This window comes from Mesoplodon densirostris, chromosome 7 (genome assembly GCF_025265405.1).
Source record: "Mesoplodon densirostris isolate mMesDen1 chromosome 7, mMesDen1 primary haplotype, whole genome shotgun sequence".
Lineage (NCBI taxonomy): Eukaryota > Metazoa > Chordata > Mammalia > Artiodactyla > Ziphiidae > Mesoplodon > Mesoplodon densirostris.
The window spans coordinates 73,930,202-74,000,421 of NC_082667.1; the positions used below are offsets into that span (position 1 = coordinate 73,930,202).

The 70,220-nt window shown below is 52.2% G+C and overlaps 2 protein-coding genes across 2 annotated transcripts in view; both read right to left on the reverse strand.

Moving 5' to 3' along the window:
* IGSF22 (immunoglobulin superfamily member 22) overlaps positions 1-10,444 on the reverse strand; it is an 18,336-nt gene extending 7,892 nt beyond the window's left edge. The window contains exons 1-13 of the mRNA XM_060105330.1: positions 10,336-10,444; positions 8,665-8,796; positions 8,319-8,455; positions 7,019-7,118; positions 6,897-6,936; positions 6,516-6,690; positions 5,729-5,842; positions 5,035-5,197; positions 4,104-4,376; positions 2,412-2,696; positions 1,565-1,689; positions 1,335-1,476; positions 903-1,199 (exon numbers count right to left, since the gene is read on the reverse strand). Of these exons, the coding sequence (XP_059961313.1) occupies positions 903-1,199; positions 1,335-1,476; positions 1,565-1,689; positions 2,412-2,696; positions 4,104-4,376; positions 5,035-5,197; positions 5,729-5,842; positions 6,516-6,690; positions 6,897-6,936; positions 7,019-7,118; positions 8,319-8,455; positions 8,665-8,796; positions 10,336-10,444 (2,092 nt within the window). The remainder of the gene's footprint in view (positions 1-902; positions 1,200-1,334; positions 1,477-1,564; positions 1,690-2,411; positions 2,697-4,103; positions 4,377-5,034; positions 5,198-5,728; positions 5,843-6,515; positions 6,691-6,896; positions 6,937-7,018; positions 7,119-8,318; positions 8,456-8,664; positions 8,797-10,335) is intronic.
* A 3,857-nt stretch (positions 10,445-14,301) lies between these two features.
* On the reverse strand, positions 14,302-51,878 carry PTPN5 (protein tyrosine phosphatase non-receptor type 5). Its single transcript, XM_060105216.1, has 15 exons — positions 51,616-51,878; positions 51,511-51,527; positions 46,198-46,278; positions 28,172-28,365; positions 27,523-27,630; positions 27,204-27,281; positions 26,458-26,699; positions 24,920-25,109; positions 22,422-22,506; positions 18,311-18,390; positions 17,990-18,127; positions 17,343-17,453; positions 15,036-15,196; positions 14,831-14,944; positions 14,302-14,395 (listed from the first exon to the last, which is right to left on the reverse strand). Exons 1-15 carry the CDS (start codon positions 51,876-51,878, stop codon positions 14,302-14,304), a joined length of 1,956 nt encoding a protein of 651 aa, XP_059961199.1.
* Between the last annotated feature and the right edge of the window lie 18,342 nt (positions 51,879-70,220).

Consider the following 70,220-nt stretch of genomic DNA (forward strand, 5'->3'; position numbering starts at 1 on the left):
CGGCCATGGCTCACGGGCCCAGCCGTTCCACGACATGTGGGATCCTCCCGGACCGGGGCACGAACCCGTGTCTCCTGCATCAGCAGGCAGACTCTCAACCACTGCACCACCAGGGAAGCCCTACAGTTTATTTTATAATTACATGTCTGCCAGTTTTTATCCCTTTTGGGTTGAGGGACTGCTGGGGATAACTCATCCCTGTGTCCCCAGTACTGAGAACACAGAGGAGGTGTTCATTCATGCTGCCGAACTGAACTGAAACCCAATCCATCCACACCCACGGCTTGATGGAGATGCAGGTGGAGGAGGTGAAGCTGGTGTGTGTGTGTGTGTGTGTGTATGTGTGTTGCATGTTGAATATGAGTTCACTAAGGCCAGCTCCTCATCTCTTTCCTTAACTTTATGTTCAGACCCATCCCAAATACCATTTCCACCCCCATTCCATCTTTCTCTCCAGTTTCATTCTATCCTCAACCCTATCTCTCCTCCCCTCACTCCATTTCACTTCCAACTCCAATATTCTTCCCAAATGAACCTCACTTTCATCCTAAATTCCATCTCTCTTTTACATCATTTCCACCTTACTTCCAACCAGGTCCTCAGCGCCAAGTCAGTTACAATACTTCAGCAACATCTGAAGGTCAAGTACGTGCTGTACACTCTGCTATAGTCTTTAAATTCACTTGAAATAGGCACTTTAAAAAACCACCCTGTCGCAGATGAGAAGCTGAGGCTCAGGAAAGTTAATGGACTTGCCCAAGGCCACCTAGTTAGGAAGTTAGGAAATGGGCTTCTTCTGGCTGCAAAGCCAGCACTTCATTCCCATTCTCAACCCGAACTCCAACTCTCTCCTCAGCCTGCGTGGTGCCCCCAGCCCAGCCAAGCCAGGGTCTTGGCCTCACCCAGCACGCTGAGGTGCAGAGTGGCTGTGGCGGAGCCATGGTCATTCTTGAGCTTGAGCATAATGATGCCACTGTCCTCCCGCGCGCAGTGTGAAATGGTGAGCAGCGCCTGGTCTTCCCCACGCTCCATCGACACGCGTTCCTCTTCCGTCACCTCCATGCCGTCCTTGTACCACGTCACTTTGGGCAGCGGCTTTGCCCGGAAGGGCACCTTGATGTTCGCGGTGTGGCCCACCTTCACGGTCACCGGGTGCGAGGCCAGTGTCTCCAGTACCGATGGGTCGATGGTTGGAGGATCTGCAGGGAGGGACGGCAGGGAAGGCTCGAAGAGCAGGGATGCGGGAGGAGCCCATGGGGGATGGGGGAGGAGCTAGGAGTAGGTGGGCGGGCCAGACGTGGTCTAGCTTTGTCCGTAGTGGGCGGCGACCTTACCTGCAATAAATACCGAGGCTTCGCTCTCTGCACCCTTGGCCCTGAATGTGTACTTGCCCTCGTGCTCTGGCCCCATACTGGGGAAGATGAGCTTGTGTACCGCACCCTGCTTCACGATCTGCGCGCCAGTCAAGTCCGTGATCTGCGGGGAGAGGGGCGGTCATGAGTGCGAGTGTATGCCCGGTCGACCCCCTCGTCCTGCATTCCCTTCCCTGGCCCCTGCCTCGGACCTCCTCGGCATCCTTCAGCCACACGCCATCCACCTTTTCGTCGTTCAGCACTACGCACAGCTCAGCCGGGCTCCCGGTGGCCGCGTGAACGTCGGACATCCCGCTCTTCACGGTGGCCAGCCGCTCTCGAGAGAAAGGGGGCAGGGGCTGGGTTAGGGTATCGGGGTGGAAGGGGCTTACGGGAAAAGGGCTGGTGGCATCTATCAAAATCATTTATGATGAGCAAGATGTTTGGAAATGGGCAAGTGGGTAATGGTCGGTGGGGGCATTAGAGCAGGTAGGTGGGGGGCGGTTGGGGAAAAGTCAGTGGCATTGGGAAATGGCAACTGGGAATTCTGGGAGATGGCTAATGGGGGGCTGATCATCGGAGGATGGTCAGTGGGGACTGAGGATGCTCAGGTGAAGAAGGGGACTAGATGGTGGGATGCAGGTGGTTAGTGGAGTTGGGATATTTAGCTGGTTATGCTGGTCTGTGGGATGCCCAGCGTTTATTGGGAGTTGAGGGTGTTCAGAGTCAGTGAGGAGTGGTCAGGGATAGTGAGTAGGGGCTGGTCAGGGTCTAGGGGTGTGGGATGACCAGGTTTGCTGGGGATGGTCAGAGTCTGGAAGTAAAGGATGGATGAAGTCAAGGGATTTTGGATAGAGTTCAAAAGATGAGGGATGGTCAGGGTCTAGGAGGTAGAGATGGTCAGAATTTGGGAGATGGGGGTGGTCAGAGTGGGGAGGTAGAATTAGATCATGGTCTGGAGGAGGACTGAAGTCAGTCAGGGGACTGATGGGTGCCCACAGTAGGAAACTGTTAGGGCTGGGGGGTTGGTCAGTGGGGACTGACAGGGTGGGTGTATACCTTCCACAGTGACTACAGCAGTACTGCAGTATTCCACGGGGTCCCCATCCTGCATGGCCACCACAGTGTACTTGCCACCGTCACTGAGCTGTGCATCCTCGATGACCAGCTCCGCTCGCTTGCCCTCATGGTTCATGCTGTATTTGGAGCCACGCTCCAGCAGCTGTCCGTCCTTCATCCAGCGCAGGGTCACATTCTTGGATGTCAGCTCACACTCAAGGCATGCACAGTTCCTCTCTTTCACACGCACATTCTTGAGGGTGCTCACAAACTTTATAGGGATGCCTATGGACAGACAAACAAACACTTGGTCCTGCTCCCAACCTCCTTTTCTGCAGCTAGATGCTGTCCTGCTCCTCTTTTTTTTTTTTTTTTTTTTTTTTTTTTGCGGTATGCGGGCCTCTCACTGTTGTGGCCTCCCCCGTTGCGGAGCACAGGCTCCGGACGCGCAGGCTCAGCGGCCATGGCTCACGGGCCCAGCCGCTCCGCGGCATATGGGATCCTCCCAGACCGGGGCACGAACCCGTATCCCCTGCATCGGCAGGCGGATTCTCAACCACTTGCGCCACCAGGGAGGCCCCCTGCTCCTCTTTTTGACCCTAGAAACCACAGGGCCTTGTGACATGAAGTGTGTACCCGACTCACAGAGGTACCCGGCAGGGAGGGTCCCAGCTCTGCCTCTTACTTCCTAGCTGACTGTATGCAGTGCATTCACTCCCTAAGTCTCATTTTCCTCATATGTAAAATGGGACAACAGCTTTTACATCCTCACAGCACTGCAGGCAGTATCTCTAATGTCCCCTTGGAGCTCCAGCCAGAATTGCATTGTCTCTCTGGTGTCTGGGCCTTTACACATGCTATTCCCTCTCCTGAGAATGTCCTCTTCTCTTGCCCCTTCTCTGAAAACTGAACTCCTTTTTGTTTTACTTGGTAAAGCTTTGCCGTCATCTCATCACATCCTTTTTGACATTGCCAGGCGGTACCTCTTCTTTGGGTTCTCACAGCCTCCATGTCTCCCTCAATCACAGCAACGATTGTTTCATGTCACTTGTGTCAATAGTGGTTCACATGTATGACCCACCATCATGTGCAACTCTCCAAACTAGGTATAAGAATATAAGTAGTCAAGAGTGATGGGCTGGGCCTCCCTGGTGGCGCAAGTGGTTGAGAGTCCGCCTGCCGATGCAGGGGATACGGGTTCGTGCCCCGGTCTGGGAGGATCCCATGTGCCGCGGAGCGGCTGGGCCCTTGAGCCATGGCCGCTGAGCCTACGCGTCCGGAGCCTGTGCGTCCAGAGCCTGTGCTCCGCAACGGGGGAGGCCACAACAGTGAGAGGCCCGCATACCGCAAAAAAAAAAAAAAAAAAAAGAGTGATGGGCTGTAATATATGATATTAGAGCCATAAAGGCTAATAATTTCTTGGCCCATGATCTCCCAGACGACAGTAAGATCCTAGAGTGTCTTGACTCCTTGCTTAAGAACTTTTGTTCTAATTCCATTTCCACACCTGCTTCTCCCACTAGACTAGGAATTAGCAGAGAGAACTCTCTATCTTTCTAGTAGCCATCAAAGGGCCTTGCAAGGAGGAGATAGATACATGGATGGATGGATGGATGGATGGATGGATGGATGATCACATGGAGGTCGCTGTGGCATGAAGCCCACCCCTCAAGCTCTGGCCCAAACACTCACGGTCAATAGTGAGCTGGGCCTTCTGAACCAGGTCCCCCACCTCAGCAGAGAACTCGCCACTGTCACCGAGTCTGGCATCCTTAATCTTAAGCGTGTGGGTCAAACCATCCTCAGACACAGTGATTTCATACTTTTCATCCCTCTTCAGCTCCTTTCCATTGAACTTCCACACAAAGTTGGGCACTTTCTTGGAGAGGCAGATCTCACATACAGCTGTCTGGCGCTCCGTCACCTTCATTGGCTTCATCTCTCCCAAGAACTTCAGAGGCTCATCTGCAGCAAAGAGTAGGAGGGGCATTCATTGGGCTGTATCCCTGGTCCCTCCTGAGGGGTAGGATGATGAAGGGGGGTGGGGCATAAAGACTCAGGTGTCATTGGCCTCCTGTAGCCCACAGTTGGGGAAAGCATCCTTCTTTCGTTCTGCTTGTGAATCCTAGAGCCTCCTCCCATGATGTTCATATGGTCTCCTCCACAGCAACGTTAACAGCAATTTTAGAAAGAATATTTCTCTATGTGATTTTAGATATGCGCCAGGCACTATTCTAGCCATTTTGCACATATAAAAGCATTCAGGTAGACTCTACCATTATTTCCCATTTTACAGATGGGAAAACTGAGGCAAAGAGAAGTTAAATCACTTGCCCCAAATACACAGCTCATAAGTGACAGAAGCTGGGATTTGAGCTCCAGTAGTTCAACTCCAGAAGCTGTACTCTTAACCACTATGCTACACTGCCCCCACAGCACTTTATCTCATAGTCCTCTCCCTTATACCCCATGTCTCTCTCCGCCATTAACTCCCATCCCCATGCAATCTGTGCACAGCCCCATGGGCCTTCCTCCCATGTCCCCATGGACCTCATCCTTGGATATTCCTCTGCCCTGACCCTGACTGTGTCCTCCTTGTGCTGCCTGGTGCCCACATTCTTACCCAGCACTGTGAGCTTTGCACTTATCCGCTTGTTGCCCACGGACAGGCTGTAGGTGCCTGCATCGTTCATGTTCACGTTGGTAATGACCAGCATGTGCTTGGTGCCCACCTGCTTCACGTCATACTTGCCCAGGGAGTACTGGATCCTCAGTGGCTCATTATCCTGCCTCATGGAATAGGTAGAAAAGCTGATGAAGGGGTTTAGGAGGAGATTTCTAGAGGTCTCCATTCCCCAAAGCCAGCCTGAGCTGGAAGGTGCCATATCTACCTCTCTAAGATCCTCAAACACACTCAGAGGCCCCTAAGATCTCTCTAGCCTCATCATCTGGCTCGGTGGGATCCAGGGTCTCTGCCTCTCCCGAGGCCCGAACTCTTAATATGCATGGGTTCACTAGATACTTTCTCTTAGAGGCCCATCTTCAGTGACCTGCAGGACTATCTAATCCAGCCTTTTCAGATGGGTAGACTGAGGTATAGAGAAAGGGAAGTAACTGTCTCAAATCAAACAGCAAACTGGTGGAACATCTAAGAATAAAGCCCAGCTCTCATCCAGTTTCAACCATACCAGATGGCATCCTTTTGATGGGATGGAGGAGAGGACAGGGCTTATGGGTAATGAGAGGGTCTTGGAAGGAAAGGGGTGCAGAGAAAAAATGATATTCCAGGGTGGGCCCCTCCTAGGTGCTCTCCCCACCTTGATCCATGTCATTTTGACATTGGGGTCCTTCAGCTCCATTATGCAGTCTAAGACCACCGTGGTATCCACCTTGGTCTCTATGTCTTCCAGGGGCTTCAGAATCTGGATGGTCTGAGAGATTGTGGTAACAAAAAGGCAGGTGTCAGAGGCATCTGGAATCTGGAATCTGCCCAGACTGTGTCTCCAGTGCTGGAGGAGCCCCCTGAAGGTCTGGGGAGAAATAACTAGGCTGATTAGATAACTGTGCTCCCCGTCACCCCCCTCCCCCTACAATGAACAACTTGAAGATTTAGGGGGAAACGGGTATGATAAGGGAAGAGAAAGGAACCACCATTTGCAGAATAGTCACTATGTACCTGGGCCCATTACATAGGCCTTCTAATTCCAGTGTAGATGCTTAACAGTTATGAGTTGTTGAGTGAATGAATGAGAACAACACCACAAAAACAAATGAAAAAGGAAAGTATAATTTTCATTTTGCAGATGAAGAAACAGGTTCAGAGAGACCCCCAAGTTCACTCAGTTAATAAGGCAGTAGAACTGGACTTTGAACCCAGGTCTGTCTGACTCCAAAATCCATGCAAATACATTAGGGAGCGGTGAAGAGAAAAGAGGTAGAAGGAGGGTGACCTGAGTTCCTTGCCTGCCCTTGCAGTAGAGAATGCCCTTGAGTATGCACGTGCATGGTGGGGAGACCTTGCCACTGGGAGTCACACAGGCACTAGCACTTTCAGTAAGGCCCAGCCCCTGGCCTGCAGCTCCCTGCTCCCTGATGGGCACTGACCTCTACCTCCACGTTCTTCATCCCTTTGAGCTTCTTGAGCAGCCCCCGGAAGTCTGTGAAACCATACTCCATGCAGGTCTTCTCAAAGTCCTTCTTGGGCACCTTGGACAAAATCTCCAGCATCTCTTTCTCATCCATCACCTTCTTCTGCTGCTTCTTGGGAGGAGGGGGTCCCCTGGAAGGAAGTGGGTGCCAAGCTTGGACTTAGTGCCTTTCTCTGAAGACAGAGGGAGCCTCTCCCAACCATGAGATGCTCCTCCCTACTCCATGGATTCTTGGAGGCTGGGCCATTAACTCAGGGGGCTGTTAAAGGCCTTCCAGAAGCTCTAGCCTGGAGGGTGGGGGGACCACACCCTGGGCAGAGGAGCCTTCCAGCCTCACCTCTTCTTCAACATCTTTTTGAAATCCATTTTTTCTTGACCTGAGGACAGAGAGAGGGACAGGGTCAGACAGAGGGAGTTTGGTCCCTAAGAGGAAAGGCCAGGAGAATGGGGCTGGCTCACCCTCGGTCACAAGCAAGGACACGGTGTAGATGGCGTCTGCATGGTCATTGCTTGCAATGCACTTGTAGTTGTCAGAGTCATCCGAGGTCAGTGGCTCCAGCTGGATCAGAGTCAGGCCATTAGTAGGGGAGGTGGGGAGGGAACCACAGGGGGACTCTCTGTGAGATGGGAAAGGAGGGTGTTTCTTTTGGGCTGGGGGAGGAGCTGAGTGTTGGATGTATGTGTGGAGGATTGAGCAGCCTCTGTGATTAGGAGGTGCCAGGTAGCAGTCAGTGTGCGTGTGTCTGTTTGGAGCCTGATTCTGCATTGGATTCTCCCCCTTGGCTGTCAGCTCCCGGATAACAGGGACTTCCCCTGATTTGCAACTTTATCTGCAGTTTCTGGCACTGGGCTGAGTACGCCTTTATTTAACACGGATTTACTCCCCTGTACCAGGTATTGGCCTGAGCCCCTGAGGAAATGGGGGTGAACAAGGCTGCTCTGGCGCCTGTAGAAAGGCACTTAGGTACCAGTGGGTTCCTGGAAAGTGCTTGCCGAATGAATGAGCTTGTGTAAGGAGTGGCCAGTAGTGGGGGCTCTGGGGCAGCTTGTGTGTGCTGTAGGGGCTTAGGGTCCTAGAATGCGCCTTCGGGAGGAGAAGGAAGCAACTTGCATCTGTGGGGAGAAGGGAGGCTCTTTGCCTTTCACAGTGGGAAGTCCGGGCAGGACGAGGAACAGGAATAATTATAGGCCTAGGTCTCCCAGGGACCCATCCCTACCTCTCCTCAAAGGGTCTGGAGCCAGAGGCTGCATGCAGAAGATAGCTAGACCTTAGGATGATCGGCCCTTGGCATTGCCCTTCTGGAAGATTCCCCTGAAGAGCCCAGGAACCCTCACCCTCACCTACACTCTAGGACCAGCCCCTCTCTCCGTGCCGGTCCCGCTCCAGCTCCGCCTGGCTCCGCCCACCGTGGTCTTAGCCCCTTCTAGCCACGCCCACAGCTTTGGTTTCACTTTCCTTTGGGGCTCACTCACCTTCTGGAACCTCTCTTTCTCTTCCATTTGGTCTTGCCCCCTCCTTGCTCTACCATTGTCCTAGCTCTGCCTTACCCCGCCCCTAATTTTGGTCCCCTGCTCACTCTGGCAACCCCCAGCTCCTGACACGGTTTCTCTTATCCTGCCCCTCCTCTAGGGCAATGACAGCCCCTTTTCCCATCTGCCAGTTCTTGGGTCTCCATTGTGGATCTCTTGCTTGCGACAGGACCTGCAGCCCATGCCAGGGGTCCCCGCCTCCGACCTTATGGGTAACTGGACGTCGCACCTTCAGCACGTGCTCCTTGTTAATGCTGTCGTAGAATATCTTGGCGGACTCCTTGATGGGGGTGCCGCTCTCTCTCTTCCAGGAGATGTTGGGTTTGGGGTTCCCCTGCACCCGGGCTCGGAACATGGCTTTATCCCCTGCAGTGGGCACAGGACCTATTTTTTCCCTCTTAGCCTCCAAGCTGCACCTTCTACCTGCTCCCAGCCCTGGGCAGGGCAGGGACCCTCAGCCCGACCCAGCCAGTGATTGTGTATTGAGAGGACAGTGGTGGTGGTGGCGGCGGCTGGGGCACTGGGGAGGAAAGGGAAGCACCCAGGGGCCTGGGGAGACGCGGGGAGGGACGCACCCTCGGGCGCGGTGACCGGCTGAGGCTTATCCACGAACTCCGGGATGCTCTCGCCAGCAGGGATGTTGGAACTCCGGGTCACCAAACTGAAGAACTCTGTGGTGCTGGAGGACTTCCTCGTCACGACTTCCTCTGTGGCGGCAGGTGAGAGGTCAGAATGGGCTACAGGCGGAGCTTAGCCTGGGATTGGAGGGCTGACCTTATCTTGAGGGGACGGTGGAGCATTTTAGGTCAGCGGGGGGCAGGACCGGCACTGCCCGAGAAACAAGGACCTTAGAGTCGGTGGGACATTGTGTTATGACAAATTTCAACCACTAGGGGAGCCAACGCCTCATCCACCCCTCTAGTCAATCTTTATTGGGTCAAAGCCTTGAGTTCTACATTTTTCTCTCTTAGATGGAAACTTGTCTTTGGGATTTTACGGGTCTCTTGGGCTTCTCTTCTGGAAGTTCTGGTCCCCCAGTAGCATTAAATAGTGATCAGAGTTCTAAAGGCTGCACCTGGTCTACACATGTTTTTTAATTTGACCTTTACAATGTTTAAACAAAAAATAGCCCTACATCTAAAAACTGAGAGATTTCACATAAAAATGCAGATTTCTGGATCCTCGGCACTGGACTCACATTCCCATATGTTAACAGTCAGTGGGAGGGAGGTGAAGAGTGACTGTCCCTTTAGATGGACTACATCCTGTCCAGTTCACCTCAGTCTTTTTTCTGCATTTATGTTCCCTGCCTGGGCACTATCGGCCAGTGGTTTTCAACGCTGGCTGCACATCAGAATCCCCGGAGATCTTAAAAAAACAAAAAACAAAAAACCACCAGATTTAATCCTCTGAGATGAGACTCACATATCGCTGGTTTTTTTCACTCCCCTCTCCCCCCATTCCTACACTAAGGTGACTCTGGTGCACAGTCAGGGCTGAGAATCGCTACTATAGTCAATTGAGTTTGCAACTTCTGGTCTTGAGTCCTGGCTGTTCCACTTGCCCTGCCTCACTGGCCAGGAGGAGTTGGTGTAAAGTGTTTATCTGGTCTTCACCTCTGTACACAGAGGACTCCGAAGGAGGGAGCAACGACTGGGAGGACAGGAATTCAATATCCTGGTCCCTGGTCGTCTTTTAATCACTTTCCTCTAGAGACATGACTAAAACAGTCTGTTCTGCTCTGAGACCATTTCTCAGCTTTCCCTTGGATCTGCCCTCCCCCACGTCTGGTCCCCAAGGGCTGAGTGCCTGGAAGCTCAAGTCACTTGTTTATGTGTTCATCTTCTCTCCACTGGCAGCTCCAGGTCTTCTCTTTCTTAAGTGAGGCATTATTATTCATAGGTGGATAAGGTTGCTACCTCCCTAACTTCCTCCATGCCTGAAATTCTACCATCAGAGATGGTATTTGCCTATGGCTCTGATCTTAAGCAATTGAGAGTTCATCAATCACTCACACACATCCATGTGACTGATTTTTCCTAAGCTTTTTGTCTGGAGGTTGGATCTGTGGGTGAGCATCTGGCTGGCTAAGCTTTATCAAAGCACAGATTAGAAACACAGGTTGGGAAGGGTTGCTGGTGGTATCTTGGGCTCTTGAGGGGCCCAGCAGTCGCAAAGACTGGAGGAAGAAAGGCTGCCCCTACCTGATTACTGATCCCGTCCTCCAGCCATCCCACTCTACTTGCCTCCCACGATCTTGGTTGTCTGGGAGAAGGTCTGCATGTGGGTGGTGGAACTGGAGAACTCCACGGACACGTGCTCCTGAAGCATCTCCTTGTGGTGAATGGTCGTCATGGTGACAGCAGGCGTGGGCACTCACCTGGGAGGACCAGGGAGAGGATGAGGCCATGAAGGACAAGGAAGGGAGCAAGAGGGAGACTCAGAGATGTTCTTATGTGTGTGTGTGTGGGGGTGGGGTAGGGATGGGACCGGTGGACACAGGGGGAAATGGCTGTGCACAGGAGAGGGTGAGGAGAGGTTGGGCAGCAAGCCTCTTCTCTCTGGCCTCTCTTCTCTTCCCTTAGTGTCTCCCTTTCCCTGGTTGGCTACAAGGACCAATGGGCCTGTCCCCCACTGACTAGCGCCAAACTATTCCAAGTACTTGGAGGGGGAGGAGGTAGGATTTAGACTTACCCAGCACACCCAGTAAGGCCCAGAGGGAGTTGAGGATAACTACTGATAGCTACATGGAACTAGGGGGGCACTGCTGGAGGTTTTATCAGGAGAGAATGAAGTCAGACCTGAGAAGGAACTTCCTGACTAAGCCACACTGGAGCAGGCCTTGAAAGGAAACTGCGGATCTTCTTGCTGGGCCCTGGGGAGCCCTGGCATTGGGGGAATGCTAAGACAGATGACAAAGCATTGCTACAGCTCTGCTTTCATTTGCGACATGGTAAAGACAGAGATTGAGTTTTTATTTCTTATACTTTTTTTTTGAACTGGTAATTCAATCATACAGTTAAAAAGTAAAACAATACAAACATCTATGTGAAGAGGCTCCCTCCGGCTCCCAAGCCCTCCATCACCCAGCCCTCCCCAGCAGGTAACCACTTGTGGTCTCTGGGCTCCTTCAGGAGCTCCTTCATGCAAATATGAATATGTTTTTGTCTCTACCCTTTTTTAACACATAAGGTAGCCTATTATACACGCTATTCAGCCCTCTTTTCACTTTCTACATCTTTGAGATCTCACCATCCCAGTTCGTAAAGTTTCCCCATCCTTGTTAACAGCTACACTGTATTCCAACGAATGGGTATACATACCATCTTTTATTTAACCAGAGTGGTGGTTTTTAAACCTCTATTTTGTTTATGAGAAACTGATGTCAGAGAAATAACCTGTCCAAGGTCACCTGGACTAGAAGCCTGGCCTCTTGACTCCCAGTCCAGTGTCCTTCCAGGGGACCCCAAAGCCTTCTTCCAAATTAGAAGGTTTGGGGCTGAAGTAAACGCCCTCATCCCATGATATCTCTCTGCCTGGCCTGCTTCTCCCTCTGGGTTCTGAGACCACTCCCCTGTCCCAGCTCCTGCTGTCCCCCTCTGGGCTCAGAAGTTAGCAGATTCTGCCCCTTTCCTGAGCGAAGATGCAAGCCTTACCTTCGTGTCACCAATCCCTTGTAACCCTCGAATGCTGTGTCCACCCGCAGCTTTGGAGGTGCAGCTGGTGCCTGGGCTGTAGACTGACCAGTCTTCTTCTTCCTTTGCCCCAGCAATGGGGCCACCAGGAGTCACTGGTTCCTTAAGTATCTGGCCCCCTAGGGGCGATCCCTTACTCAGGCTCTGCAGCTGTCCCAGCGAGCTGGCACACTGCTTTGGGGGATGGGGGGACTGAGGCCAGGGCTGGAGGAAACGGGGGGCATGGGGCAGGCAGGTGGCTGAGGGTGGTGGTGCCGGGGTACTTTTTCTGTTCCCTTGTGCAGAGCTTTTGTTCTCACTGCTGCCGGGTGGGACCTTCCGAGGTGAATGGCTCTGTGTGTGTGTGTGTGTGTGTCCAACAGGGCTTGGGGAACAAAGCGACAGGTCTGTGTTTTCCAGGGACCAGGAGGGGGTGAGTTGGGGAGAGTCTGGCAGGTCTGTCATTTTGCACAAATCCAGGGGACACCATTCATGTTGTGCTCTACATGTGGTGCCTGCAGAGCCTGAGTGGCCTCACAGGGCCACCCCAGAAGAAGAGGGGGAATTGTTAGCTCTTTTCCCTGCTCCCGCTTCTACCACCCAACCCCCCTATTCTGGGCAGAAGGGTAGGAGGGCCCACCCTCTTGTTGGTGGGTGGCTGGAGAGCAGGCCCCCCTACTCTGGGCCCTCCGTCCCAGCTGCCCAAGCACTCCCTGTTCTTTCCTCATTGTCTGTAGTATACCTGCAGCCCAGACCCTCAACCAGCCCACTCAAGGCTCTGCTCTCTTGTAAGGACCTGCTGGTTGGTTAGCAGCCCTGCCCTGAACTCCCTCCTGCCCTGGGTTGACCCACACCTGTCAGCAAGGGCATGACAGCTACTTTTGCTGCATCCCTGGGGGCTGGGATAAGAATAGAGCAGGAGTGTCTAGGAAGCGCAGGATCTTCGCCTAGGGGCAGATTCCCCAGGCTCCTTGGGTGGGGCTTCCTCTCAGCCCAGGCCTTACAGGGGAAATTGCTGGGTTGCAGCTGCTCTTGGGACCTGCAGGGCTAACAAGGGATAAGTGGGCTGGCCAACAGGGAGGGGCCTGAGTGAGCTGAAGGTCCCCCTGCTCCAGCCTTGGCCTCTCTGGCCCATCTGTCGAAGCTGGTGGCCTGCCAGACACTTCTCCTTCTCTGGAAACCTCCAACACCTGTCCCTGTGGCTCCCCATGGCCCCTGGCTCCTGGCTGGGTGGGACGGTGCGGGGTGTGAGGATTCTGCTCAATGGACTTTGGCTTTTCACATCTGGATTCATGCCACACTCCCAGCATCCACAAGGGGGTCCCACGGATCTTGAGGGCCTGTGTGTGTGTGTGTTGCTAGGGATCTCGAGGGCCGGGTGTGTGTGTGTGTGTGTGTGTGTGTGTGTGTGTGTACACAAAGACAGGGGTGCAGGGAGTGGAGGGGAGAGGCAATCACACAGACCCAGTTTTGCTCAAAATGCTCCATTTATTGCTCTATTCAATGACCATGAGCAAATTATAAAAAGACACCAAATGTCTCTGTCTGCCGTGGAATAAGTATTTAAAGTCAGCAATAAAAACACGTGGCTCCAAGATAACACGTTGCCAGAGTCATGCACGCCCTGCTGACGGGCTCTCAACACACGCATGGACATGGGAAACACGCAGAGCTACACGCGGTGAGACTTCTGGGAGGGATTTCCCACAGTGACACCGAAAAATGTTTCACACACATCTGGGGCCGAGTCCTCACCCCACCCTCAGAGCTCCCCCTCTCCCACCGTGGCCCAGGTCCTCTGTTTACTGTCCCCATCTGTCCCCTTCCTCCCTGATGCCTCGCGGGTTGCTCACTGCCTCCTGCGGGCATCTGACACCCAGAGGCCACCCTGGCTGCGATACTTCTCCCCCCACCACCACCCAGAGACCTCTCCCCCAGCTGAGATCTTTCTGCCACCCCCTCAGGAGCTCCCTGTGCCTGACCTCCAGCTCCTCAGGCCCCCCGTCCTTATCCTGGTCCCAGTAACTAGGGGCAAAGTGCAATCTGCCTGTTGGGAGAAGTGGGGCTGGGGGCCGGGGGCAGGCACCTCTGCCGGGGCCACTTGGGGGCTGGAGCTCATTACCCCTCTCCCAGGCTGAGGAGACACAGTGTCCGGTACAGACAGCAGAGATGGATGGACAGACAGAACACGCTGCAGCAGGACACGTGGAGTGCGGCACGGAAATGTTTTGGATCAAGTAGCAATGGAACCATCATTAAAAACTGAGGCCCCAGGTCGCGCAGCGTGGGTCAGGCCCTGGGGCCCCAGGCCTGGCCTGGCACACCCCTCCCCCACCCTCCCCCACTCCCCAATATGTACAGTAGGAAGAGCTACGTTGGGGGGCGGGCAGGGGCCAGGCCCAGGCTGGGAAGCAGACTGAGAAGGAAGCGGGAGGGACAGGGGGCAGGCTGGACCCGAGGCAGGGCCCTGGGTGTGGCCGGGATGAGGGCCCAGACTCAGGCTGGGTGGTACCCAGAGGACCTCGGGGAGGAGTGTGGTCACTCGGGGGACTGGCGGGACAGCTGCTTCTCGTAGAGGCTCATGACGTGGTGCACGAACTGGTACTGCTCACACGTCTGGATCATGCCGCCCCTGCCCGGCAGACGCACAGTGGGGACGGGGTCATGGAGGGGCCTGCCCCCAGACCCACAGAGTGCCAGTCATCTGAGGCACATCAGGGACTCTGCCTTTGTGCAGCTTAGAGAGGCCAACCCTGGCCAGCCACTCCCCCTGCCCCTTCCTGTCCCTCCCAGCTCTGGCATAGACAGCAGGGACACAGGTGACATGTCCCACCACACTCGGCCCCTGGCCCTCTGTCCACCAGCTCTGTCTCTCTCCCCTCTTAATCCAGCCACCAACTGTCTGGATCCGGTTCCTCTACCCATCTGTCTTCCCTACTTCCTGTCCGCTGGTCAGTCCCCGCGGGGTGTGTCCCCCTAACCCTCACCCTATGCACACGTCAGTCTCTCTCTGCTGCCCCCAGGGCTCTAGCTCCCCACGTGCTCAGCCCCCCGCCCATGGGCTGACCTGTCCTGACGGAGCTGGCATGTGGTCTTCAGGATGTCCACCACGCCCTCGTGCCGCAGCTGCTGGCAGCAGATGCTAGTGGCGATGAAGCAGCCCGTCCTCCCAATCCCTGCACTGAGGGCCGAGGGCGTGGGTGCGTGAGGGGCAGGGCAGCCTAGGGCTGGGGGAAGCTGCCCTGCCCTCGTGGGTGTCTGGGAGGACCCACCTGCAGTGGACGACGATGGGGGCGCAGCGGGGCCCCTCCTGCTGGGCTGCCTCCTCCACCTCCTGCACCAGGTGCAGGAGTGGGGGGGCCCGGTCTGGGGTCTTCTGGTCGGGCCAGGATGTGTACCAGTAATGCTTCAGGCCTCGCTCTTCTGTGCCACTCTGTCCAGGACACAGAGGCCCACCCCAGATACACGTGAACTCTTTGAGCCCACAGGTCAGCCCAGAGATGGAGATGGGAGGGAAGGAGGAGACACACAGGAGGGAGGCCACAGGGAGTGGGGCCTCGGGCCTCTGACAGCTAGACCACATCACCCAGCGGCACCAGACACAGACCGGAAGCCAGGTGGGCAGCAGGGGCTGGTCAGCAGCGTCAGCACTGGTCTGCACGTGGGTTCTGCCCCAGCAACTCCAAGATCATCCAAGAGAGGCGAAGAGTCCCTTCTCCAATTCACTCCTGTCTCCTGGTCACCCCTTAACAGCCCAGTCACCCCCCAAGAGCCCTGGGATCCTTCCTCTTGCCTCAGTATACTTCCCTGCCCACCTCCAACCCCAGCAAGTGTTCCCCCCTCTGTGCTATCCTCTCCACCACCACTGCCTCCACTTTGGTCTTTATCATCTCTCGACTGTGTGAGACCCTCCCTCCTCCTCCCTGACGGCCCCAGCTCCACAGTGGTCAAAACGGTCTGTCTACAGCACAGGCTGCTCTCCTGCTCAGAACCCTTTGATGCCTCTCATTGCTCTTAGAATCAAACCCACACTCCCCAGTCTTCAGCCAGGCAAATAAGATACATGGTTCAGTATCTACCCTCCAGGCCCAACTCCTGCTCCTGGGAACTTGCACTTGATTCTCTTGCACTCCAAATGGTTTGCAGATCAAACCTCTGCTTCCCTCAACTCCTCCACGTATACACACATAGAGCTATTTTATCTTCCACGCCCTTACTTTTACTTTCTCTCTGCCTGGAATGCTCTCTCCACTTCTTTGCCCCCTAGCCAACTCTTACTCATCCTTCAGAACCCCATTCAGCACCACCACTTCCAGGAAGCCCTCCCTAAGCACCCTAGCTGACAAAGGGTCCTTCTTCTGTGCTCTTACCTATTTCTATGTCAGTACTTACCATTTTATAGGTGCTCCTTGAGGAGAGAGTCCAGGCTTTGGACAGCTCTGTGTTCCCAGTACCCAACCCAGAACCAGGCTCAGAGCAGGTGCTTGTAAAGGTTTATGGACAGAAGTAAATACCCCCAAGCCCCAAGCTGTCCCAATTCTTCCCTAACCAGTCCGGCAGCACTGAGAAGGTGAGACACCCCCATCATATCTTTCGGGGGGAAAAAGGAAGCTGGTTCCTTGCACCCCTGCATTATCTGGCTGTGGCAGCTACCATGGCCTCTGCCCTCTACCTCCTGGCCCTTTCCACCCGCAAGCAAGCAAGCTTGGAGATGCTTAGTTGGGCACTGTCCTCCAGGGGCTGAGTTCTCCTTGACACCCCCTCTTTCACCTTCTCCAGTGGGAGGGGGCAGCTCAGAGGAACAAGTCTCAGGCCCTTGACATCCTATCCAGACCGTGTGGCTGCCAGCATCAGTGGACCTCCTAGGCTGTTTCTGGATAGGATGTCAGCTTACTGGCATCCAGCTCACTTCTTCCAGACTTTGGGTTATTACAGTGGCACCAATTTCCCCAAACATGGGTCGTAAGATTTCTCAAAAACAGAATGCACTAATTCTCCTGACTCCAAAGGAACAATCTCCTCTCTTATGCTGAGCCTGGAAGAAGCACAACTTCAGGGTGGGAGGATACCTCCCCCCACTCTTCTGGGCTGTTCTGTAATTGCTCATATTTTGTATGTCTTCTTCTTCTCTTTTTTTCTTTTTTTCCTTTTTCTGTGCAACCACAACCTCCCTGTGCAACCCAAATGCAGCAAGGAGTGCCTGCCCTCTGGTGGACATTGTCATACTACAGGCTGGAAGCTCAGGTAAAGGGACGCTTCTAGGCAGGATCTCAAAGGACAGTGCTGGAAGCTGCTGAAGCCCCCTTTTACAGACAGTCCTGGCCTTGGGTACATTTGAAGCAGAGCTGGAAGACATTATGAATGACAGTGTGGATGGAGAGAACCTAACAGTATGAAACGCGCTGAGGGTTTGGTCCTTCTTCTGGCCTCCAAATCTATTCACCACACACTCCCTCGTCCCTGCGTATCAGTAAATCCTGGGAGTGACACACGCCTTAACTTCAGCTATCATGGCCTCTGGGACCCTGTTGGCTGTGGAGTCCCCCATCTGCCCAGCCCAGTCCAACCCCAGGCCTCACCCTGAGAGCAATGAGTCGGAGCCGGTAATCCTCAGTGTGGATGACTTTCTGCACAGTGATCTCCACGCCGTCGTACACCACCTGCTCCTCCGGCCAATACTCGGTGCACTTCTGCAGGGGCCCAGATCAGGCTGTGATACTCCCAGCACCCCAGCCATACTCTCCCCAATACCCCTCCCAGGCCAGCGGGAAGAGAGGTAACAGAGCAGTAGGTTTGCAGTTAGAGAGTTCAAATCTCAGCTTCATAACCTGTAAGTTACCTCCCTTTTCTGAGCCTGAGTTTCCTCATCTGGAACACGGAAGTAAAACCCTTTTTGAAGGACTTCTGTGGGAGTTCAGTTAAATGGGCCGTGATGAGTACAGAAGTAGCCAACATCAGCCCTGGCAGGCTGAGCAGCAGCAGAGAGCATCGTGCTTAAGATCCCGAGCCCTGGAGGTGGAGAGGCCAGCTCCAGGCTCTGCCTCTGACTCTCTGTGTGGCTCTGAGCAACTAACTTAACTTCGCTGAGCCTCACATTTCCTCCTCTTGGCAGGCAGTGAGGTGAACATACCAACCTCACAAAACTGCTGTAAGGTGAATATGGAAACAAGACGCTTAGCTCAGGGCACAAAGTAGCAGACACCTGGTAAGGTACAGGGGTGCCTACCTCGTTCATCTCCTCGATGTTGGTGATCATGACAATGATGGGCGTGTGCTCCTGCCACACCATGCGCCAGAAGTCGCCAACTGTGCTGACGATGGGTCCCTGAGTGGCGATATACACCTTCTCTTCCCCACCATAGCCCTGCGGCCAGCCAAGGCCAGGCCATCAGGGTCAGAGGCCGTACTCCTGGGGCCCAGTCCCCACACTCAGGCTCTTCCCGGGGGCTGGCAGGAGCCACATGGGCTTAGGGACAAGCCTAGAGGATGGATCCCATTGACTCGGGCCTCCCTTTCAGGGAGAGGCCATCGGGATGGGGCTACATACCCGGATGTAGTTGGCGTTGATGTAGGAACTCAGAGGATCGTCAGGGTCTGGTGAGGTCAGACACACTCTGCTGTGAGGGTCTGGGGTGGGGGAGACAGGTGAGGCTGGGATTTAACATATGCAGTCCCCCAGTGCAGAGCCCACTTTGTCTGGCCCATTTCAGGGCACCCACATTTCTTCTGGAACTTGAAGTTCCTTCTTCCCTTGCCCGGAAGCAAAACACTGACCCACCCCTGTGGCCCACTCAGGCAGGTGAGGCCCAGGCTGAAGAGGACAGTACAGAGAGAGGCCTTAGGTCTTTCCCTCTGTAGGATCCATGCCGCCCCTTGCCATGTGTCCCTTAAGCTGCCCTGTCCTCACTGTGCTTCGTGTTCGGGGGAGGAGAAAGCTAAATCAGTCAGAAATTCCCTAGAGGATGAATCCTGGACAGCAGGGCTGAGTTCGAGTATACACTGTCCCCAATGTGCCGTGTAAGCTTGTAAAGCACATGGCCTTTCTAAGCCTCAGTTTTCTGATCTGTAATATGGGGGTAAAGATGCCTACTTCCTAGGATTGTTGGGAAGATAAACAAGAAAACAGATGTGAAAGTGCAATGTTAAACTGTAAAGCACTTTATAGCTAAGATTTGGGTAGGACGCTGAGGGAGAATATTACTATGAAAGGAGTAAAGTCTTCCACATCTGAGATGAGGTGGTACACACGTGCACAAGGGTTACCCCCTACCCCATCTATTCACATGTCAAATCCCATAGCAGCAGGTTCTCACAACGTCCTGCTCTTCTTCCTGGGTTTGTTTTGTTCCAGCTAGAGCCTCCCTGTATTGACTAGTCTGCTCTGCGAGCCTGCAGAAGCTGGGATTGAGCCGGCAGATTGTGGGGTGGGCAGGAAGCTGGGGCCCGGGGCTCTGCTCCGGATTTGTCACCAACTGGCTGTCTTCTCCCTTCTCTGGGCCCCAGGTTCTCTTCTGTGGAGGGAGGGCTGGACCAAAGGCCCTGCCAGTGTGCCCCATATGGGACCCTCAGAGGCTGTGTGAGGAGCAGTCAGGAGCCTATACCACCGACCAGTAAGGCTGGGTTCAAGTCCTGGCAGCGTCAGTGTAGGCCATTTACTTAGTCCCCCCTGTGCCTTCTCTGTAAACTAGGGACATTCCTTCCATCACAACCTCACTCATCTTGTAAACTTTCAAGAGTAGATGTTAATGAGTCCTCAGACCCGTAACTCGGCCCAGCGTAAGGTGAACACTACAGGGCACGTGTCTGCTGATATTACTGCCATCATTACAAGTTCCACTATAAGCTAACAGGTCAAAAGAAGGATCCTACGCAGTGAGAGAGTGGCATGGACATATATACACGACCAAATGTAAAATAGCTAGCTAGTGGGAAGCAGCCGCATAGCACAGGGAGATCAGCTCGGTGTTTTGTGACCACCTGGAGGGGTAGGATAGGGAGGGTGCGAGGGAGACGCAAGAGGGAGGGGATATGGGGACATATGTATACGTATAGCTGATTCACTTTGTTATACAGCAGAAACTAACACACCATTGTAAAGCAATTATACTCCAATAAAGACGTTAAAAAAAAAAAAAAAAGAAGGATCCCAAACCCAGTAGATGAAGTGGGACATGACACCCACAAAGCCTCCCCTCTCTGGCCCTTTCATGCCCCGGCCCCAGTGCTTGAGGTTTGGGCAGGTGATGGGGGGGGGAGGTGGGGACAGGGCAGCTCCTGTGGAGGAGGGAGTGGAGGGGCGTCAGGTATGGGGGAGAGTAAGGGTAAATGGAAGGAGGCTCTGGGTGACGAGCGGGAGAGAGGAGGGGCAGCATTGTGTGGGCCACCTCCCTTGTCCTCGTGGTGCCTACCCAGATTAGGACTCAGAAGTGGGCACTAGACAACGGGGCCTTTGATATTAAAGAACCACTGTGAGAATGGTGATGGTTCTATTGACCCTACCGAGCGTGGACTCTTAGCCTGACACTATGCCTGAGCACGGGGGCTCCTAGATCAGCCAGGCCCGGTCCCTGTCCCCTACTGCTGGGCAGGCAGTCGAGCAGTGTATGGCCTGTGAGCACCGGGGACGAGGGAACAGAGGGGACTTGACTTGGCTCAGACGGAAGAGGGGGCACCTGGGTTGGGTTTGAAGGACCAGTAGAAAGCGGAGTAGGGAGCACTGCTCTGTCCAATTCAAGTGTACAGGGCCAGGTGGGAGTTGGGGAGTGATGAGGCTGGAGAGCAACCAGCTGACAAAGGGTCCAATAAACCATGCTCATAAGGCTGGACCTCAACCCGAGGATTACGGGGTAACAGTGACAGTGTTTAAAGAGGAGGGTGACATGATTAGTTTTCGGTTTTGCGTCATTTTGGTGACAATGGTAGAAGATGGACAGAAGGAGAGATGTGGGACTCAGGAGACCAGTTTGATTACTGTAATGATCCACATAAGAAGTGTCAGGGTCAGAGGGCTGCCCTGCCCTGCACAACTCCAGGGGGCACTATGTCAATGCAGTCCATGTAAATGGAACCCCTGGAATTGTGCAACATGCAAGTCCGACCCCCCAAAACCACTGGGAAACATGGAAGCCCTCACCCCAAAAAAGTAATTTGGCAGTGAAGTTGGAGAGGGCGAGCTAGATTTGAGGGATATTCATTCATTCATTCATATAGGTGCAGCTCCCCTGCATCCTGTCCTCAGTGCTGCTTGCTGGGTCACTCTGTACTGGAACTGTCCATGGATCTGTCTCTCTCACTAGACTGCGAGCTCCCTGTGCACAGAGTCTGTGTCTCATTCATGTCTGAATTCTCAGGCCCTGGTCATGGTGTAGAATGAATGAGAAAGCAAACCTTTGGGTGTCCTGGATCTGAGAGGGGGCTTTGCCATCCACCCCAGCCCGGTCTCTGAAGGCACAGGGTCAATTCTTGCTGGCCACAGAGAAGGTTCTCTGTTGGGCTCGGGGACCTGGAGGCTCAGGGCATGGCTGGAGGCTGGATTCTTCTCAGGAATCCAGTGGGGACCAAATGGAGTAATGGCCTGGCTCCCATACTCCCCCAGTGGCTATTCTGAGTGGCCAGCAAAGCCCTAGATTGTGGGGTAGCCGAACCCCTCCCTCCAGGTTGGGCTGGGTGGGTGGAGGGCGGCAAGAGGAGGGAAGAGGTGAGCAGCCCTGAATATTGCATCCTGGCCTTAAATGGTGCTTTGTTTAACCGGAACTACCTAGACACTGTGTAACCATAGCAACCACAAGTCGATATTTTAAAAGTTAAAAATAAGTCATGACATCTTACATGTTGTTGGAGATGCTAATGGCAAAACTGCTTTTTTAAAGCCTCGTTACTCCATAAACTGAGTGGAGTAGGTTTGTGGATTTGCTTTCAATATATCACCCCCTAAGCTAGCCCTGGGGCCTGGGGCCAGAACTTGGCAGGGGTGACAGGCAGATAGGGGCTTGATGAAAGTTACCTGAAAATGACACTCCAGGGCTAAAAGAGGAATATCAGTTCGCCTGGTCTAACTGCCCCCAAAGGGGGAAAATCCCTATCAGACCTTCCAGGGGACTGCTCGTGCAGTCTAGTTTGAATACCCTGACTGATGGGGAGCTTACTACCGGACAGGCAGCTCATTCCCTTATGGGGTGGCTCTGCCTGTTAGAGGACTCACAATCTGGCCAAACTGAACTCAAGGTAGACAAAAGAGCCCAATTCTGGGGTCACAGGCCCGTTTGAAACTCAGTTCTGTATGTCTTAGCTGCGTGACAGTGGATGAGCCACTTATCCTCTCTGAGCCTTAATGTCCTCTCTTTAAAATCTGCCCATGCTGAAGAGACCAAGGATGTGATAAGACTTTTCAGCCACCACGAACTGTCTAGGAGCTGCTGTTATTGTTCCTCTTTCTCTCTGGGCTTCCACAGGGCAAGAGTCTGGAAAGTGCTGTGTGAAGGAACAAGGAGCCCTCTACCCTCTAAAGGGGGTGTTTCCCTTCACTGGGTACCTGCACCCTCCGTCCCCTCTCCTCGTGACTGTGGAGGCCCACTCTGGGGTTAAGGCCTTCCTCAGGGTGAAGTGGCACCCAGGTGAGGGGGAGCCTGCCCCCACCCACTGGGGCAGTGAGTACTCACTGGGAAGGATGGTTTTGTACCGGTTCTTCCGCACCAGCCCAGGGATGTTATACTCTTTCGGATCCACAAAGTTCATGGGAATTTCCTGCAGGAGGAGGACATGGGGGTGTGAGCAGAGGTGGGTTGACTTAAGTGCATGCATTCATTCAACAAACACTGACTATTAAATGAGTTGTTGCACATAAAAAGCATCTAGAACAGACCTGGCACACGCTGAGTGCATAATAAATGTTATTATCACCATTATTTATTGGGGGCCAGCCTGGCACGTAGTAGACACTCAAAGAAGAACAGAAGAAAAAGTGACCTGGCAAATCACTGCCTTCTGCACCCTGTGCTGCGGCCACACTGAGTGGTTTTACTGACCAGTATTCCTACCCTGGGTGTCTCTACCTCAGGACCCTGGATAGTGCTGCTCACTCTGTAGTAACATCCACCCCATCCTCATCTTCTCATGTCCTCCTGTCCATCATAAAGCCACCTCCTCCAAGAAGCCTTCCCTGATTCTCCAGCAGGAAAGGAGCCTCCTTCTGGGCCTCCCAGAGTTGTATTTGCACCTCCCAATCACTCTCTATGTCAAGAGTTCCAAGTTGGAACTTCTCTGCCTGGAATGTAAGGTCTTTTCCGATCTGGCCTTTCTTTACCACCAGCTGCTCTGAAGAGACCCACCCTCCAGTTGTGCCCATCTCTTCCTGTGGCTAATTTGTCAGTATCCAGCTAGCCTCCAGGTCTGAGCTCATGGCACCCAGCTTGTGGGGAGCACCGGTCCCACCCCTCTTCATCACCCCAAATCCTTCCCAGCCTTAAGGTTCACCTCTTTCTCCCCCACCTATGTTCTCTGGGATGACCCCCCCCCCAGTGTCTGTCTTCTCTTCACGCCCCTTCCCTCTGTCCACACGCTTTAGCACCTGACTTCACATGGTTTACAGTGTTCATTGTTTGTGGACACACTAAGTATGTGCTTTGTACGATGAAGATCATAATACTTACCTTGGTGGTTGTGAGAATCGAAAGAATAAAAAGTATGTGCAGAAGCGCCCCTGGAGTGGGTGTGTGGGCACCCCCTCTTTCTTACTCTCTGAGCAAAATGATCTACTGAACCGGAGATGACAAGGGGATGCAAGCCCTTTCCTCAAGGGGAGGTGTGGCTGTGGGAATGGCAGCTGAGCCTGAGTGGTCGAGGAAGGCCTCCTAGGGGCCTCCAGGGTGGGGGATGATGACAGGGAAGGCACCAGGGCGGGGGCGTGGTGCGGGGCCCAGTTTGAAGTGGACAGTCCCTGCAGGGATGGGGATATAAGCCCGGAAAAGGAGTCTGGGGCTCGTTCAACTCAGGTAAGGCAGGCTGTGCCACATTCTGGAGAATCTGGAGCAACGGGACAGAGGGTGATGGAGGGCTTCTCAGAGGGGAAAGCCATCCGGTCCAGGTAGGGAGCAGGGTGGCCTGGGGCGAGGGGAGCTGTGAGGGAGGCACACGGGTTCTCCATCCCTCTGGCTTCTCCCAAGAGGGACTCTCCCCAAATGCTCATGGCCTCTTGCCCGTTCCTACCCACAGAGGTGGGCGAGTTACCCAATGAGTGTGTTTGATTGAGGAACTGGGCTTTTGGGCCCCAGCCCCTTCCTTTCTCCTTCTTTCCCGGCCCTCCTGCCAAGAAAGAATTATAGGGCTCCCCTATGAGGTGAGGCCGGCGATGTGCCAGCATCGCCCGGGTGGGTGGGAAGTTTGTTCACTCTGGTGGTTGGTATTAGGAAGTTCCCTACTGCTACATACCTAATCCTCATGTTAAACCTAGCCTTTATCAGCAAAAATAAAGGTGGTTTTGTGATTTTCCATGTCTTGGCTCTTAACTGGTTGAGTGCTCAGGCAGGTAAAACAGGGGTGTCATTTAGGGGCCCCTCAAAGTCCAACAGGAGGCAGCTGGAGGCTGCAGCTTAAGTCTAGAGGGGAGGTGGTCAGGTCCACCCTAAGCCTGAATCACAGAACTGGAGAGATTTCAAAGGAGGACGAACAATGTTAGGTGATGTCGGGCAGGGGGAGGGTGGGAAAACAGGAGAGTCAGAAGAGAAGGCTTTCAGGAATTCCCTGGCAGTCCAGTGGTTAGGAGTCAGTGCTTTCACCGCTGGGGCCCAGGTTCAATACCTGGTGCCTCGCGGCGTGGCCAAAGAAGAAAAAAAGAAGAGAAAGCTTTCTAAGGCTTTCTCAGGCTTTCAGAGAACGTCCTGGATGATAAAGACTTGGGACTGCCACAAACACCAATCACCCCATGGGCGCTTTGCACAGGTTCTGCATCTCTTGAATCCTTGCAACACCCCTGTTATTTTTACTCCCATTTTCCGGATGAGAAACTGAGGCCCAGAGAACAGTAGGAGAGGTGAGAATGAAATGATGCTCATCTATCAGATGCTGAGTTTGGGGTACCCCACTCCAAAGCCTTGCTGGGGGGATCAACCTGAGCAGAACGGGCTGCCCCCTGCAGGGTAGCCGCCTCAAGGGGACTCACAAAGAATTCTGCCTGAAGCAGGAAGGGGTCCAGGGCCTTCTCGTGAAGCTCTTCGGCCTGGAGGACGCGGGAGGCGCTGAGCAGGTACTCGCGGGCCGACTCCTCGCGTGGGGACATGAGATAGCCGAACCCCTCCTCATTGCAGCCCGGGGTGCACATGTCCAGGGTCAGGGAGACGTTGGAGCCCCTCCTGGAAGGACCGGGTAAGGAGGGGTGAATATCAGGGTCAGGGACGGCCATCAGCTGGGGGCCTTGGAGCAGGAGGATGAGGGAGGGAGAGATGGGGGTGGGAACCAGGTGGGCTCCAGAGAGAGGAGTGGGTGTGCCATCAACCCTGACACAGGGAGGGTGAGGCTCAGCCCTGAGGCTTAGGCTGCCTGTGGTGGAGCAGCTGAGTGTGGCCTCAGCCCGGTTCCCAAGGTTCAACGCGAGGCCCCTGAGCACTCTCCTCTGCCACTGCTGGAGGTAGTTCCCAGCCCTGTGGCCCCAGGAAGCTCACAGAGAGGGTGCCTGCCTGGAGCAGAGAAGCAGGGCTCGACCTTCTATATGCCAGCCCCGGACCGGCAGTCTGCAAGGACGCAGAATCCAGGAGAGGCCCGGGAAAGACGGGGTCCCAGGGGCAGCACAGAGGCAGCGAGGATGAGCAGACGGAACAAACCTTACTGTGTTCAGGGCACAGAATAGGAAAGCCCTCGATACACAGGAAGGGAATCTGAGTGCCACAGCGGGGACAAGAAGGGCCCAAGCACACAGTGAGGGGGTGGCAGAGCTGAAACAAAGAGCTAGGTTTTCCGAGTCCTCGAACAGTGCTCTTTCCATGACATCATGTGGGCCACTCAACCTTGGTGTGGTCTGGCTTACCCAGCCAGGCCCCCAAAAGAGAGTGCTGACACCTCCCAAGGTGTGCTCTGTGGAACACTATGAGACACTATAAAAGAGAGCTAGTGGGAACCTGTATAGCACAGGGAGCTCAGCTCGGTGCTCTGTGAGGCCCTAGATGGGTGGGATGAGGGTGGGGGTGGGAGGGAGGGGATATAGGTATACATATAGCTGATTCACTTCGTTGTACAGCAGAAACTAACACAACATTGTAAAGCAACTATACTCCAATAAAAAAATTTAAAAAAAATTGAGTTCAAACCAAAAAAAAAAAAAAAAAAGTAGGGTTCTGTGGTCAGATGACTTTGAGGAATGCCACACACTCCCCTTAGTCAGTCTACAATGACTACAAGCATGTTAAAGGTCCCGACAAGTCCTGCAGTAAAGAAACCTATCCAAACCACAAGTGTATGTGTGAGCGTGCACATATGTACACTTGTGTATGCCCATGTGTTTGTGTGTAGTAACAGCATCTCTTAGCATTCACCTTGGGGCATCCTGATCTATGTGAATCAGACCTGAAGAGGATGTGTCTCCCCTGGTGGGCTTATGAGCTCAGCTCTTCCCTGGGCACTGGGAGGCAGAGTCGGGCATCTGCCCTTCCGATCGGGAGCTGAGAGCTCCAGGGCCCACAGAGCCCACCTCTCCACTGCACCCACCTCTCCTGCAGACCCATGGACTTGACAGTCAGTGAGGCAGGGTCGGCCTCCAGCTTGATGTCCATCACGCAGTCAAACACAGGTGTCTCAGGGACAGGGTCCAGGTCCAGGAAGTCATCCTCGACCTTGTCCTCCATCCACTCAGAGTAGGTGAAAGAGGGCTGACGGCTCACCGACGGGCGCCTGTCCTCGGGGGGCAGCGGGCTGGGTGGCTCTGGGGGAGTCCTCAGGAGGTGCCACACCTAGTTGGGGGCATATGGCATCATGGACCGAGGACCATTCCGGCAGCCCCCCTGGGTGAGGGGGTGCCCATGGAGTTGAGGCCCCTGCCCCTCCATGTGTCTGGAGCAGCCCTACTCTCCTGGGAGCTGTCTGCATCGCACCACCCCTCACCTAGATGGGAGGCTCCACCCCCGTCATGTCCTCCCGGCCCCCTCCATCTCCAACCCTCAGGTTCTTGTGGATTGAAGCCTTCTTCGTGGGGTGGGGGTAGGGTTCCCACTCCAGTCTTCTTCCTGCCTCAGCCCCTTGCCTCAGCCCCTTTCCCCAGCCAAGAACGCTGCAAACCAAATTTGAGAAAGACGGCACCTCTCCCCCCAGGCTGGGCGCATTGGTGGAAGGAGACGGGTACCCCAGCCTCAGCCCTACCCAGAAGGTCTAGTCTGTAGGTCAAATGGGAGAAGGTGGGGATCGGGCCTCAGGGTCACGGGAGGGGAGCACAGAGGCTGGTTCAGGAGGAGCCTTACCAAGGTGGTGACGAGGACCACGGACAGGGAGACCACCAGCAGATTAGGGACGTCCCAGGTCCCAACAGCCAGCCAGGCCTGGGAAACATCAGACAAACAGGTCAGGGTGATGGGTGGGGGGGCAGAGTTCTCATGTTTCAACAGGGATAAAATCAAGGCTCTGAAAACTTTGGACCCGGTCTGGGTGGGGGACAGGGAGAAGCACTTCAGGGGCCAGTAAATATCTCCTGAACTCAAAGAAGCCCCAGGCAGGGGTTGGTGGGACTGGAGGCCCCCCAAGCATTCTCTCCTACCCTGGGGCTCTGTGGAGCTTACTCACCGAGGGTCCCAGCTGCTCCAGGAGTGTGAGCACGGAGGAGATGAGGTCTGTGGCATTTTGCGACCAGATGGGGCCGTAGCCGCTGAGCCAGAGCATCCCGCAGGCGAGCTGGGGCGGCCGGGGGGAGCACACTGAGTCCGGAGCCTGGGTTCCTTGTTCCCATATACCCCCATCTCCCCACTCTCAAGAGCCCCCCTTCAGCTTCAACCTGGCCCCCCAAGGTCTAGACTGTGCAGCTGGGGCAAGGGCCCGGGACTTCTCTCTGGAGAAAAGCTGACTCAAGGGAGCCAAGAGAAAGCCCTTCCAGAGGGGACCCTCCCACCCCATCAGGTACACACATAACAAGGAGAGTCTCCCAGAGATGCCTCCAGAGACAGGAAGTCCTCAGAAGGACCTCTGTGGGGCCAGGGGGTTGGGAGTGGGCCTGTGTTCCTGCTTCTGAGGTCAGGGCGTGAGGGGCTTATCCATCAAGGCTGTGGCTCAGAACTCCAGCCTTCTCCTCACACCAGCCCGAGGCCTGGAGTCACAAGGGACGCCACGGAGGCCCCTCATCCTTCTGTGTCTCCAGGCGGCCATCTCGGGGAGGAAGTGGAGGCCGTCCCTCAACCCACCCTCCCTCCAGGCCCCGCAAGGCCTGTGATGTCCTTACCAGGAACTGGGAGGCAGCCAGCAGGCACAGGCTGCTCCTGACAGCGAGGGAGGGGCTCCTGGCGCCTCGAGGTGGTGGCTTCTGAGCTGTCTCTGAGGGCGGTGAAGGAGGCGGGGGCAGTGGCATCTCTCTCTGCAAGGCCGTGGGCCCCTCAGCCTGGTCCAGCGCCTGCATCCCTACCGGCTGGGGGACACCTGCGGAAGGCGGACGCACGGCTGGTGATCCGGGCCCTGCCGACCCCGGTGGACCGCTCCTTCTGGGGCTGCCGTGGCTTCCTCTCAATCCGGGATCAGTCAGCCTGGCTCCGCTTCCAGCAGTCACCCTCGATTAGCAAAGCAATACTCACCTACCTTCGTCAGAAAGAGCTAAGTGTGGGTGGACAAATTATTTCTCTTTGATTTCTCCAGTAAGAGAGTTAAAATGGCAGGAGGTTTTTCAGGGAGTTAACATCGTGGTGTTTACACAGCTTCATTCTTTTCCCATTCCTTAAGGAAACGAAAAACCACCACCTCAAACTCAATTAAAAGAGAGAGGGAAAAAACGGTACGGCATGACCAGGCCGTGACCCTGAACAGCCCACCCATGCCTGCCCTCTGGGTTTTTGTCGCTCATGCTCTGCCCCCTGACTCGGTGTGTGTGCCTGGGGGGAAATGCTGGACACCTGACAAGGTCACAGCACCGTGCCCCTTCCCCACCTCAAGACCCCACACTGAGGGGGGATGGGGGTGGTCAGGATGGTGTGGAGGAAAATCTCGGTGCAGCAGAATTGATGTTAAACGTCTAAGATCCAGTTCTGGGTCTATCCCTGGTTGTGTGATCTTGGGAAAGTCACCCTCTCCTTTCTGGACCTCAATTTCCATACCTCGAAAATGGGGGTTGGGGGTCCTCCCTTGGTTTTCTTTTTTAAAGTTGTTGTTGTTGCTGTTTTTGATGTGGGCCATTTTAAAAATCTTTATTGAATTTTTTACAATATTGCTTCTGTTTTATGTTTTGTTTTTTTTGGCGCAAGGCATGTGGGATCTTGCTTCCTGACTAGGGTTCGAAACTGCGGCCCCTGCATTGGAAGGTGAAGTCTTAACCACTGGACCGCCAGGGAAGTCCCCTGGTTTTCTAACTGTGCTTTAAGGAGCCCTGGTGTTTTCTCAGGTGCACCAGCTATGACCAAGTGCTCTGGGTCCCTATGCTTGGGCCTCAGCCATGGAAGCTGTTCAATACCGTTCCATATACTGGGTTTCTTCTAAGATGATTTCAACACAAGGTTCCACTACTAAACAAGTCTGAACGGTACTGGCTTGGATCTGATACCCTGGTGGAGTGTGGGGATTCCAGCAGCACCACCGCAGTGAGCCCCAGAGGTTGGAGCTCCCCATCTAAACCCACACCGTCCAATCTACTGCCAAGAAGAGAGGCACCAGTAAGACGGATGTGTATGGCTTGATGGTGGGGATGGGATGGTCCACATATCACTGTGTATATGGGACAATGGGCTCCTTTTCTGGTTGGGAGACAAGGGAACACCCACAGCCAAGACCATGTGAGGCCAACATAGTTGTCTGCATGCTCGCTTGGTTACGTGACAAGTATTTGCTGAGCATCTCGCATGGCCTGGATCCTGGCGGTGATCCTGGGGATACCTGTATTTCTCTCCCAGGCTCCTCCTTCCCAGACCTGACCCTGTATAGCTCCCTACCTGCTGTGGTCCAGCCACACTCTTTGGCAGTTCCTCGGGTGAGCCCACACCCCATGTCTTGCATATCCTGTCCCCTCTGCCAGGAACATCCCAACATCCTGCTCCGCTCAACTGTCCCCAAAACACTTTGCCAAGTTAACTCCTATTCATCTTGTAGAACTCAATCAGCTGCCTCCTAAAGTAGGGGCTCCCCTACCACACACACCCAGCAACCCACATCTCTCCTTCTTATGACCAGCAGCAACAATACACCTGGCGAGCACACAGCCCTGCTTTGAGTGCTTTGCACGTGTTAATCTATTCACTCTTCATGGTACCCTATGAAGTTGGCACTACTATTATCCTCATTTTACAGAAGAGAAAGTAGAGAGGCTAATAAGTGGTTGAGGTGGGTTTGAACTGAGGCACTTGGACAGTCTCTGAGCTACAGTACACTCACTCCAGTCTGTTAGAATTATTTGTTGAATATCATCTCCCCCAGTCTCTGTAAGTTCCATGAGGGCAGGAGCAGTATTGGTTTTGCTCATCCTGATTGTCCACAACATACAGCGCTAGTCCTGGCACGTAAGTCTACAATCAATATTTCCTAAATGAGTGAATGATGATGGGTAAGTGATAAACAAGGATAATAATACATTCTTTGAAAAGCTGCGATGAAGACAGTAGATCCTATAGATGAAACATCCAACTTGGCACCTGGCATCGAGTAGTTGCTCAAGAAACATCAGATTATAATAATAATGACAACACGTAACTCCTGCCTTCAAAAGGCTCAAGTCAGCTGGGTAAAACAGACCAGTGGATGAGTGTTTACAATACAGTGCATTACATGAAAAATCTAAGTGCTGGTGGAGACTAAGGGCCTCTACCTTTGCCCAGGGAGGCTATAGTTACTAACCACAAGAGCAGATATCTCAGATCCAGCTGCTGCTAAGAGATGGATCACGTAGGAAGCCAAGAGTTTCCACTATTGACAAGGAGAGGGTTGATTACCCAAGTGGCAAGTTCTCCACCCACACCTTCAGAAAAAGCAGTCGATGTGTGAAGGCAAATACAGACAGGTAGGAGGGGTACAGCTCAGGGGCCACCTGGCTTGGCTCGTAACACACACTGTGGACTTTGGGCAGTCCTTTCTGCGCGCTGGGTCTCAGTTTCCTTATCTGTAAGAAGAGGGAGAACACAGTGCTTCTTAGATGTTTCTCCCATCCTTAGAGCAGAGGGGACATGGGTCTTTGGGGAAAAACAGCAAGACACATGATCCTGGACTTTGCTGCTTTGTTTTAAAATTCATGGGTGTTCTTTATTCTATTCTATGGCATATCTGTGCTTGTTTTGATCTTAAAATAATGTTTTTGTTTTCCTCCCAAAGCTTGGAATCAAATTTATAGTTCAGGAAAATGTTCTACATTTATCCTGTGGCTTTGGCCTCAGGGGTACATGCACCCCAGTCTGAGAAGCCTGGAACCTGCCTGCAATAAAACGTCTCATGCTGCCATTAGTAGTGACTCTGTAGATATTTAATAATGGGGAAAGAAATCTCGATGGTGTGGAGTGAGAAAGGCAAGGTTACAAAACAGTCTTCTCTCCTTGGCCTTAGAAATTAAGAAAGTATATAAAAAGGTGGAGAATCCCTGATGAAAGATGAGAGGCTAACTCAAGCGGTGCTTGGAGAGCGCGCAGCACACGGGACACTGGGCACACAGGAAGTGTTTAATGAACATCATACACGGTAAATGGGAAGAACAGAAGACAGGCAGTAGTAACAATAGTTCTTTGGAGGAGGGTAAGAGTAGAGTGATTTTTTTCATTGTTTACATATTATTTTTATTTTTGGCTGTGTTGGGTCTTCATTGCTGTGCACAGGCTTTCTCTAGTTGCGGCAAGCGGGGCTACTCTTTGTCGCCATGCACGGGCTTCTCATTGCAGTGGCTTCTCTTGTTGAGGAGCACGGGCTTTAGGCACGCGGGCTTCAGTAGTTGTGGTGTTCAGGCTCAGTAGTTGTGGCTCACAGGCTCTAGAGCACAGGCTCTAGAGCGCAGATGCAGTAGTTGTGGCGCACGGGCTTAGTTGCTCCACGGCATGTGGGATCTTCCCGGACCAGGGATTGAACCTATGTCTCCTGCATTGGCAGGCAGATTCTTAATCACTGCACCACCAGAGAAGTCCCTGTTCATATATTCTAAATTTCCTCCAATAAGTAAATAGGCACATATGTATAGAGATAAATATATATGTATATACATATACATATATTTATTTGTAGTGAGGAAAAATATTTTTAAAAAGAGGGCACTGTTCTGAGTTCAGATATTATGAGGCCTGCTTAATATTCCCAGGTTCAGGACCCCGACTTTCACCTGTCACAGCTAAATGGCATGTGGGGGGACTGGGAGAGATTGAGAGTGAGTGGAAGTCTCTGTGAGACCCACCCAGCCAGAGAGCAGCCACTCAGAAGACAGGCCCCCTGACATCACTTTTGCATATGAAAGATGGCAGGTTAACAGCCTGGCACCTTAAGGGGGGCAGAATAAAAACTGCAGGCTGTACCTCTCAGAGACAAGGGTGGAAGCTGTTTTTTGTTTTTAAACCCACAGGGTACCTGGCAGCCCTGGAGGCTGGATGAATCCAACTGAGTGCCTGGTACATGCCTACCTTTCAGGGTAGGGTTTATTTAAAAGCTTTTCTGGGCAGAAATCTAACATTTCTTTACTCAGGAAGATACATCTTCTCACACACACTATATCCTGCATGTAATTCTGGAGGGGATCCACAGTCCTCAGGTTAAGAACCCCTGATCTCAGGGGTGGGGAGCAGAGGTCTGTGATCAGGTAGTAGAAGTGCGGAGGTAGAGAACTGGGCTGATTTTAGTCTCTGCTCATTCATGTGTGAGTCTGACACACATTTATTGAGCACCAATTATATATCAATACTTTGCCAAGCACCAGGCTAGGCTCTGTGGATACAGCAGTGAACAACACAGTGCCCGCCCTCATGGACCACAGAGGTCCCTCCCTATCTTGCTCCGGAATGAGAATGCCAGATCTCTTGGGTAGGCTCTATGCAGCTCCCACAGCGCTTGTGCGCACGCAGTTCCTTTTGCTTCTCTGTGAGGTAGACACTGGCATCATCAGCCCCGTTTTGCCGGTGAGAGGCGGCTGCTTGTGTCAAGGACTGGCTTTTCAATAGTTCACAGCAAGGTAGCTGCTTTGCCATGCACGAAGCCCTGACTCAGAGGCAGCTTGCTGACAGTGACAGAACGCTGGGCTCCTCTCGGGCCTGCTTCCTGCACGGGGTGAAAGGGATTTTCCAGGCATGGAAATCGGGCTGAGCGAGGTTCGGTGGCTTGCCCAAGTACATGCGGACCCGAGATGCAAACCCGGGCCTTCCTGATGCCAAGCGAGCTTTCCGCTTTGCCAAACTGTTTCTCGGGAGAGGTCACTGCAGCAAAGGCAGGGAGATGATGAGAACCTTGGAGGGAGGGAGTCCCTGTGTCTGGGGATCCTTGAACCCTAACCAGCTGCATGGGGGTGGCGGTGCAGCTTTTGTGCCAAATGCCGGCTCCTCAAAGGCCATATCTTATGAAAGGAAGGAGCACTGGAAGGCGGGAGCTCTGCATCCTGGGCCAAAGCTCTAGGGGCCCTGGGTAAGGCACGTAGGCAGATGGCCTTGAGGGGTTACCCTGGGCATCTGGAAACGCCATGATCCCTCTCCCGTCACCTGGCACCCAAATCCCACCATTCAACTCTGCAGCCATGGTGTGCCCTGGGGCTGGCCCCGCCCGAGCCCAAGAACATGGCTGTTCCTGTTGGTGACTCATCCTTGGAGCTGCCAGCCGCGGAACTGGAGCCGAAGGCTGGCTCGGCCTGTTTCTGTTTACATGAGGAGGGAGCTCTTGTCCCATTCAGCTTTTCTTCTCTTCCCAAACGTGGCCAGGAGGGACCTCCCCACCATGCCCACGTAGCCATGGGGGCGCTGACCAACAGAACATCACACTCAGCTCTGCCCGGGCTTCTAGAACCACTGATGGGCAGAACCAGACCAGCCTTGAGGGGCATCTGGTCTAGTCTGCTATTTTCTCAGATGGGGAAACTGAGGCCGAGACGGAAAGTGGCTTGCTGTAGGTCAACAGTCAGCCAAACACAGAGCCAGGACCACTGAGGGCTAACACTTACTGAGCGCTCACCACATGCTGGTGCTGCTCTAAGTGCTTCACGTATATTAACCCATTTAATCCTCACAACAATGCTAGAAGGTACTGCTCTTACTCCCATTTTACAGATGAAGAAACTGAGGCACACGGGCGTTAAGTCACTTGGCCAAGTCAGCCAACAATAGGCAGAAGCTAAGACTAGAACCCAGGCAGCCTGCGGCCAGAGCCCATACCGTTAACCAACCCACCAGATGAGACTAGCTCAGGTGATCCGCTCTCCACACCACAGCATCTTGAAGAAATCTCCAACACTCCTGACCCTCCATGTGTTCACAAGTACAGTGTCATCTCTGTGGGAGACGGTGCTGGGCTCTACAGCCCATCACTGTGTCTGAAACCCCACCCTTAGACACGGACACTTGTTTATAGGATTACTGCTCTTACCTCACTGTGGGGATGGAGGGAAGTGGAGGTGGCGGGGGGCCTGTCTGCAGACACCTGAGGGGGCTGTGCTAGGGAAGGGGGCACGTCAAGAGCTGAGAATGGGACCAGTGTGTGGATGCTCTCGGGAGGCAGATTTCCAAGTACCTCAGAGACACTGTTAGTTTGGTTCCAGGCCGCTGCAATAAAGCAAATACCGCAATAAAGCAAGTCACACGAATTTTTCAGTTTCCCAGTCCATACAAAAGTTACGTCTGTACTGTACTGTAGTCTATTAAGTATGCAGTAGCATTATGTCTAAAAGAACAACGTACACATCTGAATTTAAAAAAACACTATTGGAAAAGTGGTGCCGACAGACTTGCTCAACACGGGGTTGCCACAAACCTTCAGTTTGTGAAAACCGCAGTATCTGTGAAGCGCAATCAAGCGAAGCGCAATAAAAGGAGGTACATCTGTAACAAGAACTACCTCTAGGACCTGCCCCTATCCAGTCAGCACTGCAGCTCTTGCTGTCCCTACAAGTGCCTTGTTTCTGGGGAGGAAGCTCCTTGGGGGGGCTCCTAGCCAAAGCTCTGGAGTCACCCAGACTTAGCTTTGAAGCCCGACTATGCCATTTACTACCTGTGTGACCTTGGGGAAGTGACTCAATCTCTCCTCTGGACAACAGATCCACTAAGCCTTGCTGGCTGGGGTCTGAGGATGCCATAAGGTAAAAAACGCCCAGTGCTTAGCCTGGTGCCTGGCACACGGTGAACACTCAGTAAACAGCAGCAGAATTTAGAGAGGAGGGGGAAGAGGGGAGGGGAGCATGAGGGACAGGCAACAGGACCTCCCTTTCCTCTGCCAGGTGAGCCCCTCAGGAGGACAGTGGGTGCCCCGCCCCCACGTGGGCGGGGGCTTTGAGGCTGCCGACTGGCACCTGGGGTCGGTGGATGGAGTGGGCATGGGCTGGGGGTGGCGGAAGTGGGGCAGGTTTGCTCTGTCAGTTAATTAAATCTGAAATGCTAACAAGCTTTCAAAACAAAAGGCAACTCAAGTACTCTTTGGATGGGATATAATAAAATGGTTCTATCTGAAATTGCAAACAGCTTTGTTGCTGCAAACAAAGGCTCAGTTCTTTGTGCCTCTCTGGAGCGGAGGCCCAGAAGTACAAGGGTGAAAAGGGTCAATGAAACTCTGAGGGTGCAGCTACCCCCTCCCTCCAGCCCACGGTGAGAACTAAAATAACCAATGGAGAGGCCCTGGGCAGTGGGTACCAGAGGTCCCTAGTGCCTGAGACTTAAGCCCAAACATGTGGGGAGGGAGGGACAGAATTGGGAGAGCCTCTTGCTCCACCCTCCCATTTTACAGGTGAGGAAACTGAGGTCCAGAGAGTAAGAGGCAGAATCAGGATCGGCACACATGTGTTTAACCCTCTGGTTCAGTTTTCACTCATTAAGCCAGCATGGGATGTTTCACAGGGGCTGCCTGTGGGTATCTGAAGGTCTGAGGCCTCCCTCCCTGACAGCAGAAGGCTGGGTCCTGGTTTGGGGTTCCTTGGTGGGTCCTGGTAAATGCTCTCAGAGGTCTAGGAAAGTCCAGGGGATAGGAGGTGAGCAAGAGCCAAACAAGACCCCCCAGGGACAGATGTGCTGGCAAATTCCAACCCTCCAGGGGCTGTTGTCCTCAGTAACTGGGGAGGCTCACAACATTGGCAGTGTCAAGAGGCCTGGGTAGCAGTTCTAGCTCTGTGAGGAGTGGGCTGTGTGACCCTGGGCATCTCACTGCCTTTATGGGCCTCAGAGGCCTTCTGTAAATTCAAAGAGTGTGCCTAGGGGTCTTTAAGGGCCCTTCTAGTGCTAAAAATCCACAGTTGCCTTTTTAAAAAAAACAAATCTGAGCCCCTGCTTTAGTTTCGTTCAGTGGCTTCCCCTTGTTCTTAGAATAAAGACCAAAATCCCTGCCATGGCCATCAATAAAGGCCCAGCATGCTCTGTCCCCTGCGTGTCTCCCCAGCTACCACCCACACCATTTCCTCCTGGTTCTCTGTGTTCCAGATCCTCTGTTGGAACCAATCTGGGAAGTAGAAAATTCTGGAAATGCATGCTTCTGCTCCAAAAAATTCTTACCTAGTCCTAGGAAACACATAAGCCGTAAGCCAAAGCTCCCTCCTGTGCTATCTGCGGTGGGGTGGGAGGAGTGGGGCACCTACATTCCCATCACTTGGGGAAGCTGGTAGGCCGTGTCCAGGGACACACTGGGGAATACTCTGCAGCCCTTAGAAGCAAAGGATCAGAGGACATAAGGCACCATGGAAGGACCTCAGAAACATGGCTGAGCGAAAAGAATGAGACCGAACACAACACAATAGACACAAATTTTAAAAATATATATACACGACATATTGCCACTCATTCCGCTAGAGCACATAGAAACGCACAAAATACACCTTAAATACGTTAGAACACACAAACTGTGGGGAGAAGGGACCTGGCGGTGGGAGACAAAAGAGAAAAAATCAGTGAATGAAACCAGAGAGGGGCACTGCAGGGACCCGTGAAGAAAGCAGGGCCACAGAGGAGTATGACTGACAGCCCTGAACCTACCACCTGTCACTACCCCCTCCTCCCCCAGGTAAAAACAAAACCAGTTGAGTTGGAGGGGGGGTGCCAAGGTCCAATGGGGAAAGAATGAACGAGAGCAGAGGGCCCTTCATCCCGTCTGTGTCCTGGAACTGGGAGAATTACAGAGCGAGAACTTGTTCCTCCTGCCCTGGGAACGGACACCCACTGAAGGGCTCATGGACTTAGTGAAACAGAGCTGCCTGTCAAGGACCCGAGTCTCCCCTTCTCTTAACTGGTTCACCAACACGACATGACGTGAGTCATTTCGTTGGCTTTCTATGGGGTGGGGGAAGGGATTCCGTGCCTTGGTGACTGTCTCCACCGATGCCCCCAAAGGATTAACCAGCCCCCATTAAGATCCCTGGGGTTGGGTCAGCCCCCGACTCTGTGCCTGCCAGGCTGACCAACCCAACCTGGAGGGAGGTGACTCACCCCAGGGGACCCCCATGATCCCCAGCGACCACTCTTGCCTGGCGAGGATTAATAAATATTTTCCGGTGGCCAATCTTTTTTTTTTTTTTTTTTTTTTTGCCACGCTGCACAGCATGCAGTTCCCCGACCAGGGATCGAACCCACACCCCTGCAGTGGAAGTGCGAAGTCTTAACCCCCAGATCGCCAGGGAAGTCCCAGGTGGCCAATCTTTTAAAAATGATTTTGGAAAATATGAGGGAAAACCCCCCATAAAAGCATAAATGAACCCCAAGTCATCCATGATCCTACCACATTGAGAAAGGCACTGGTTTCCTTTAGATATATTTTCTGGTATTTTTTTCTCTCTCTGTGGGTGGATTTTTCCCCCCACCATTCTGTATACAGTTGGCTCTCTGTATCTGTGGGTTCCACAGCTGTGGATATGGAGGGCCAACTGTACTATGCCATTTCATACAAGGGACTTGAGCATCGGTGGATTTTAGTATCCGTGGGGAATCCTGCAATTAATCTCCTGCAGATACGGAGGGACAACGGTACAGGCATATCCTGAGAATATGCCTTTTCGAATTTCAAGGATTCAACTCTTAAGCAGTATGGTAGACAGCCTCCAGGGTGCCCTAGTGTTCCCCTTTCCTGGTATTCACACCAACGGGCCAGACATGTAAGAAAAGCTTTCTTGGACCTTCTATTCCAGCCCAGCACCAGGTGAATACAGCTGAGTGAATGACCTCAGTTGAAGCCACAGGGAACAGAAGAACCCCCCAGCTGAGCCCCTCATGACCCTCTGAATCATAAACAAATAAAATGGTGGTTGTTTTAAGTCAGTAAGTTTTGAGACAGTTAGGCAGCAATAGATAAACAAAGCACATCCTGAGACTTGAAAAGAAGAAATGAGCTTAAATGGAAGGAAAGAGGTTGTTGTTTTTGTTTGTTTGTTTGTTTTTAAGGTATAAAGAAGCTCCTGGGAGTTGGGATATTTAGTCCCTGGGCCAAGTCAAGGAGAAAGGCGACAGCATCTGTCACTGCATATCTTAGTTATACAACGATGCCCATTTGTCTGAAAGGGCTTGAGCATCAACCTGGGTGGAGGCACGGGACTGAACCAGATGGCCTCTTTTTTCCAGTTGCAAAGACTCTCTTTGTAGTTTCATCATACATCCAGGCAACTCCCAGGAATGTCAGAACTGTTTCTATACAGGAAAATGGATGATTGGCCTCTCCAGCAAGTCTGGCTCCTCTTCCCACCTGACTTTGCAAGTAAACAGCACTCCTCTATGTGTCTGTGGTGGCACGTGGTGGGGAGTCGTGAAAGATCCACAGACCCATATTATCCACTCCACGTCTGAAGGTCTGGCCTGGGACTTGATGCCTGGGAACATGCACAGGTTTTTTTGGTTGTTGTTTATACTCCACATCCTGGCAAAATCATCACCATCATTATTAGCTACCGTTTATGGAGCACTGTGTAACAAGCATTTCACACACATCAGCTTATTTAAACCTCCCAAAATGTCTGTGAAGATCTTATTATCACCCTCATTTTGGAGTGAAGAATTTGGAGCTCAAAGTGGTCAGATTATTCACCTGAGATCAAGCTGTTGGTCAGCAGCAGAGCTGAGATTGGAACCCAGGTCTGACTGCCCACCCCCAGGACCCCAAGACCCAGCTAGATGGGCTCCTGCCTCCATATCTGTCCTGGTGTCTGAGGACAGTTAACCTCTACCATCGCTGATCAGTGAGTACCTGGGTTGGTACATTTCTTCTCAATACAGTGGTATCGTTACGGACTACTCTCTAAATTAGGGTTCTCAGCACATCTGGATGGTGTTGTTTGCCTTTCTTTAATTTCTATCCTAAAGTCTCAAAGACAATTCATATCCAACCATTGGCCACATAAACACCCCTAAATGCATTAAAAGTCCCGAATGAAAACAGAGCCATCAATTAAAGAACTAAAAGTCAGCAGCACCTAAGCTGCTGAGCGTTGATGGGCACAAGTGACATCTCAGCAATGATACTATTTCCAAGTCTGTCTTCTCTACGTTTGTCCATCTGGGCTCCTGCACCTGGTCCCAGACCATTTGAACCAGTACCAGGCGCCAGATCAGGGGGCTCTGTGAGAACAAGCATTAGCAGGTGGGGGATAAGGCCCATTCTGAGGTTAACCTGTTCTTAAGATGCTTTGATAGCTGGTTCCTCAAGACATGAGCCAGGACCCTACTCATCCTTTAGGTCACAGTTTAAAGGCCACTTCTTCCAGGAAGCCTTCCCTGACTGCCCCCCTACCCGCCCAAGATAACGTAATATTATTGCTGCACACTTCCACGGTACCCTGTCCTCCTGAGAGCAGGGACCAGGTCTCTCTTGCTCTTCATTGTATCATCAGTACTGGGCACAAAGTGGACGTTCAATAAACGCTTGCTGAATCAATAACAGGGTCAGGTTGCCTTTTCAGTCAGCCCTTGTTGGCTTCTGGTGAAGACCTCATCCATGTCATGGTGGGATGGCTGTGAAAGCTATGGCCTGACTCTCCCTGATGACCAGGGGTAGTCACTGCATGATTAGGATAACAAAGGTTTCCTCAATACAGGCCTTCCCTTTACTTTATAAAAGACCACCCAGGATGGACAGTGGTCTCCTGCTGAGACCTAGACTTTGACCTCCTTAGAGGAGGGTCCATCTGATATCCATGACGGTACAGAGCCTAGGGCTGGGCTGGGGGTAGCCTTCAAAGAACCAGGACTTAAGGTGTGGAGAAGTCAGCTGTTCCTACCAAAGGGGCAATGACCTACTCAGGCCTTCAGTGGCTACTCAGAGCCTTGCATAGACCCAGCTGATCATAACACACTTAAATTTCAGGGTGGCGGGGACTGCCATGGCTCCAACCAGCTGCCGGCTGTAGGAGGCCTTTGGGAGCACCTTGTTCCCCAAAGCAGTGTGGTCCTTAGATCTGGCCCCTGGGCTCCCTCTCCTCTGGCCATGCCACTCCCCATGGAGCAAAAGGTCCACAGGGCCCAGGAGGCGTGCCCATGCCCTGCTTTCCAGGCCATGCTCTGGTTACGAGGACTCCAGAACTCTCTGCCCGAATGGCCTGAAGCCTTCATGAATGCACGTACACCCTTCTGAGCAGGGACATGGCCTTCCCTGGGGGTATCGTTAGGTCTGAGGGGTGGCCAAGTGTCAGCTAGCAGGGTGGAGTGTGACCCATACTTGCACGCACAGACTGACGTGCCCCCATGCATTCTGATGAGGGCCCTCCCAGTGCAGGACTGAGCAGGGGGTGGTGCCCCACGAGGGGGCCCAACGGCAGTCTGACCTTGGTCCCCGCAAACATTAGGAGCAGGCCTGCTCATGAACCTGCCCGCTGGAGACGCTGTGAGCAACATGTGGTGACGTCATGCCATCACCAGCACCTACTGTTGCCTTATTCACCTCCTTCCCCTGCCCTGTATCCCTGAGGAAGCTGCTGGTCCCAGGCTACGCCTGCACTGGTGCTATTCGGGCAGGAGCAGAGGTCCCAGCATCAGCAGGGTTGCTTGCTTTCTCGCAAGTTTGAACACCTACACACAGAAGGGGAGAGAGTGTGAGTTTGAATGTTTAAATGTGTTTGGGTGACTGTGAGCAAGAAAATGAGGGAGGAAGTGAGCAAGTGAGGGGGAGTGCAAGAGAAAAGGAGGGTGAGCACGTGAAAAAGCGCGTGCGCACGCGAGACAGGAGAAACCTGTGTATGCCCGTGCACGGACCTGGAGATACACCGGTGCCCACCACAGTACCTAGGAACTGCGTGCAGTGAGGGAGGGCAGGAATGTGCCTGCTTATCTGCACGTGCAGGACAAGGGGGTGTCGTTGCAGGAAAGAATGAGACCTAAAGAGGAAACAGAGAACAAGCGTGTCCATCTCTAAAAAGCATCTCTCGCGGAAAGGGGTGGATGACAGGGTGATGGAGTTAAGAGGTCCTGGGTGTGCAAGAGGAAGAAGACTCATAGGTTCGGGAACCGCACATGCCCAGGGGACTGCGTGTGGGTATGTGCACGTGCATACGCGAGCACGAGGCTGTGACAAGTGACAGCAAACACGAGTGTGTGTGCGCCTGTGTGGAACGCCTCCGGGGGTGCGAGTGAGCGCGCCTGCCCCGGGGGCAGCTGTGGGCTGCCTGCAGGTGTCGGCGATGCCTGAGGATGCTTTCACCCAGAAATCTCAATCTGGGAGGACCGGATGACCTGCTTGGCGCTGGCTAGGGTCTGGGTGACCGCGGCCCCGGGAGTGTTGGCCACGCCGCCCCCCGCCTGGCAGCTCCTGTGGGAATGAGTGAGTCACCCAGGCATGGCTGGCCCTCACTCTGCCTTGCCTCTTAGTCTTGCCCAGCGGGGAAGACAGCTGGGAGGGGGAGAGATTACTCGAGGGCTGTATTTTTACATCATCATTATGCAACTGCTTGCAGTGTCCACGGGCTCATTTTAAAGGCCCAACGCCCCAAGTCTCTGGGCCTGTATGCCTCCATCTCCTTTTATGTCCAAGGTGCAGCTTAGGTTGGTGGTTTTGGCTGACGAACACTGTGGAAGTCTACTCCTTATCAGGTTCCAGGACCACCCTATTTACAATGCCAACCATCCCCCCGCCCCCCGCACCCAGTCACCCAGTCCCGGTCCTTTCCCACCCCTCCCTTTCTGGCTTTAATTTTCTCCACAGCACTTATCACCATCTGCTATACTATATATTTTACTTATTTATTGTCTATCTTTCCCTTAATAGCAAATGCCTATGTCACTTGCCACATTCCAGGCATTGTTCGGAGCTCCATTTAATCCTCCAACAACTGTACATGGTAGTGAATGTTATTCTTGCCATTTTGTAAATGGAAGGCAGAGAGGTTAAGTAGCTTGCCCAGGATCACCCCAGTGGTAAATGGTGGAGCTACGCCTGGGTCCAGAATGCCTGCTCTTAACTAGGGCACAATACTGTCCTGCAAGGGTGGGAAATTTTCTCAGGTTGCTTCGTTGTTGAAACTCCAGTGCTTACAGAGTGCCCAACACATGGAAGTGATCAGTGAATACTGAGTAAATGGATGAAGAAATGAGTGAATGAATGTTGCCATGGAGGATGGAATAGAGAGGTAGTTGCCTTCAAAGAGCTCACGGTCCCATGGAGGAAACAGACAAAAAGTTATTTCAATATCATATGAAGACGGCGTCATGGGTGCCTAGAAGGGCATATAACTTGCCTGGCCCCTGGCAGGCAGGCTTTCCAGAGGAAGGACAGGCACAGTGACATCGCCCAACTCCTCCAAACTCCTCCCTGGGGACAGACATACCTTAGTTCTTCCTGCCTCAATCCACAGGGTGCCAGAAGATCAGGATGGCTCAATGGCAACAAAGAAGGCAGAATGGGGTAGTGGCCAGGAGCCTGGGCTCTGGAAGGAAACTGCCTGAAGGGACTCCTCACTCTACTAAACACTGGATGAACCTGGACAGACCCTCTAACCTCCCTGGACCTTGGTCCTTTCTTCTATGAGATGGTGATAGCAAATAATACCGACTTCCTAGGGTAGCAGAGAGGATTGCATGAGATATAGGTTGTGATATTATGATTTATCAGAAATATATAATTCGTCATTCAGATGACCAAAATACGTATCTCTCATATATATCTGGTCTTCAACCACAGTTCCTAACTCACAGCTCCCAAAGTCTTTGGAATTTCCTGAGCTACTAGAGCAGTGGGATCATATTTGGTCTCTTGTCTTTAGTTCCTGAAAATGCTTCAGGGAAGGTGACTTTTGGATCCCACCCAAGGGTGGGGGCTGGTTGCCAGGAGAACCAACCATGTGATTAGAACACTGGAACTTTCCAGTCCCAGACCCGACCTCCAGGGAGAGGGGCTGGGGGTTGAATTATTCGCCAATGGCCAATGATTTAATACATGATGTTTATGTAATAAAGCCTCCAGAAACATCCCAAAGGACGGGACCTGGAGAGCTTCTGGGTGAGCACATGGAGAGGTGGGGAAAGTGGTGCTGGGAGAGGGTATGGGAGCTCCGTGCCCTTTCCCCATGCCTTGCCCTACGCATCTCTTCCATCTGGATGGGCATCTATATCCTTTAATATCCTTTTACAATAAACTGGTAATCTAGTAACTAAAATGTTTCTCTGAGTTTTGTGAGCCTTTCTAGCACATTAATTGAACCTGAGGAGAGGGTTGTGGGAACCTCTGCTACATAGCCAGTCGGTCAGAACTACAGGTAACAACCTGGGCTTGCAACTGGCATCTGAAGTAGAGGGCAGACTTGTGGGATTGAGCCCTTTACCTGTGGAATCTGATGCTATCTCCTGGTAGACAGTGTCAGAAATGAGCTGAATTCTCAGATAACCTGCTGGTGATCCTGCACCTTTGCATACATGTGAAAGCATTTAGTACAATGCCTGGCACAAGGTAGGCAATGTGCCAGGTCCAGTGGAGATGACCGATACTCCTCTTTGATTCTATTCTGGTTGTTGGCTTTTGGGGAGGAATGGGAGAGAAGGTTGGAATTAAACAAATCACGCTTATCACTGTAGCCTCTGCGGTGGCTTCATCCCATTTTCCAGAAGCAGCTCAAAGCAGGGCAGGGACCTTGCCTGTTATACTCACCACTATATCCCTAGCACCTAGTACAGCACCTGACACATAGTACATGCTCAGTAAGTATTTGTTGAATGAATGCTTGTGTGGTTACATGTATTTTCCTTGTGAGGATAAAGGCTCATACTGTCGTTGTTTCCATTTGCAAATAAAGGACTGGAGGACCAGCAGGTTACGTGACTTGTCCGTAAACACACAGCCTGTGTGCAGAACAGCCAGACTCCAAGACCAGACCCCATGCTCTTTCCTCCACACCATGCTACTCTCTGGATTCCTATACACGGTGTCCTATTTTCTGTGGATTTTTTCCTAGCCACTGGGGCCATCCCTGGTTGTAGGATCATCTCTGAGTCCATGACTCATATCTGAATCACAGAACCGTTTAATAGCTGAAAGCGACTTGTGCTTTCACCTCGACCTCCCACCCACTCTGGAAATTTCCTCGCCAATGTCTATCCAGACAATACTTGAATACCTCCAGTGATGGAACACTCATTTTCTCCTGCATTATCAAGTTCAATGACTGGACTATTTTTAGAGTCAGAAAGAAAGTTCTGCATCCCGTGGGCCAACAGGCCTCTTTTACATTTCTATGTATTGGATTTATGCCCTCTTCATAAGACACACACAGAATGAATATGCCGTCCCCTTCACAAGACAGCCTTTCAGATGTTTGCAGACAGCTCTTACATCCCTTTGGAGAAGTCTAGTCCTCAAGCTAGCTGTTTTGGGTCCCACAGCGACACTGGTGCAATGGCATCTCAACGGGCTGTCCGAAGTGTTTTGAGCAATGGCACCCCCACTGGATAAGGTGAGAATTACACTGAAGGGCTCAATGCTCAGTGGGAGGCTGGAGGAACTTCATCCGTAGATGGGGCAACTGCTCATGGGGTGAAAAAACCACCTTTTTTTTTTTTTTTTTTTTTTTTTCTGTGGTACGCGGGCCTCTCACTGTTGTGGCCTCTCCCGTTGCGGAGCACAGGCTCCAGACGCGCAGGCTCAGCGGCCATGGCTCATGGGCCTAACTGCTCCACGGCATGTGGGATCTTCCCGGACCGGGGCACGAACCCCTGTCCCCTGCATCGGCAGGCGGACTCTCAACCACTGCGCCACCAAGGAAGCCCCCAACCACTTATTTTAAAGAGTCATGGCTTTAGAGTCACACCGAGTTGTTTTCCATGTCTGTCTTAAAGAGGGTCACTGAAGACTCGACACTCTAAGGTTCCTTGCCAATCATGAGGTTTCTGACAAGCTACAGGTTTGAGAGTTCAAAATTAGAATTCAGAATCGGTTATTTCTTAACAAAAAGGTTTGGAAAGGGAGATGTGAAAATGTGTGTAGTGTTACAGGATTATGGTGATTTTTCTTTTTCTCTTGTCTTTATTTTCTAATATTTCTACAATGGATATTTGTTATAAGGAGGAAAAGAAAACAATAAAAACTTTTATCAAAGGAAAAAACACAAAAAAGTTTCCCCCACCTTCCTTCCTTCATTCCTTCCAAGGCTGTTAATCATGACTTGGGTATTTGGCCTACAACTGGACGTGCTGCTTCTCCACGGGCAGGAGTGCCTTGGTAATGTTTCTGTGGCAACAGCAATGGCCCGTGGTTCAAGTGTGGTCAACCAGACTCAAGCAGCACAATCTGACATTCACAGCCAGGCTTCTCCTCAGGGCTGTCAGGGATTTTCTCCACTTCGTCCACCCCACCCTTGGCTCATGGCACAGTCAGGCTGTGTTTCCTAATCTTACCTTTCGAAATCTGCCCAGCACACCACCCGCCAGTGGTCATGTCCTGATCAAGCCTGGACTCCCCGGCTCTTCACCCTTCTCTCCACCCTCCCCGCACACCCTCAGCTGCCTCTTCTTCCCTCCAGCTGAGTCTAGAGCAGCTCCAAATGATAACAGGTCAGAAAGTCATCAGGGATTAGAAAAACAAATCCTCATTGAAACGAAGACCTACAGACCAGCTGAGTCACTCCTCTAAAGCAAATTCACAGCCACCCAGGCTTTCCCCCAGCCCCAGTGCCATCCGGAGCTCTCTTCCTCCATTTGCAGCTCTGGGGGACCTGGTGCTGGGAAGACTCACCCGGCAGCCTCTCGCTGCAGCACATGTCCAGGGCCCCTCCCTCGGAGTCATCAGCAGTGTGGTTCTCTCTCTCTCTCACTCCTGCAGCAGAATGAAAAATGTGAGATGAGGCTGTTGAGCTGGGATCAAGACAAAAAACCCTGAGCAAAGAGAAAAAGCCTTCCTTTCTTGCACTGTGTCCCTTGGAATAACCCTGCCCCATTAGGGGGACCGGAGGAAAAGACCAACCTACAGAGGGGTCAAGCTGCAGAGGCAGAAGCAGAATTTTACAGGTGTCTTCCAGGTGGAATAACCACCAGCAACATCTCTAAAACCACCATCAGCACCATCATCTCTGCCACAGAAGAACGGCTTACTACGTTCAAAGCACTTTACAAACTTTATCACACTGAATCTTCATCAGGGCCCCATGAATTAGGGATCATTCCACTGGCTCAGAGAAGTCAAGTAACCTGCCTCCGGTCACACAGCTCATTAGGGTAGAGCTGGGTATGAAATTACAGTCTAGGACTCCAGGCTCACACCTTCACTGCTGTGCCATTCTGCCTCCTAGTTCCTGTGGGTTTGAACCATGGGTGAGCAACAGGGATCTGGGTAACATACAGTGTGTGTCCAGCTCCCCACATCTGCACATCCTCTGTGCCTCAGGCAGTAAAAAAGTGGTATGCAAAACTCTTCTCTGGGGCTTCCCTGGTGGCGCAGTGGTTGAGAGTCCGCCTGCCGATGCAGGGAACACGGGTTCGTGCCCCAGTTTGGGAAGATCTCACATGCTGCGGAGCAACTAAGCCTGTGCGCCACAACTACAGAGCCTGCGCTCTAGAGCCCGCGAACCACAACTACTGAATCCCCTGCGCCTAGAGCCCGTGCTCTGCAACAAGAGAAGCCACCGCAGTGAGAAGCCCGCGCACCGCAACGAAGACCCAACGCAGCCAAAAATAAATAAAATAATAAAAAAAAAAAAACTCTTCTCTGGAAATAGCTAGAAAAAGTAGCTGTGTATGTACGTGAATATTCTAAATGTTCTATTTCTTTTTGAACTCAGAAAACCCTCTTTCTAGCTCATCAGGGCACCTTCCAGGACTATACTGGGGACTAGCTTTTCTCCTTTACCCAGTAAGCTGGGGAAAAGGTTGCTGGAGTTAGTCAGACCCCAGACAGTGTCTGCACTTTGACATATCCTGAGGGTAATTGCATTGCTCTCAGGGCTTCCCCTGCTTTGGGAATAGCCTGCTGTGCAGGTGTGGGCTCCAGTGGCTCTGCCTGCCCTTTGTGTCTGACCCCTGGCAGTAGCTGACTGATCCAGGGCTGGACAAACCAACTAGGCTGGGCCAATCAGATCCTCTCCTCTGCGCTTTTCAAATGCATTCTGGGGGCTGAATCACGGTAGCCACAGTGTCATGGAGAGAAGGTCCAAAAACATCTGCTGCCAAGGGTCTTGGAGCTACTTCATTCCGGCCCATCTTGAGTCTTGATTGGGTAAAATTTCTGTTAAGGCCATAAGATGCCCCAGTATCCTTCCAATAAATGCCAACATTTTAGCTCAAACCAGTGGAATTTGATTTCTGAAATTGGCAACCAGAAGAAACTTTCATACAGCCTTGCTAGCATCATACTTCCAAGAAGTTCAAGAGGTCAGCTGTCTCTCCACCCACTAGTCCTGCAATCCTGCCTCCCGGACTGGTCCTGAGGCTGATTTCAGGCCCAGCTGCACTGCAGATCGGAATCAATGAAGGGCACACAGGCCGGGTTAAGGATGGTGACCATTTTCATTCTGACATCTTCTGCTCTCAACTGGCAATTGTTTTATTTTTTCCTCACTCCATTGGCAGGGTCTCTGAGAATCCCAAATCCCAGGTCCCAGCTCTCCTCTGGAGAGAGGGCTGCTATCTTCAAGGCCCTTTTTTTTTTTTTTTCCGGTACGCGGGCCTCTCACTGTTATGGCCTCTCCCGTTGTGGAGCACAGGCTCTGGATGCGCAGGCTGAGTGGCCATGGCTCACGGGCCCAGCCGCTCCACGGCATGTGGGATCTTCCTGGACTGGGGCACGAACCCGTGTCCCCTGCATTGGCAGGCGGACTCTCAACCACTGCGCCACCAGGGAAGCCCCTTCAAGGGCCCTTTAAATGTCTCCCGAGTCTCTCCACTTTTCTCCCTCTTCACTACCTACATCTTGGCCCAGGGCAGCATCTCTTGCCTAGATTACTGTGGCAGTCTTTTAACTGGTCTCTGGCATCCACTCAGCCTGGCCTCCAAAACATTCTCCAATTGGCTCCAATACATACGGCTTCATAGGTTGTGTAGTTTACAACCTGTACATCTGGATGGGGCAGGCCTGAGCTAGAATCAACTTTTTCACAACTCAACATTTATCATATAACTTTCCTTGAAAAAATACTTGAATGGCATCCTATTACACTTGGAACAAAGGCAATGGCAACCTTTGACATGGTTATCAGATCTTGAATGGTCTAACCCTTGTTCAGCCCTCCAACTTTATTTCCTGCCCCTTTCCCCTTTAACCTCTGCACTCTAGCTACACTGGGACAGGCTCTTTCTTTCATGATGCCTTTGCACGTGTTTTTCTCCCTGCCTGGAGAGCCCCCCACCGCTCCCCGAGCTCTACTTCCCAGTACTTTTTTTTTTTAAAACATCTTTATTGGAGTATAATTACTTTACAATGGTGTATTAGTTTCTGCTTTATAGCAAAGTGAATCAGCTATACATATACATCTATCCTCACATCTCCTCCCTCTTGCGTCTCCCTCCCACCCTCCCTATCCCACCCCTCTAGGTGGTCACAAAACACCCAGCTGACCTCCCTGTGCTATGCGGCTGCTTCCCACTAGCTATCTATTTTCTTCCCAGTACTTTTTACTCACAGCACTTGACAGAGTTTGAAATTTCATTTTAACTCAGGCCATTATTTGACTAACATTAGATTATAAGCAACACGAGGGCAGGGACCACCATTTCTGTTTCATTTACCATCTTGAAAGCCTCGCATAGTCCCTGGTTCACAGCAGGTGTTCAATAAATAAACAAACACTTGTTGAATAAGTGAATGTTGCCCTGACCTTCTTGGAAAAACATCAGGAACCTCAAACATGGCCATTATCTGAGCTGCCTTTGTGAAGTGACTTGGAACCTTCCTCCACAGCTGCTGCCCACAGCAGGCCAAGAATCACACATCGGGAAGGCCCCTCATTTGGCAGAGGAGGAAATGGAGGCACAGAACAGAGGTCTGACTTGCCCCAGGTGATATATTGAGTGGGTGGCCATGTGGATTGGGATGGAGAACACCTACCCCCTACTTCCTGATCTGAAGCTTTTTCTTTATTTATCTTGAAGAGCACCCCAGCTGGAGGGCAGCCCCAAAGGCCTGGCCCCTGGCTCAGTGCAAAAAGGTAACTGAGGTATCCAGATACCTCTGGAGGGGGACCCATGTGTGACTCACAGCTGCTTTCACACCTTAAGCTTCCCAGGCCCCAAGCCATGTTCAGAATAGCTCAGCGCTGCATGTGTGCAGCGGGCTCTATAAATAAGCTTCCTAGAAAATGACTAATTTCATAATCAGGAAAGCAGAAAGAGTAGCACCTCTCGTCTGTAGAGGAAAATGGAGCTAGAGCCTGCTCTCGGCCCTGCAGTTGAAGGACTCCAGGCAACCTCGCCAAAACCTGCATGTCTAGGCTGTTCAGGGGAGGATTTTAATTAGATTTCCAAAGAGAAGAGCTGGCCCATTCAGGCTGAATGGAGAAGGCCAGTCTCTGGGAACTGCCCTCCTTCCTCCCTGCCAAGAGCAGAAATAGCTGCTTGCAGTGGATTACTGCAGGCTCCTTCTCCACTTCTACCAGCCGGGCAACAGGAGCAGAAAACTGGCCTGTGACAACAGGCAGCAACTTGCTGCGTTGGCCCCTCACTGCTGCTCTTAGAACCAGAGAACCCCAGACATAAAGGGACTTGGAGATCACCCTGCCTGTCCTTCCCTCACCGCTGGAGAATATCTGGGAGGGAAGAGGACTTTTCCAAAGCCATTGCCCCATTCAACAAGCATTTACTGAGCACCTCCTGTGAGCAAGGCACCAGGGCTATCCTAGGAACACAGTGGTGAACAAGCCAGGCCCTTCCCCCCCGAAGCTCCCAGTCTTCCAGGGGAGACACACAGGCAAACGTGATCGTTTCCACACCTGCTTTAATAGGCTGTATGCACGTGATACCTTGGGGAGCTCAGCTTGGCTCATGGTGAGGGGGCGGAGGGTGGATGTCTTCTGCAAGGGGAAGATAGGACCTGGTCCTTAAAGGATGTTTCTAGGTGGATGAGAGGGTCACAAAGGAAAGAACTTCCTTCATAGTGCAAACAGCAAGAGCAGAGAATCTCGGAGGCCTGAGATGTACGGAATATTTGGCATTAACTGGAAGCAGGTTGGTCAGTGGGATGGGGAAGTGATGGAGGCCGGGCACCAGCAGAGGCACCTGGGCAGGAATCCTGTCCTCTTCCAGTTGCCCCTGGAGCTTCCTCTGAACCAAGCCCCATCCCTGGGCCGAGGAGCTCTGTCATAGGAAGGGCGCTCAGTGGCATGTGTCTGAGGAATAAACATTAGGCCCAGCTGGTGGCATCTGATCTGGTCCCAATCTACTCCTTTTTTGAAACTGGGGTGAAATTCACATAACCTAAAATTCACCATTTTAACCATTTTAGAACATACAATACATTCACAACGCCGTGCAACCACCACCATTATCTAGTTCCAGAAGAGTTTCATCACCCCGAAAGGAAACCCCGTACCCATTAAGAAGTCACTCCCATTCTCCCCTCCCTCAGCCTCTGGCAACCACTAATCTGCTTCCCGTCTCTCAGAGATTTGCCTATTCTGCATATTTCATATAAATGGAATCATACAATATGTGGCCTTCTGTGTCTGGCTCCTTTCACTTAGCATAACATTTTCTAGGTTCATCCCAGTTGTAGCACGTACCAGTACTTAATTCTTTTTCATGGCTGGAAAATATTCTACTCCATGGATAAACTATATTTCATCCATTCATCAGCTGACGGACATCTGGGTTGTTCCCACCTTTTGGCTACTGTGAGTAGTACTGCTATGAACTGAACTTCTCTTTTAAACTCTGCTCCCAACATGCTTACGACTTTGGGCAATCCTCTCTCACCCTGGGCCCCTGAGGCCTCATCTATAAAATCAGGTGGTAAGATCCTCCTTGAAGCTTGAACGTCATCACCGTCATTTGTCCATTCGTGTGTGCAGGTAATGTGTACCTGGCTGGGTACTGGAGACCTGGCCTGGACCAGCCCACCTACCTTCCTGGAGCTCATGGCTGGTGGGGGAAACACGACAGCTAACGCTGTGGCCTGGGAGAAGTGTGCTAACAGAGGCCTGTCGGGGATGGGCTGGGAGCAGCTCACCTCTGCCTGGGCGGTGGAACGGTGGATGGGTGGGTGCTGTCAGGAGGCATCCTGGAGTGGATGCCAGCTTTGCCCAGGTCGTATGCAGAGAAAGAGCTGACAGGTTTGGGGAGGGAGGCAGAGGAGCTTGCGCCCACTTCCCAGGTGGGTGAGGGGTGAGGAGGAACTGGGATGCTGAAGCCAGATTCCTGGGTGGGAGGCTGAGCCCCCAGGAACCTGCTGACCCAACCCCAGGCAGACATGCCCTCTACCTTGGGCTTCATGCTCCTGGGGCTCCCGGGGCCCTCTAGACACCCCGAACTGTCAACTCAGAGCCTCTGCCTGAAGCCTCTGCCTGTGAGCCTGAAGCTCCAGTCCCCCAGACATCCCTATTCTCTGAATTTAAACCTGTCCACTCCCACTTCTAGGCCTTTGTTTGTGCTGTTACCTCAGCCTGATGTTTCCTTTCCTCCTCCTGCCAAATCTGACTCATTTGCAGCATCACCTCTTCCATGAAGCACCCCCTGATCTCCCGGGAAGAATCACGCTCTCCCATCCCTGGGCCACGCCCCCGCACCCCTGGCTCACACTCCTCTCTGCCTCTGACTTTGTTCTGCTGCTTAGTTAGCTGTCTGTCTCCCCCACCAGGCAGCCAGTGACTTAAGAGCAACCCCACCCCCTCAGCCACCTCCTGCATCCCAGGTGTTCAGGGCCCGAGCCTGTTGATGTACATGTTAAAGGTCAAATGGAGGGCAGTGGCAGGGTCTTAGGGTTAATGGTTTTGGGGTTCTGGGAGGGCAGAATCTAGCCAGGAGCTTCCCAACCTGGAGAAGATGGCCAGACCACGGCCGGAAAGAGACCCATAATGCCATCCAGATTTTCCTCAGCACGTTCAGTGTACAGGGGCAGAGGACATTCTGGCTTCATGGAAAACCAGCTGACCGCCTCATGCAAATGAGTCACCTGTCCCAAAGCGGGCAGGTGGAGAGGCCTTGCCCCTCCTCCCTGGGGCGGCGGCAGGGAAGCACACACACGCTTGCTCACCGCGCTCACTCATCATCACCCCTACGGTGTCTGGATGGGGAAAGGCACCATCTGGGGCCAGGGCAGGAAGTCTTCTCAGCACAAAGCACACTGGAGACGTGAATGGAGGAGAGAGGCCGGCTTTAGAACATCCAAATAGGGAAACTGAGGCAAGAGAGGTTAAGTGACTTGCCTCAGGTCACACAAGGTGTGAACAATTGTTTTCAGGTGGTTAAAAATCCAGATTCCCTTTTGGGAGTTGCCTCTCTCTTCCCCAGGTGCTCTACTTGTCCCTTGCTACAGGGAGGGTCCAAGACCAGAGGTCATTCTGTGTCACACCCCAAAGCCTTCTAACAAGCAGCTTTCCTGCCTAAGTTACTCAGGCAGTTTCTGTTGCTGGCAACCACAGAGCTCAGACTGATGCATGCTGCAAACTCGTGGAACAAATAGGCTCCGAGCCCAGGACTCCCAATGCTTAGTTCACTGCTATTTCCATCCTGCCAAGCTGCCTACCCTCCCTGCCCAGCTGTCCACTGTCCAGCCATCTGTCCCCACGTCTGAGCAGACTGCAAACTCAGAGTGTTCTGGATCCCAAACACAGGGTCTGAGTGTTCTCTGCTTGGGATATGCCCAGATGAATGATGACTTCTCCAACTTGCTCTGTTGGTGGGAGACTGGGGCGTGGGCCTGGCAGGCACCCCAGGGAAGGGAAGATGGAAGGGTGCTGGAGAGGCCCAGCTTGCAAAGGGGTGGGGAGGGCTCGGCAACAGAGTTTTCCATCTTTCTTGTGAGTCCGATTCAGGGACTGGAACATTCATGTGTTCAGCTAGTGTTTACCAAACACCTACTATGTGCAGGCCACAGGGTGAGGCCCTGGGGATACAATGAAGTACACGCTCTCACAGCACAGTGGGGGAGTGCAGGTGAGCAAAAGGCAATGGAACACAGGTGGCCCGTTTGATGGGAGAAATGCAGAGTGCTATGGGGATGCTGGTGAGGCCCCCAGTGAGGCAGAGGAGTCAGGGAAGATTCCTAGGAAGGGATCTCTGATGAGACATGAAGGAGGAGGGGCGGTCAGAAGCTGCGGAGTGAGACAGGAGCAGCTGGGGTGCTCCAGGCAGAAGGAGGGCCCATGAATGGGCCTGGAGTTGAGAGGAAGCAGGGCACACTCAAGGAATGGAAAGAAATTCAGTCTGACAGGGGCATGTGGGAAGGGAGTACGGACAGGGAGATTTACCGAGGTGCTCATTTGTGATGTTCTTTCTTCGTGTCTTCCTCCTCCCTCCCCTTTTTCCCAGAGACATAAGGCAGACATAATTCTCACAACAGCCCTAGAAGGAACATACTATCATTACCTGTAGTTTCTAGATGAGAAAATAGAGATCCAGAGAAGTGCAGTGACCTGCCCAAGGCCACAAAGCTAGTAATGACAGATCTGCTTCTCGCGGCCCATACTCCTCAGCTCTCTTCTCTTTTGGCTTTCAGCCTTCGTTGTTAACAACACTCTGAAAATAGGAAGACAGTGAACATGAACGTAACAGCAGACTACAGCAGTTGCGTTATAGATGTTCTTTGAAAAATCCTCACCATAGGTCTTTGGGGCATCATCCCCATTTTACAGATGAAGAAACTGAGGCTCAGGGGGTGAAGTGACTGTGCTAGACTCTCACAGTGGGTGAGTCAGTGAAGGAGCCTGAGGGAGACTCCAGTCCCTAGGGCTCTGAAGGAGCTCACTGCTGCGGGGCCATTACCTTGTGTGTCCTCCCTAGGAACAGAACGACAGGAAGTGCTGCCCTGGACCCCGACCTCAGGTTTCTCCACCTGAAGCAGCGGCCCCGGAAGCCCTCCTTGGGAGACTGGCTGGAGTGGAGAGTGTGCATAATGGTGGCAGCTGTGCTCCATTACTGGAGGAACAAATGTGCTCCATGGCCAAGGACCCAGCAGCCCTGGGCTCTAGTCCTAGGCCACTGTAGGACCTTGGGTCAGTCATTTCCTCTAATCTGCGTGTCAGTAGCCACAAATGAAAATCAAAGGAATTGAATTTTATGACTTTTAAGGGTCTTTCCTTAAGGTCAAGTTTCAATTCTGGGGCTATCAAGGTTTGATGAGGCGGAGGTGGTGGAGTGGCAGGGAAGCAGCAGAGGGTGCTCCCAGCACCAGGGAAACAAGCCCTTGGTCCATGCAGCCTGGGGCAGAGGCTGCCCAACCTTCAAGTGGGGAAGGTGTTCCCACCCCAGCCAGTTACTCATGGAGGCCCAGCTCAGCTGTGTGGATCAGTATGTACTGAGGACAGTCCTATCCGTGTGGTGGGCAGGAGCCCAGAGATGATCAATTGAACAGCGGGATTTCAGAGTTCAAAGGTCATCTGGTTTAACCATCTGCTCTGCAAGATTCTGAAAACATCCCCCTTCTGCTTCCTCTTTCTACACCCCCCATACTCCAGGTATACAGTTTAATTTGCAAAGAGGAAACAATTACAAATGTGAAGGCGTGATCACACCTCTCGGGAGGGGGGTGTTCTGGTATTTCCATTCTGTTAGATGCTTGCTCCTACTTATGATGCCTTGGAATGCACTTTTCCCTTCAGGGAAAGCCCCCTTTTCCCTTCTCTGCTTGGAAAACTCTTTAAGACCCTTTCAAGACCCTGTTCAAATGTGACCCCTTCAGCAGAACCCTCCCTGACTCCCTTAGGAAGAACTGGGTACCTGCCTTCTGTTCTCACACTATTCGGTGATCATCTGTTGTTTTAAAAACTTATTTTATTTTTTCATTTTATTTTTGGCCATGCCACGTGGCATGCGGGATCTTAGTTCCCCAACCCGGGATCGAACCCGTGCCCCCTGCCATGGAAGTTCAGAGTCTTAACCACTGGACTGCCAGGGAAGTCCCTCAGTGATTATCTTTGATCCCCACCTCACATGGAGCTACCGGAACACAAACCTGTGGATTATAATCACAGCAGCCTCCTTTTACTGAGTGCTTACTGAGTGCTGGATACCTTGCCAAGTGCTGTACATGTATTACATCACTCATCCTTCACCAAAACCCTACGAACTAAAACACCATTAGCCCCCTCCTACACATGTGGAGATGAGGACTTGGAGAGACTGAGTCACTTGCTCAAGGTCACCCAGTTGGTAGGCTGCAGAAGCAGGCTTCAAACTCCGTTTGCCTCAACCCCAGGCCCAGGCTTTATTGAAACCACTAGGTATATGGCCTCTGATGTGGACGTTCCTGTTTCCTGTATTTAATACCCTATTACCCAGCAGGCAGATATTCAAGTCCTACTCTCGAAAAAATAAATGAAAAGTAAGCTAGGGTTTGAGCATTTATAAATGGCTCATTAAAAACGCCACAAAACACAGGCTTTGGGATTGGGCTGCCTGAGTCTGAATCAAGGCTCCCTCACTGGCTGCCTGATCTTGGGCAAGATACTTGACTTCTCCGTGCCTCAGGTTCCTCATCTGTGAAATAAGGAAAGCAGTGTCTACACTTCAGAGGGTTCTTACGGAGATTAAATGAAGTTTGATCCTCACATGAAGTTTTTACATGAGATGCATGCAAAATGCTTAGATAGGGCCCAGTAAGCTCCTAAAAATGCTGTCGTCTAGTGTGTCAGGCGTAACTGCTTCTCAGTTAATACAGGACTTCTGTCCCATGGGTGAGGTCCACGGAGGCTCTGGGGTGAGTTTGGTGGTGTGCTAGTAAACTGGTTCTCAGAAAAGAGAATCTTTTAAAATAAATAAAAAATTAAAAAGCCATGATTTGTGGCATTTGCTGATTTCCCGGGTGTAAATGCTCCCACTATGGCTGATTTCAAGCTATGAATGTGAAGGCTCATGCTGCCAGTCTTGGAGGAGATCAGGAGTTTTGCTCAAACTCTCTGTGCCTCAGTTTTCTCATCTGTAAAATGGACCTAACTCAAAATATTATAGGTACACGGTAGTAGTACCTAACTCGAAATATTATTGAGATGAGAAAACATAAAACTCTTATAAGAGTTCCTAGCACAGAGCGTACCATGTAAGTGGTAACTAATATCACTGTCAAGAGTTTTCACAACACTCAGTCTCACTGCTGCTTGTCTGGCTCAGACACTGGCCCCATCCCAGCCCCTGGCTTTCCGCCTGATGCTCTGGCAGGCAGTCTCTGTCTTGGTCATCTGCCTTCTAGGACAGAGGCCTTGTCCACTCTTACAGCTCTGGCCCCTCCACTTAGGAGGGGGCAGTGCTGGTTATAGACCCACCCTGATCCCAAATGATCTTGTGCTTCTGGTCTCTACCTGTCTCTGGTTTTAGCCCTAGACATCCCTGATGCCAACCTTGGGCCTCGATGCCAGGGCTGCTTGTGCCTTGGTCCGGATCGTCCATGAAGATCCTGTCTGGCATCTGCTCTGCTGTTCGTCGCTTACAAAACCACTTCTCATAGGGCTTGTAGGCACTTACAGAGGGGAGAGCTGGGGTACAGAGCTAGGTCTGCTCCCACCTGCAGCTAGGGAAACCTCTAGCTCCTGCCATACCTCACTGGGGGGTCTAGTCCTCTATCAGGGCCTTCACACTCAGCCTCTGATTTAACCCTTCTGTGCTCAGGTTGGGAAGATCCTGGCACTTCAGGGTTTGGTAAAAGAATCAGGCAAACAGTCAGAGGCAGGGCCTGGGAGGCAGAGGCTGTTTGGAAACTTTAGCTAGGTCTGGGGCACCTTTGCCAGGAGAGAGAATAGAGTGTGAGCCAGGAAGCTGAATGGAATGGGAAAGAGGAAAAAAAAAAAAAAGCAGAGAGGACCAGGAATCAAGGTTGAAAAGGGTCTGGAAACCTGGGGCCTGGGGTGGGCTGTCAAGACTCTTCCGTCCTTGGTGGAATGCCTCAAAACACAACAGACTGGCCATTCTGGGGCTGCATACCCTAAGGCAGCCACGGTCCTCTGCAAAAAAACATGGATTTGGAGGCCAAGAGACACGGCTGAAACACTGTGCTCGGCCACCCTCTCCCCACGGGGCCCTGGACCAGTGTCCTAACTTCTCTGAGCCTCGGTTTCTTCCTCTGGGCCATGGATGCAATAGGAGCTGCTGGCCGCAGGGTTGTGGTAATGACCGAGGAAGTGACTGAAGCACAGAAAGTACGAGGAGACCCAGGGCTGACATCCTCCTTGTCACCACAGCTGACCTGGCTTAAAGCTGCATCTCCTGGCGCCCTCTAAGTCAACCCGGCACGGGAGCCACTCCTGCCCTTTGTACCAGGCAGTGCCATCAGCTACAAAGCTCTGTTTCCTTTTTCCTCAAGCTCTGCCAGGTGTTCTGGAGCTAATGAGAACGACGCAGGAGAGATTAGCTGGAGGATGAGCAGGGCCTCTCGGGGAGAACCATCCCCTCCCCTCTGGAGAGCCCTGGGCTGTTTCCAGGTCCCCTGGGTCAGACCCAGAGCCCTCAGGAAGGTGGGGCGCAAAGAACTGAAACCGATCATAGGATTCCCCAAATCCTCCTCCGCCATGCATGTCGCCCTGCCTCCCAGCCACGCTCACTCTTGCTTCTCAGCTCTTGTTTCCCCCATTCCTCCTTCCTGGACGGGGCTCCCTGCTCCTCTCCTCTGAGCTGTGGCCCGCTGCTCCTCCAGGGCCTGCCTCAGCTCATGCTGCCTCCAGGAAGCCTCCCCGGGGAGTCTAGTGCACGTTGACCTCTCTTCTGGCTGAATTCTTCCCCCACCATTTTGATTTGTAACTCGGCACCTCAAATTGGACCACACTCCACCCTGGGCTGCTCCCTCCCTCTCCTCTCCATGAACTTGGCTTCTGTGAGCTGCCCAGGCTGGGAGGGGGCACGGGATGAGCCTCCTTCTATAACCCCCAAGACAGGGAGTCCAGTGCAGAGAAGGAGGGATGGAAGGCCGGGCAATGTACATCCAGCTCTTTCTGCACATTCAAGTTTGGAAGGAAGATGGGAAGGAGCGACTAAACAGAAGAAAGAAGGAAGGAAGAAGTGAGTTAAAAGGAGTGAAAGGGGAGGAAAGGGCAGCTACGTGAGACTCAGGACCACAGTCACAAGAGGACAGATCAGACAATGATCCAGGCTGCCTTGGATCATGCTTTAAGGCTCTCTATACATTTCCCGATTATGTAACTCTCTGGCTCAACAGACTCCTCTTTGAAAAACCTTTGGAACTCACCTCCTCCAGGCAGCCTCCCGTGACTGACTCTACTCTTTTGCCCATCCCCTTGGCTCCCTGAGCCGTACTACTTCGCACTCATCAATGGCCATCCATTTCCCATGATGCCAGGTCCTGTGGGGGAAGGGCTGGAGGTCTCTGCCTCACTGGCAGTGAGTTTAACGCTACCTTTATCATCTGTAGTCAAAGATTACACTGTCTTTTTTCATCACCTTTCTTTGGACAATTCCAGAGAGTATTTTGGGGATATATTTTGCACAGTTATTTTAGACCCAATCTACCTCTAAGTAACCTTGAGACACGACCTGCTGTAATCTTAGATCCGTGTCTTTACCATCAGGCTCTGTATGTTGGGCTTGCGAGGATCCTCAGATGACTAAGCCGTAGTCCCTGCCCTCAACCAGCTTGCAGTCTTGTGAACAGAGTCAAATTTGTGCTAACTGTCAACAGAGGCTGTGTAACGCTAGTGCCTGGGAGGGCAAAACAGAGAGTCCGGGAAGCTGCACAGGGAGGTGATGTCTGAGCATCTCAAGGACAAGCAGAGTTCACCAGACAGTGGGGAGGATGTTCCAGGCAGAGAACACTGTGGGGGCAAAGGCCAGGAAGAGGTGAGAGGGCAAGGCGAGCTGGGAGAAGGCGGGCACCTCAGTGTGACTGGACAGCGGGCAGGTGAGGGGCCTCACATCACACGGCAGAGGGCTTCGCGCATCTGGCGAACACACACTGACTTTAACTCACAGCCCACTTCTCCTCAGTTAGATTAAGGCAGGGACCACCATTCTAGTTGGCATTTAGAGATCTGTGTGTGTGTCAGGGAGGGTGAGGGTGCAACAACACAGATGAATCTCAAAAACTACTTTATGACACAAAAGACCGCATGCCACACGAGTCCACTTATACCAAGACCGAGAACAGACAAAACTCATCTTCAGTGACAGAAACAGCAACAACGGTTACCTCGGAGGGCAGGTACTGACTGGGAAGGAGAAAGAAGGCACTTGGCGGGATGATGGAAATGTTCCACATGTCAAGCCCGGTGATGGTTATTCAACTTCATACAATCGTTGAAACTCACTGAATGGAACGCTGAAGGTCTGTACCTCTTCTCATTCGTAAAACAGACCTTAAAAATGCGTGTGAGCGTTCTTGCTTGTCACAATGATTGAAGGGTCCTCCTGGGAAATATTCAGGGGAGTGGCCAGGGATGCTGTCATAACATAGAACTCCCCCACCCAAAGGCCAGCAGGGTCCCTGTTGAGAAACATTGCTGTAGGCCACGGGGAGCTACAAGGGGTTCAAAGAGCAGAAAGAACTGGCTACATCTGGGTTCTGGGAAGACGGGGCTTTTGAGGTGATGAGAGCCCACAAGGTCCAGGTATCTTGGGTGTGAAGTGACACAGAGGTGGACATATGACCTCCACTGCCACTCCTGGGCCTTATATTTGGCCAACTCCAGCCCACTGGCCGGAAGCTGCCCGGGCCCAGGAGGTGCCCTGGGATGTCCCTCTAAGGCATCCCAGAAGGAGGCCAGCTAAGGAAGTCAGAGGCGGCAAATGTAAGAGGGAAAAGGACACATCCCACCTCTGGCCTCCCTGCCTCACGATAAGCACCAGGGATGCTGACTGTGATCGCCTTCCTCTGAAATGCAGTCTCAAGGAGGCGGGGCGCCCTGGGGGACCGGAGTCAAGGGAAGCAGGGCTGGATATTGCTGCTGCTGCTACCAAAAGCCATGCTCTGAAATCATGGGCAAAAGACGAACACAGCCAACTTACACTAAAACGCTTGCCTGACCCCGTCCTTCAGGAAGCTTTCCCTGACCACCACACTGGGCAGGTGCCTCTTCTGTGTCCCCACAGCCCTCAGTTCATCACCAAAGCACAATTACTACCTAGGTGTGAATTCTGGCTCTGCCACTTACTTGCTGTGTGCTCCTGGCAAGTTACTTAAGCTCTCTGAGTCTATTTCCTTATCTATAAGCTGAGGATAATAAAAACCTTGTGCAATGAACTGTGATAAAGATTAGGTGAGATAACGTAGTAGGCACTCAGAAAAGCTAGTATTTCGGATTACTGTAGTGAGTGTCAGTACAGATCACTGCTGCCCAGTTACTCTCTGGTGCCCCCAACGGACACACACGAGTTCCTTGTGGGCAAGGTCCTCATGGCGTGTGGATTTCCTGGCACAGTGAATACCTGCCTGCATGAATGAATTCCATCCCTAAGATCTCTCCTGAGAGCTTTCCTTTCCCACTCACGATGCCTCTAAATCACAATAATTCTTCAGAAATGGAGGGTGGATTCATTTGTATTCTGTTCCCTTGTCTGTCTTCTCCCTCATGCCATGCAGAAACCTACACAAAATTTGCTTTAAAAAATTAATGGTTTCTTCCTGGACCCTCCAGTCCTAAGACTTCACTTAGTGGTCTTTTTTGATGAGTACACAAAAATCCTTAATAAAAAGCACCCTGTGGGGCTTCCCTGGTGGCGCAGTGGTTGAGAGTCCGCCTGCCGATGCAGGGGATGCGGGTTCGTGCCCCGGTCTGGGAGGATCCCACATGCCGCAGAGCTGCTGGGCCCGTGAGCCATGGTCGCTGAGCCTGCGCGTCCGGAGCCTGTGCTCCGCGGCGGGAGAGGCCACAACAGTGAGAGGCCCGCGTACCGCAAAAAAAAAAAAAAAAAAAAAAGCACCCTGTGGTTCCTCAAAAAATTAAATACACATTTATCATTTGATCCAGCAATTCCACTTCCAGGTATATACCCCAAATAACTGGAAGCAGGGGCTCAAGCAGATACCTGTATATCAACGTTCATAACAGCATTATTCCATTATTCACAACAGTCAAAAGGTGGAAGCAACCCAAGTGTCCATCAACAGATGAACGGATAAGCAAATGTGTTATATACGTACAACGGACTATTATTCAGCCTTAAAAAGGAAGGAAATTCTGACACACGCTATAACACGAATGAAGCTTGAAAACATTATGCTAAGTGAAATAAGCTAGACACAAAAGGACAAATGGCATATGATTCCACTTACATGAGGTACCTAGAACATGTGAATTCATAGACAGAAAGTAGAAGAGAGTTTACCAGAGGCTGGGGGGAGGGGAGAATGAAGGAGTTATTGTTTAATGGGTACAGGGTTTCAGTTCTGCAAGATGAAAAGAGCTCTATGGGTAGATGGTGATGACGGTTGCACAAAAATGTGAATGTATTTAGTGCTACAGAACTATATACTTAAAATGGTTAAAATAGTAAATTTTATGTATTGCACCATAATTTTTAAAAGGCACACCAAAACAAATCAATAGGGCTTCCCTGGTGGCGCAGTGGTTGAGAGTCCGCCTGCCGATGCAGGGGACACGGGTTCGTGCCCTGGTCCGGGAAGATCCCACATGCCGTGGAGCTGCTGGGCCCGTGAGCCATGGCCGCTGAGCCTGCGCGTCCGGAGCCTGTGCTCCGCAATGGGAGAGGTCACAGCGGTGAGAGGCCCGCGTACGCAAAACAAATCAATAAAATGTTGGAGGGACTCCATCTGAAATCTGACACCCCTCCATCACACCCTCAGCGCTTTGTAACTTTGGCCTCCCGGCCCATAATGTCCCTCTCCATCCTCTCCATGGCTCCAGCTCTGGTGTCCATTGTTTTCTTTCTACCCCAGGACCCAGGACCACGTCATTTGTATCCATGAAATCAACCTGCATCTGTCCACAGACGACATGTACTTTAACCTTGTGCTCTTCTTTCCCCCTCCCCCGGGTCCTGTCATACCCTACTGGGGATGCTTAAATCAGATGCCTTGAGAATCTGAGATGGAAAAGCTGTGTGCTTGAAGATGTTCACTGCTGACTATGTCCACCAATTAAGAAATGATTAAGTAAAGTATGGAACCCATTGAGGATAGAAGAAGGTCATGTATGAGTACAGAAGTTATGAGAAAATGTTAAGTGAAAAATGCTAGGTACAAAACTAGATGTGGACTCATTTCAACTATAAAAGATACAGATCTGTAGAAGAAACAGAATGGGACATATAAAATCATGGTTCATCTTACAGTTGTTCTATAGTAGGTTGTGTTATTTTTACAGTGTAATTTATTTTTCAAAGGCTGGGTCACACTCTTAGGCAGATGATGAAATCTACAATCTTTGGAGTCCACTTCAGACAGCCACATGCCACCCACCACTGAAGTCCACTGAATCCCTCCTGAGTGGCTTCCAGAGAGTTGGGGGAGAAAGGGAACACTTCCACTCTTAAGAAAGACATATCAAAGCTTGGTATGTCTCTCTAATGACATCAACCAACCACCTCACCATGCAAAGGAAGGGCAATTTAGGGTCTATATTCTGCTATCACAGTAACAGTAACCAGACTTGGCCAAGAACAGTTTATCCCCTACATTAGCTCAAAGTTAGGAATTCTCACCAAGATGCTTGCTCGCTTACAAATTGTGGATCCCTGCATCTAGCTCGAGGAGACCCCTTCCCAACTCAGCATGCCGCACCCCAGGTATGGAAACTTGGGTCAAGGCTGTTTCAAGGGGGACACAGGAAGGAGGGTGGCTTTTACTCTATGTGCCACAGCTGAGTGGGAAAAGCCTTCTTCTGTCTAAGAGTCAGGAATTCTGGAGCTTTGCCAGATATTGGTGGCCAAGGTGCTTGTCCCACATCTCACCAGATGCAAAAAAGATGGGGATGATACTGAAGAATGGGGGAAGACCATATTTTCCGTAATGCCATGGTTTAAGGTAAGGAAGAGCTTGTTGGTGATGGTACTGCTCAAAAACTAAAAGGGTTGTTAGTTTTTTTCTTCAGCTGACCTGAGTTTCCAGTTCCTAGAGGTGACAAAACATGCAGAATCAGATGGAATTTGGACCAGGGCACCTAAAGAGACTATGATTCTAAGAAGACTTAGACTACCTGTCAACTTGCCCTCTCAGAAGGTCCAGCCTAGTATCTGGCTCTGTCTGCTTGATGGAAGCATCCCGTCTCCTCTGTGACAGGACCGCCTGTCTACCACCCATCCACCAAATTGTCTGAGTGCCACAGGGAGCCACAGCCCCACACTGTGACAGTGGTCACTGTCCTCCAGGAAGACAACAGTGTGGGCCTACAGGTATCACAGACCATAGTGCTTAGTGCCATAGGGGCCCTAGAAACCCAAGCCCTACCTCCTAGAGATGGGGAAACAGTTTGGGAGAGGGGAAGGACCTTGCCCCAGGTCACTTAATCATGAGTAAACTTTGGACTGAACACAGGTACTTACACACAGATAGCTGCGCTGACCCACACTGGTAAGAACATATTTCCTGGTGTGTGAGTTAAATTTTTGGTAAAGGGTGCCATATATTTTGAAATGTTCACACATACCCTGTGTTCAACTGAATGCAGACAAAAAGCTTTAAACGATTAACCATCTTCTGGAGTTTTTCCATTCGCACTTATAGATCCATTTAAACAATTAATTGGGTGCTTAAAGAATTTATACTTCTATAAATAGTTTCTCTTTCCCCACTGCCCTATCTGCCTTTTTTGGGAATCTGTCAATTTATTGAAGATGATAATTCCTTGTCCTGCAAATATGGGTCTTTGTGCTAGAGATGAGTTTCTTTAAAATCTCTACAAGGGAAATGGCTGAGGGCATAAGAGTTGCACAAGGGAAAATTTGAAATGAAGCCAGAAGGTTGTATATTTGCACTGGAAAGGGGATGAGGGAAGACCGAAAAATGTTACCATTTTAATTTTTTTACAGTCATTTCGGGTATGTTTTACTATTTCGCCTTAGTCAACAGCCACACTGAATATACAGACGTGACTCAAATTTGCATACTTGAATGACATCACAGATATTCAGATCATCTGAGCTTTATCATTTTGATCATACATAGCTTACTATGCCCTTACTATGCTACAACATCTTTATTTAGTCCAAGATAGGAGGCTTCGTACATAAATGGTGGTTTACAACATTCATTCATTAGACAACTATTTAGTGAGCCGCTGCTGAGTGTCGGGCTTGGTTTTCTAGGCATGACGAATACAAGGGGAATAGGACTCCAGTTCTCTTGTACTCATTAACATCATACAATCTCTTATTCCTCAGGCCTGTAAGCACCTATGTGATCTGGGCCTGCCCCTCTCCTACCGTTTTCCTTTCCACCCTCCCTCTTGACCTATGTTTTACGGCCACACTTGCTGTTCCCTGAAAACACCAAGCTATTCTTACCCCCAGGGCCTTTGCACTTGCGGTCTCTCCTTTTCCCAGAATGCTCTTCCCCAAGGTCACTTCCTCACTTCATTCAGGTCTTTGTTCAAATACCACTTCCTTGAAGACAATTCTTTTTAAAGGTAAATCTCTTCCCCCCCAGTCAACCCTCATCCTGCTTTATTTGTCTCCAGAGCATTGCTCACCTCTTGAAATGTTATACTTTGCTTACGTTTTCTTTTCTGTCTCCCTTGGTAAAGCTTGGACAGGAAGTTCATCTTTTTCAGCAATGTATCCCTAGAGCCTAGAACAACCTCACACGTAACAGATGTTTCTGTGTATTTGGATAATAAGTGAATGAATGAAGGAGGAAGAAAGCAACTGGCTCTGGACACTTTGGGGTGCTTGGTGAGCCAGCTTTGCAGGAGTCATTCTGGTACCCTGTCAGATCATGGCCCCCACTCCTGAGCCTCCCCTTCCCCCTCCTGCTGGGCTCTGTCTGTGAATGGATGCCCAGCCACTCAGGCTCCAAACCTTGCCATCACTTCTCATTCCTCCCTCCCTCCACTCCCACATCCAATCCGCTGCCAGTTCTGGTGACACTGTGGCCTCCTGTATCAACTCCTCTTTCTCTTCATTCTTACAACTCCCTGCCCCCCACCTCCCCTATCCAAACCCTCCTTAACTCTTACCTATACCGCTGTCATTGTTTGCTACCTGGGCTCCCTGCCAGCAGGCTCTCCCCCTCCAATCTGTTCTCCACGGGGCAGCCAGAGTGAGCTTCCTAATGGCCACGTTTGATCATGTCTCTCCCCCACTCAAAAACTAAAGGCCGACGATCACGTGGCTTGGCACTCAATGCTCCCAGCAACTGCCTCCACCTTCCTACCCAGGCTTCCTTCTCACGGCTCCTCTCTTATCCTTTTTGCCCAGTTGGAATGAATTGCTTTCCAGTTTCTACACACGTCCTAGAAGCCCTCACCGCCGGCTCTCTGCTCATGTTATTTCCACTAATAATATTTTCCTCCTTCCTTCCGTTGTACAAATCATTTAGACCTAGCTCAAATGCTTCCTCGCTTCTCCAAGAAGCCATTCCTCGTCCTCCAGAAGAATAAACCCCTCCTTCTCAATTCTATCCAAGGGGTCATCTGTCTCTCTTTTCGGACAGGTTTCAGGAAAGGACAGGCAACGTGACATAGAAGAAAGAGTTCAGAATCTGGGGTCAAAAGCTCTGAGCTGGAGACACAGCTCTCTGGCTCTGAGACTTTTACAGTACAAATCCTTAGATAAGTTAAACTCTGAGTCTTAACTTCCGCATCTATAAAATGGGAATAATAATGCTATTGATATCGTGGGTGTGTTATGAAGATTAAATATAAGTGACAGTGTGTAAGAAAAGCTTTGACTGTATATAAACTATCAAATTCAATCACCCTTAGGTGAGAGATAACTGATAAACAAAAGTAACTTCTCCCAGGGAACTTCATGGATGCCCTATGCTGGCTGAGCCCTAAGTCCAGAAATAGATCAGTGGAGGAGGGATTTTTTGAGGGAGAGGGACTTTCAGGATTCAAAATCTCATGTCCTTGGGCAATCTGAAGAAGGGAAGAAGTGGAGGGTGGACTTCCCTGGTGGCACAGTGGTTAAGAATCCGCCTGCCAATGCAGGGAACACGGGTTCGAGCCCTGGTCTGGGAAGATCCCACATGCCACGGAGCAACTAAGCCCGTGTGCCACAACTACTGGGCCTGCGCTCTAGAGCCTGCAAGCCACAACTACTGAGTCCGTGTGCCACAACTACTGAGCCCACGTGCCACAACTACTGAGCCTGCGTTCTAGAGCCCGTGCTCTGCAACAAGAGAAGCCACCACAATGAGAAGCCCGTGCACCACAACGAAGAGGAGCCCCCACTCGCCGCAACTAGAGAAAGCCCACGCAGCAACGAAGACCCAACACAGCCAAAATAATACGTATGTACATACATACGTACATACATACATACATACATACATAAATAAAAGAAAAAGAAAGAAAGAAAGAAAGAAAGAAATGGAGGGTATATCCATAAGGCTGGGGCCTTAATGGTATTAACAGCTACCTATTCGGAGCTTTTTCTATGCCCCAGGCCCTGTTCTAAGTACCCTACATAAATGATTTCATCACAGAGTAACAGAAGAGGAAAACTATAAGTGCTCCCCTCCCTTCCCCAACCCCCCCCAACAGTTCAGACCTGAAAGATATCCTGACACCAATCCAATGATCTTATTTTGAGACCCAGAAAGGTTATAAGCATTCACTGCAACTGTCCAGCCAGATCTCTTCACTCTGAGGATGAGAGCCATGGCACTACAATAACCCACGGGCCACCACTCATTATGAAGTCTATGTAAATGGTGCTTCTGGAGCACAACGCCATTTACAGGCACAATAATGTGAGTGGTGGCCCTGGAGTTATGCCAGCTGGTCACCCTGTCTCTGCTCCATGCCAGATTGCTCACCCAAGAAGGAAGTTCTTGAGACAAGAGCCTCAGGCCCCTAGAGACTGGACACTGTCCTCCTGCCAACTCCCTCATCCAACAGAGTCTTCTCAAAGATGACTGACTTTATCCATTCGCCATCCAGCTTGCACTCCATCAACATACCTCTCGGGGCACCCTCTCTGCACCAGACATCGGGTTCGGCTCTGGGGATACCCAGCTGCCTTTGAGGGAGCCTTGCCTGAGCCATCACCCGAGCCTGGTGAGGCTGTAACTCAAGCTTCCCCAGCAGCTCTGTCAGCAACACCAAGAGGCCGCACTCAACAAACATCAAGGAGGGAGAGGTGGCCGGACAGGAAAGACTCAGAGACCTCTACAAAGGGATGATGAAGGGAGCCTGGTTGGATTAGAAGACCTAGACCCTTAAGGAGGGGGGTAGAGTGAGGGGGAAGGCACACAGTCAGGTCAAGGCGGGGGGAAGGGGGATGACTCCTTGACCATGACATTACCTGGTCCAACTAAGGACACTGGTTCAGTGACTCCTGGGAGAAACAGGACTAACACCCCGGAATCTGATCTCCTGTCCAGGACTGCTTCATTCTCCCAAACTAAATCTCAAGATCTCCTTTGAGGCTGAAAGAGGCAAATTAAAGGCCAGCCTTTTTTTTTGTTTTTTAAACAGTAAGTATGGTAGCAAATGAATGGCACCTGACACTCCAAAAGGGGGCAGGGCTGGAATTACAAAGACTTTCCTGATACGCTCAGGTAAAATTTTGGGATCTGGAGCTTCAACAAGGATAAGGATGGAATTGTATAGGAGAGGACATGAGTATGAAAGCCAGGGATGCTAGATTCTAATGCAGGCTTTGCCACTAACTCTCCAGTCACCTTGGTCAAGCCACCTCACTGGGTCTCAGTTTCTCCGTCTGTAGAATGAGGGCGTTGAATGAGTTCCCAAGATTCACCTGGTCTTGACCCTCTAAGGTACATGATCCTTGGTAAGGTAAATCCCTCAGAAGTCTGACCCGAGCAATCTCCAGGTTTTGCAGGAGCCTGGGCCTCATCCAGGAAAAAGGGGCATGCTGGGGGAGGGGAACACGCTGGGCTTTTATTTTGGGGGCGGGTGGGGAACTGGTGGTTTAAGCTACACAGTCCGGGGGAGGCGAGGCAAGGCGAGGCGAAGCGAAGGCTGGGAGCCCCGGTTTACAGGCCAGCAGGCTAGCGGCGATCTCCAACCTTCCTCCGGAGCTTCAGACCCTGGAGAGGTAGGTAATGCAGCCAGGGCCGCGCACCAGCCACAGCAGCAGAGAGGCTCGCACCCCGGACCACCTTACCGATCCCTTCTCTCCCTCTCCGGAACCGCGCACGAGCTTCGTGGGGAGTGGCCGCTGCTCTGTCCCCTCTACCCAGCGCCGGGTCCCCTCCCAGGCGTGGGGGACCCCTCCCCCAGTCCCGGGGCGCCGGGAGCCCCATGGGGGCGTGGCGGGGGCGGGCGCTGGCTTCTACGCCTGGGGGTCTGGAGGAGGTCTCAGTTGCCGGGGCTCCCTGGGAGGGACCCCGCGCCCTCCACCTTCCAGCTCCCCACACAAAGGCGCCGACGGAGGCGCCGCACTTACCGGCCAGAGCGGGCTCCGGGCGCCGACGAGCGGGCGGGTAGGCTGGCGGGAGGATGTGCGCGCGCGAGTGGTGCGTGTGTCCCTGTGTGTGTCTGCGCGAGTGTGTGAGTGTGTGTGTGTGTGTGTGTGTGTGTGACGGGGACTTCGCCGAGCTCTGTGCGTCTGCGTGTGCGGGGGCGTCCGTCCGTCGGTCCGTCTGCCCGGCGCTCAGTCCCGCGCTCCGTGCGCGCTCCCTCTTCAGATCGCCTCACCAAATGCGCTTCGGCTGCGGAGTCTCGGGCGCAGCCGCCAGGTCGGCTCCTCGCCCCTAGTCCCGGCTCCGCCCCGCCCCCGGGCGGGCTTGCGCCGCTTCCCGGGAATTGCGCAGGACTCGCAGGGCTGGCGAGCGCGGGGGCGGGGAGCTCCGGTGGCGCCCAGGGCCCAGGTGGGGCCGGGTCGCGGACCCTTATTCCCTGACCCGGATCTCGGGCACCCCCACCCCGCAGCTCCGCTCGGAGTCCCCTCAGGCACCGCCCCCACGCCGAGGTTGCCTGGACCGGGAGGGCGGGGGAGCGGGAGCGGGAGCACCGCATCTACTTCATTCATGATTTTCTCCTCTCGGGAGCCCCAGGCCCGGGTTGCGCTGCTACGGCGGCCGCCAGAGGGACCCCGGCGGGGCCGTGCGCGCCGAACCCGGTGCAGGACCGCCAGGCAGACAGCTGGGGGTAGGGGAAAGTGAGACAAAGGGGTCATAGCCGGGGGGTGGGGGGGAATTGCATGGAGGGGGTGCTGTGGCGCTCCCCGCATGATGCCCGCACGATGCCGTTGCCGCACCTGCACAAGCAGAGTGGTTGCATACAGCGGCGCGCACAGTGCCGGATGCCCAGGACTCGCTCCAGGACTCGGGAGAGGCACTCGCCTTCCCACCCTTCCCTGTTCAGTCTCTGAGGAGCAAGACCTTCCTCCGCCAGGTCTCACCCTCCTGACGCGCATCACAGGACGTGTACCTGTCTAGGCTTTCTCGTGGGCACCGGCGGCCTGGACGCGCAAGGAGCTGCCCACGCGCCCCACAGTCCCACTTTACCCAGGCTGGCACCCCGCTGGCCGGAGGTTCCTGGCATTCCATCCCGATGGGGGCTTTTTGAGACGTTGGGAGGCATACAGGGC

Coding starts and splice junctions, on each gene's coding strand:
- PTPN5 (XM_060105216.1), bottom strand. CDS start 51,878: ATGAAGCCCAAGGTAGAGGGCATGTCTGCCTGGGGTTGGGTCAGCAGG. Junction 26,700..27,203: donor TGGTCCTCGTCACCACCTTG/GTAAGGCTCCTC, acceptor GCCCCCAACTAG/GTGTGGCACCTCCTGAGGAC. Junction 18,391..22,421: donor GTACAAAACCATCCTTCCCA/GTGAGTACTCAC, acceptor CCCCCACCCCAG/ACCCTCACAGCAGAGTGTGT.